Here is a 72,089-nt window from a genome sequence, read left to right as displayed (position 1 = left end):
ATTTTAAGAATCTTTCAATTTGGGTTGGGTAATTATTCTAATAGCTAAATTATGAACTTGTGATTGTATATTGATTAATTTATATAATATTTGGCTAGCTTCAAATTGTTCAGCACCATGTTGAGGATTTAGAGGGAATTTGTGAGCCGGAAAGTAAGCTTTGGGACGAGGTAAGTTTCTTGCCTAACCTTGTAAGAGAGAATTTACTCCATAGGTATTTTAAATTACTATTTGCTTCTAATTGTGGGGGCTACGTGCGCACGAGGTGACGGGAGTCCATACGTAGCTATAAATCATGCTTAAGTCCGGGTAGTTTTAGGACCCAATCATGAAATAATTGTATTCTTTGCACTCTGGTTGTTAATTTAAGTGCTTAAATTATATTGAAATTTGATAAAGGATTTGTAAAGTCCGAATTTCACTTACTTTGAGTTTTGGCGGGTTACTTGACCGTCAATAGAAATTGTGCTTCCTTGTGTATTAGTCTTGTGATAGCTTTTAAATCGAATATTCGTAGAGTATTCTCTCTTCTTGTGGAGCGGGCTGAATGCCTCTGTAGTATAATAGATTCATCTATGGTTCATGCTATTCAACCCTCGACAGTGTATACATTATTCTAGATCGGGTCGTACGACCTAACATTAATCATGTGTGATATTGCTTGGAGCCCGATTACACTTAATATTATATTTATGACTTGAGAGGTTATAATTTATTTATTGGCCCAAAATTGTTGGAGTTAGTATGTGTCAGTTGAAGATTTTTAAATTTACTATCAGTTAAAGAATCATTTATGCACCATTTGCTATTATGTTATTATTATTATTAATAATACTCACGTATTCCATGCCCATTTAGAATTTCTGTATTTTATTTGTTGGCCCATAGTAAGTGTCGATGTCGACCCTTCATCACTACTTATTCGAGGTTAGACTGGATACTTACTAGGTACATGTTATTTTTTCACTCACACTACATTTCTACACTAATCGTGCAGTATCTGAGGTAGGTGCATCTAGCATTTAATTAGGCGCGCAACCCCGTTACCCTGAGGCATAGTGGTGAGCTTCTCTCGGAGTCCGTTCTGCAGCACTCGCAGTCTCTCTTTTGTATTTACTTTTTGTCTATCTTATTTCATACAGTAGCATAGGTGTTTTGTATATTCTACTAGTTGCTCATACACTTGTGACACCGGATCTTGGGAACATGCTACTAGACACTGGCAGATGTACCCGACTGTGGAGGAGTTGCTCCCCCTATTTCTAGAAGCCGAGGCATAGGCTGAGGGAGGGCTCCAGCTCAGCTAGAGGACGAGGGCGTCCTAGATTGCTCCAGTTTACCACAAGTGGGTCCAGTAGAGGATCCGGTTATTGAAGAGCAGGGCGAGGTGCCTGCAGCGGAGCCGGTCCCCGTGGATTTCATGTTCGCACCAAGATTCCAGGAGGTCATGGGCCGTATGCTGCGGTTCATGGATTTTATGACACAAGATGGTTTATTTCCAGCAGACCCAGCCACATCTCAGGAGGGAGGGGGAGCACAAACCCCTACCGCTCAGGCTCCAGGGCATGCAGGTGCCGCATATCAGACCCCGTGCACACTACACGTGGGCGAATCTCAGTCGGTTGCAGTAGCTATACAAGATTCCAGACCAGCTGCGGCCAGCGAGTGACAAGAGGACCCTCAAGACTTTATTGACCGCTGCAGGGATAAACTGCACAACATGAGGATATTGGAGTCCCATGAGGTCGATTGTACCATCTTTCAGCTGGAAGGTAGGGCCTGTAGATGGTGGCAGTCTTATCTTCTCAGCAGACCAACAGGTTCTCCTCCATTGACATGGGACCAATTCACACGTCTCTTTCTGGAGAGATATATTCCACCCTCTCAGATGGAAGAGTTGCGGAGTCAGATGTCGGTGACCGACTATGGGGCGAGATTCTCTGAGTTTTCTCGCCATGTACTTCACTGATGTAGGGAGAGTGCAGGGGTTTTTTGTAGGTTTTCACTCTGGTATCCAGACCATTATGACCCGAGAGGTTGCAATGGGGACTCCTTACGGGCAGGTTGTGGATATAGATCGGAGGATCTAGGGTATTCTTCAGCGGGGCCGAGGGCAGACATCGAGGGACAAGAGGTTTCGATATTCTGGAGGGGCCAGTGGTGCTCTATCTGGGGGAAGAGGTTAGTTTGTGAGGGGTCAGTCTAGCAGTCCCACATATTTAGCGTCGCTGCCTATTCGGGGTGCTCCAGTGCAGCCCTATTTCAGCGCCATCCCAGAAAGCTCCTTCCATCCACCGGCTATTCAGGGTTCCTCTAGTGGGAGTTCAGGTCCACAGAGTTAGACTCTTGGTCAGTCATCTTCCGTAATGAGAGATTGTTTCAAATGCGGAGATCATGGTAATGTGATGAGATTATGCCCCAAGCTTCAGGACAAGGCAGTACAGAAGGGTCATCAGCCTATGATTACAGCACCAGCTGCCGCACCAGCCGTTCGGCCACCCATAGGCGAAGGGAAGGTGGGTAGGGGTCGTCCTAGAGGTGGAGGCCAGTGAGGTGGTGCTCCAACTAGGTTCTATGCCTTTCCAACCAGTCCAGATGCAGTAGCCTCATATGCCATGATCACATGTATTATTTCTGTCTGCGGTAGGGATGTTTCGATACTATTTGATCTAGGGTCTACATATTCATATGTTTTATCTCTCTTTGCTCATTTTCTAGGTGTTCTTCGCGAGTCCTTGGGTACCCCTGTATATGTTTCCATGCCAGCAGGCGATTATGTAGTTGTGGATTGGATCTACTGGTCATGTATCGTGACTTTCTGTGGCTATGCGACTAGAGCGGATCTTCTCTCGATATGACTAACTTTGAGGTCATCCTGGGCATGGACTGGTTGTCTCCATATCATGCTGTACTTGATTTCCATGTCAAGACTGTTACCTTGGTGATACCAAATTTGCCTAGAATGGAGTGGAAAGGTTCATCTATTAGTGCATCAAGTTGGATTATCTCTTTCATGAAGTCTCGACACATGGTCGAGAAAGGTTGTTTGGCTTATCTAGCTTATGTTTGGGATACTACTATAGAGACTCTGCCGATTGATCCAGTGCCCGTGGTCTGGGAGTTCTCCGATGTGTTTCCTTCTGATCTACCAGGTATGCCACTAGATTGTGGTATCAATTTCTGTATTAATTTGGCTCCAGGTACCCAACCTATCGGTATTCAACCATACCATATAGATCTGAAAGAGTTGAAGGAGTTGAAAAAGCAGGTTGAGGAGTTTCTAGCAAAGGGGTCCGTCAGATCGAGTGTGTTGCCTTGGGGTGCACATGTGTTGTTTGTGAAGAAGAAGGATGGGATTATGCAGATGTGCATTGATTACCGCCAGTTGAACAAAGTTACCATTAAGAACAAGTACCCGTTGCCGCGTATTGATTATTTTTTTGGCCACTTGTAGGGTGGCAGGTTGTTCTCTAAGATCGACTCGAGATCGGGGTATCATCAGTTGAAGATTCGTGATTCAGATTTTCTGAAGACGACTTTCTAGACTAGATATGGCCACTATGAGTTCCTAGTGATGTCATTCGGCTTGACCAACGCCCTAACGGTATTTGTGGATTTGATGAATTCAGGCCATATATTTACTCGTTTGTCATTGTCTTCATTGATGACATATTGATCTACTCGCGTAGCATGGTGGACCACGAGCAGTATTTCAGAGCGGTGCTTCAGACCTTGTGGGAATAGAAGCTATATGCTAAGTTCTCCAAGTGTGAGTTTTGATTAGATTCTGTAGTATTTTTGGGGCATGTGGTATCAGGCGAGGGTATTAAGGTAGATCCCAGGAAGATCGAGATAGTTCAGAGTAGGCCTCATCCTACCACAGTGACCGAGATCAGGAGATTCTTGGGGTTAGCAGGTTATTATCATCGGTTTATGGAGGGCTTCTTATCTATCGCAACACCTTTGACTAGATTGACCCAGAAGGGTGCTCTATTCCGACGGTCTGATGATTGCGAGGCAAGCTTTCAGAAGATTAAGACCGCATTGACTACAACACCGGTGTTAGTGTTTCCTTCCGGTTTAGGGATGTATACTGTGTATTGTGACGCTTCACGCGTTGGCCTGGGTTGTGTATTGATTCAGAGGAATGATTTATTGCAAATGCTTCACGTCAGTTGAAGCCCTCACAAATATGAATTACCCTGTACATGATTTGTAGTTGGTCGCGATAGTTCATGCTCTCAAGAGCTGGAGGCATTATCTTTATGGGGTATCTTGTGAGGTTTACACCGATCATCGCAGCTTGCAGCATTTGTTCAAGTAGAGTGATTTCAATTTGAGGCAGCGCATGTGGCTTGAGTTACTAAAGGACTATGATATTAGCATCCTTTATCATCCGCGCAAAGTGAATGTGGTTATGGATGCCTTGAGGAGAACGTCTGAGAGTATGGGTAGTTTGGCATTTATTTCAGCAGAGGAGAGGCCATTAGCTTTTGACATTCAGTCCCTGGCTAACATATTTGTGAGGTTGGATATTTCAGAGCCCTGCCGAGTTCTTGCATGCATCGTCGCTCAGTCTTTATTATTCGAGAAGATCAAGGCTAGTTCTTAGGGAGACGGTACTACAGGGTGATGCCAAGGAGGTTACTATCGGTGAGGATCGTATTCTGCGACTTCCAGGCCATCTATGTGTTCCTAATGTTAATGGATTGAGGGAGAATATTCTAGAGGAGGCACACAGTTCTTGGTGTTCTATTCAACCAGGTGCTACGACGATGTATCGTGACCTGAGGTAGCATTATTGGTGGCGGTGGATGAAGAAGGACATAGTTGAGTATGTAGCAAGGTGCCTAAATTGTCAGCAGGTTAAGTATGAGCACCAGAGGCCAGGTGGCCTACTCCAACAGATGGTTCTACCTGAGTGAAAATGGAAGCGCATCACTATGGACTTCGTACTTAGGTTGCCGTGGACCTTGAGGAAGTTTGCTGCAGTTTGGCTCATTGTCGATAGGTTGATCAAGACAAAACACTTTATTCCGTTTGTAACTACGTATTCTTTAGAGAGATTGGCCCAGATTTACATTCAAGAGATTGTTCGGTTGCATGGTGTGCCTGTTTCCATCATTTGAGATAGTGGCCCTCAATTTACTTCGCATTTCTAGAGGGCAGTACAGAGTGAGTTGGGGACTCGGGTAGAGCTCAGCACAACCTTTCATCTGCAGAGCGACGGATAGTTGGAGCAGATGATTCAAATTTTGGAGGATATGCTCAGAGCATGTGTGATTGACTTCGGAGGGTAGTGGAATTGATTCTTGCCTTTGGCTGAGTTTGTTTATAACAACAGTTATCAATCCAGCATTGAGATGACTCTATTTGAGGCTTTGTATGGTCGGTGATGTCGTTCACCCATCGTATGGTTCAATCCCGGCGAGGCTAGGTTATATGGTATTGATTTAGTGAAGGATGCCTTGGAGAAAGTGAAATTGATTCAGGAGCGACTTCGCACAGCACAGTCTAGCCATAAGAGTTACGCGGGTCATAAGGTGCGTGATTTATCATTTATGGTGGACAAGAAGGTTTTCTTTAAAGTCTCGCCGATGAAGGGAATCATAGGGTTGGGGAAGAAGGGAAAGTTGAGCCCAAGGTTTATAGGTCCATTTGAGGTGTTAAGGTGAGTTGGGGAGGTTGCTTATGAGCTTGCTTTGCCTCCCAGTCTATCGGGAGTTCATCCGGTTTTCCATGTGTCTATGCTTCGGAAGTATCATGCCGATAGGTCGCATGTGTTAGACTACAACACGGTTCAACTAGATGAGACCCTGGGTTATGAGGAGGAGCCAATTGCCATTGTTGACAGGTAGGTTGGGCAGTTGAGGTCCAAGAATACTTCTGCGGTAAAGGTTCAGTGGAGGAGTCAACCAGTCGAGGTTGTGACTTCGTAGACCGGGGAGGACATGCAGAACAGATATCCATACCTAATCGGCACTCCAGGTATAATCCTAGACCCGTTCGAGGACGAACGCTTGTTTAAGAGGTGGAGAATGTAACAACTCAATCGGTCATTTCACTTTCTAGATCCTTGTTCCACTAATTAAGACTCCTCATATGTGCTTTTACTATTTTATGACTTGCGGGTATGGTTAGCTCGGGTTTGCAAGGGTTCGAGTTAAAATCGAAACACTTAGTTCCTTAATAGTGTCTTATAATGGTTAAGTTTGACTTGAGTCAATATTTTAAGTAAACGACCTCAGAACTGGGATTTTATAGTTCCAATAGGTTCGTATGATGATTTTGGACTTGGGCGTATGTTTAGATCGGGTTTCGGATGACCCGGGAGCGTTTCGACGCTTAATATTGAAAGTTGGCGAATTGAAGGTTTTAAAGTTTTTTAAGTTTGGTTTGGACTAGGTTTTGGTATTACCGAGGCCCGTTTGGAATTTCGAGCCTAGGAATAGTTCCGTAAGGTAATTTATGACTTGTACACAAAATTTGGGGTCATTCCGAGTAGTCTAAGTATGTTTCGGCGCGTTCAGATCTAGTTGAGAAGTTTGAAGTTCATAAGTTGATTCAATTTGGTTTTGGGGTACGATTCTTAGTTTAGATATTGTTTTACGTATTTTGAGAGTTCAAGCAGGTTCGTATTATGGTTATGGACTTATTGGTGCATTTGGCCGGGGCCCCGGGCGGTTTAGGTGAGTTTCGGACAGCCCGGAGCTAGGTCCAAAAAATTTGGTGTGATGGTTCTAATTTCCTTCTTTACGATCACGAGGAGTGTGTTACGTTCGCGGAGAAGGAAAATGTGAGGGGATGAGATTTTCTCTACACGTTCGTGAACCCTTGCCCGCATTCACGAAGGTCTGGGACTTGTGGCCTTCGTGTTCGCGTGAAGGGACCCGCGTTCGCGTAGGTAGAAAGGCCTGGGGGTGTGAGCTCGTTCCTCTTCGCGTTCGCGAGCTGGACCCCGCGTTCGCGAAGCTCAGGCTTGTCAGCTTTCGCGTTCGCATGTGGGTCCTCACGATCGCGATAGCCTTTTTCCTAGGCCCTGGGCAGCTTGCCTTTGATCGCGAAGAAGAAATGTCTAGCCAGTGTGTTATAAAAATTGGGACTTAGGCTCATTTTCTTCAATTCTCTCACTTGTTGGTCAGATTTAGAACTCTTTGAAGAGGGGTTTTCACCTAGAACTTTGAGGTAAGTAATTTCTAAACAATATGAGTTAAATATATATGGGTAGATGTTAAAGGGTAAAATGTGGAAATTCTAGGAGTTTATTTAAAAACCTAGGATTTGATAAAAATGAGATTTAACCACAAAAATAATTATGGAATTGGGTAGAAATAATATATTTGAGTTCGTGAGGTTATGGGTAACATTTATCTTCAAAAATTTCCAAAATTCGGATACATGAGCCATGCGTAGCTACAAATCATGCTTAAGTCTGGGTAGTTTTAGGACCCAATTATGAAATAATTGTATTGTTTGGACTCTACTTGTTAATTTAAGTGCTTAAATCATATTGAAACTTGATAAAGGATTCGTAAAGACCGAATTTTACTTACTTTGAGTTTTGGCGAGTTACTTGACCGTCAATAGAAATTGTGCTTCCTTGTGTATTAGTCTTGTGATAGCTTTTAAATCGGATATTCGTAGAGTATTCTCTCTTCTTGTGAAGCGGGCCGAACGTCTCGGCAGTATAATAGATGCATCTATGGTTCGTGTCGTTCGATCCTCGGCAGTGTACACATTATTATGGATCGGGCCGTACGATCTCAGCATAAATCGTGTGTGATAATGCCCGGAGCCCGATTACACTTGATATTATATTTATGACTTGAGAGGTTATAATTTATTTATTGGCCCAAAATTGTTGTACTTAGTACGTGTCAGTTAGAGATTTTGAATTTTACTATCAGTTAAAGAATCATTTATTCACTGTTTGCTATTGTGTTATTATTATTATTCACATATTTCATGCCCATTTAGAATTTCTATATTTTATTTGTTGGCCCATAGTAAGTGTCGATGTCGACCCCTCGTCACTACTTCTTCGAGATTAGACTGGATACTTATTGGGTTCATGTTGTTTATGTACTCACGCTACACTTCTGCACTAATCGTGCAGGATCTGAGGAGGTGCATCTGGCATTCATTCAGGCGCGCATCCCCGTTACCCTGAGGCATAGTGGTGAGCTGCTCTCTAAGTCCGTTATGCAGCACCCACAATCTCTCTTTTGTATTAACTTTCTGTCTATCTTATTTTAGACAGTACCATAAGTATTTTATATATTCTACTAGTTGCTCATACACTTGTGACACCGGATCTTGGGAACATGCTAATAGACACTTTATGGTTTAAAGTATTTATTTCACCGTATTTGCACTTTCATTTGCTTACTCTTTACTTTACTATAATTTTTCACTTTTCATCTAAGTAATAAATAAAAATATTAACTACTTTGAAATTATTAAACCAAAAAAGAATAAATACATGACTAGTTCACCGTTGGCTTGCCTAGCGTCGACGTTGGGCGCCATCATGGCTTATAAAAAAAAATTGGATCGTGACCTTTTGGGTACCAGTTAAACTCTCTTTAAAAAATAAATATAGGTTAAATAGGGGCGACCAATTAAGACGCCCCGTAAAATTATAACACTTATTGATGGGTGAAAATTAATTGTGAGTCAAACAAGCAAGAGGTATTCTATGAATAATTAATTAATTTTTGTCACATAGCAACTATTTTATATATATATATATATAGAGTTGGCATAGCTAATAGTTGGTCATTTAAACAACATTCTCGTTGTAGGCGTATGTAGTTGTATAAATGAAAGAGAATAACTGATTTACGACCAGTTACAACATAAATAGAAGAAAATAATTTTATAAAAAAAATTATATTTTATTTACGGGTGAAATCGCTTACCTCCCTCAAGTTTTCTATAAAAATCAAATTTATTCTCCAACTTTTGAACAATTGTCTTGATTTTCCTTTCTCAAATCAAAGTTAACTTTTTAAAATGTCTGTTTTATCACCTACAACCTTTATCTCTTTTTTATTTCTTTAATAATGATATTTTTTCTATGTTTTGATGATATTATGGACTTACATATAGATAAATAAATATTATTTTCGAAACAGGAAAGAGTAAGAGTAGTAATCAAGAATAAGTTAATGACAAAGAGTAAGAGTAGTAATCAAGAATAAGTTAATGACGTTTAGTAAATAACAAATAATAATAAATAATTTATTTGTATCAATAGTTTTATTAATAGAAATCTTAACTCAATTTATTTATAAAAATTAAGAATAAAAGAGATTGAGAATTTTATAAATTATGCAATGTAGATAATAAAGAAAAGGGTAAAACATAGAGGTAGGTTTTATAACAAATTTTTAAGAGTTATCTATTTATACTTTACATAAAATTTATATTAAATAAAAATAATTATATTTATAACAATCAAAACTAAAATATTTATATGCACGAAGTGAAATAAGAGAAAACGTAAAATTTAAAATCTCATACGCACACATACATACATATATTATATGCATACATACTACACATAGTTTAAAATAATAATTATAAAAATAATGGTAGATTTTATAATAAATTCATAATATGATTATTCTACTATAATATATAATAAGATATAATATTATTTAAAAATCTTTTTTATTTTTAATTTATTATAGGACCAGATTTAGATCAATCGGGTGAGGCCACGTGTTACATGATTTTACATTTTTAATAGGGCATGACCCTTAGTTTTAAGGACAAAAAAGACTCACAAAATAACAATAAGAGTATTAGTTAAATAGGTGAACAGAGGGTATTTATACCCGACCAGTTATTTTGAGAATTTGCATTCGGTTCGATGATTGGAGGTCATCAGTAGCTTTACATGATGTATTATGACTTGCGTGTATCACCGGTCTTGGTTTTCGAGCGGTTAGGGATTGATTTGGAAAAATGATTCTCATTTTAGAAGTTTTAAGTTAGAAGAGTTGACCAAGTTTGACTTTTGTATATTTGACCTCGGATCGAAGTTTTGATAGGTCTGTTAGGTCCGGATGGTGATTTTTGACTTAGGTACATGCCCAGATTTACATTTGGGTATTTCTAGAAGGTTTTGGCTCTAATTAGCAAAAATTGACAATTTGAAGGTTTAGAAAGTTCATACATTTGATCGGAAATTGACTTCGGTGTTATCGATTTTGTATTTTTGTTCTGGGAGTTGGAATAGGTTTGTTATGTCATTTAAAACTTGTATGCAAAATCTGAGGTCATTCCGAGTTGATTAGATATGGTTCGATGAGTTTTGGAAGTTGAAAGTTCAAATTCATTAAGTTTGATTTGAGGTACGATTCGTGGTTTTGATATTATTATCTATGATTTGGGGCCTTAGATAGGTCCGTGTTATATTTTGAAATTTGTTGGTATGTTCGTACGGGGTCCTGAGGGGCTCGGGTGAGTTTCAGACGTGTTTCACACCATTTTTCCTTCATGTGTAGTTGCTGGTTTCTACTGGTTCTGGTGTTGCACACTTGCGGTGGTTGCAAAAGCGTATCCATGGCTGCATCTGTGAAGAAAGCTGGAGGTGGGTGATATCCGTAGATGCAGAGTAGTGGACGCATCTGCGAGGACGCAAATGCAGTAGTTTTGGTGCAGAAACGAACTTGTTGGGGGCTGAGTGTTGCACATATGTGATGTTGTTTCACAGATGCGGCTCCGCAGGTGCAGAAGGTCGGGTTGTGAGAAGTGCTCGCTGATGCGAGATTTTGATTGCAAAAGCGGTTGTCGGAGATGCGACTAAGTGACCGTAAAAGCGAAAATCCCTATGCAAAAGCTTATATTTCGTGGGTTTTATTTATTTTATCACATTTGGAGTTCGATTTCGGGCGTTTTGGTGAGAATTTTACCATATGGATTGGGGTAAGTATTTTCTACTCGAATTTGATTATTTTGTGTGATTCTACCTTTGATTTTGGCATTTGATTGATGAATCTAAAAGAGAAATTGGGGGGTTTTGTTTAAACTTTTCTAAAGTGAATAATTGAGTTTTGAACATCGATTCCAAGACGGATTTGAATAAAATTGGTATGGTTGGATTCATATTCGAATGGGTTGACTTGTCACGACCCCAGATTCACATCTTAAAATGTCGGGATGGCACCTAGTCTCTAAGACTAGGTAAGACTAACACACAATGAAAAGTAACATAAGTAACGTCTAAGACATTCAATTGATCTGATAACTAGCACTATAAATCCAATATGAAACAATAGTCATATAATCCCAAAACCAGTGAAACTGAGCCATAAGCTCTAGTGAAATATACTAAGAATCTCTAATACTACATTGTTTGATAAGAAGATAAATAGTGGCAAAGGAAATAACAGAAGGTGACTCCGAGGCCTGCACGCGTCAAGCAGGTATACCTTGAATTCTTCGGAATATCTGGTCAAATCACTGGTGTCCGACACGAGCAGAAGTACCTGGATCTGCAAAACAAATATGCAGAAGCATAGCATGAGTACACCATAACGGTACCAGTAAGTATTAAGACTAACCTCGGTAGAGTAGTGATGAGGCCAAGTCAAGACACCTGCTATACTTAGAAACCTGATCAGAATATTAACATAATCTGATAACAGAAAGTAAAGAGATAAATGGCGACAAGCAAAATGATGATATAAGGCTAGCAACAGAAATTTAGGCAATAAAGGACAACAAAGAATGAATAGATAGTAAGAACAACAAGTAATAGGTGTTCCAATTACCAATACGGGAATCTTACATCAACAAAATTAACGGGAAATAACTCAAAAAGGAGAGGTGTTCCAATTACCAATAATTTCAAATACCAACATGTTGATAGCTTCCAACAACTACAACTTCAATAAATCATCAATGAAGATATTTTCCATGGGATGGAAACTTCAAATTCTAATACATAACATAGGCTTAACAATGAAAGAGATAGCATGAAATAACAACTACGACTAAATGAATGAGAATAACTCAACAATGGAAAGAATAGCATGTAACAAAACCTTCTAATAAATGCATATAAAGAAAAAACTCGACAATGGAAATTAGGACATGTAATAACAACTTCAACTAATACATGTAAGAATAAACTTGTCAACGAGAAATAGAACAATTAATAACAACTTCAATTAATTGCTTATATATAACCTAAAGGTCTAAAACCGATCAATTTTTACATATAAGTCCGTGTACACACTCGTCACCTCATGTACGCGTCTTTCACATCATCAATTGTACAATCCAACCCAATCCTAAGGGGTAGTTTCTCCTACAAATTTAGGCAAAATACTTACCTCAAACAAGCTAAATCAATACATTAATAAGCCATTCCCATGCAAATCCAACTTCGGACGGCTCGAATCCAGCCAAAATAGCTTAATAACATAAATAAAAGCCATAGGAAGTAATTCTGGATAATAAGTTTCGATCTTTAATGAAAATAAAAAAGTTATCTAAACAATTCAACCCTGGACTATACCTCGAAACCCGACCAAACTTATAAATTCCGAACACCTATTCTGATATGGGTCCAACCATATCAAAATCATCCAATTTCGACCTCAAATCAACCATCAAATCTTCATTTTAAACTTTAGGAAAGTTTTTACAAATATCCCCAATTTCTCCAATTCAAATCACTAATTAAATAATAAAAACAAAAATAGAATCATTAATAATAGATAAATCCGAGTAAAAAATATTTACCCTAATCTAAATTCTGAAAATCTCCTCCAAAATCACCCAAAATCAAGTTCTCTAACTCAAAGTGTGATAAATAAAATTAAACCCTCATCCAAGCTTTAATCTGCCCAGGCATTCCGCATATGTGGACCAACAGTCGCACCTGCGACTCCGCATCTGCAAAAGAAACATCGCAGATGCAGCTTCAACTTAAAGCCCAGAACTTCCGCTTCTACGGTGAAGAAGGTGCACTTACGCTCCCGCACCTACGTGCAAATCACCGAACCTACGGTCCATCGCCAACAAGCCCAGAATCCGCTTCTACGGAGTATTTTTGCTTTTGCGGTTACGCACCTGTGCGTCCTCGTCCTCACATGTGGACCCAACTCCCCAAGCCAATACTCACATCTGCGGCCAATCAGCCACTTTTTGCGGCGATGCACCTGCGATCCAAATATCGTAGGTGCGAAAGCACCAGACTTCCGCAGTCTTCAGCAATTCTTCTAAGTCTCCAATTTGTCCGAACTCAACTTGAAACACATCCGGGGTCCCCGGGACCCCGTCTGAAAATACCATCAAGTCCCAAAATGTAACACAAACCTACTCGAGGCCTTAAATCATACCAAACAATATCAAAACCAGGAATCATACCCTAATTCAATCCTAAGGAACTAATGAATATTTCCAAATTCAACATTTGCGCAGAATAGGCCTAAACAACTACGAATGACCTCACATTTTGCATAGAAGTCCCAAATGACTAAACAGGACTATACCAACTCCCGGAATCATAATCCTAGCCCGATATCAATAAAATCAACCCTTCGTCAAACCTCTCAACCTTCAACTTTCCAACTTTCGCCAAAAAATACCTTAAGTCCAAAATTACCATAAAAAGCTATTAGAACCCTCGAAACTCTATTCCAGAGTCGTCTACACACAAGTCAAACTCCAGTCAACTCTTTCAACTTAAGCTTCTAACCTTGGGATTAAGTGTCCCAATTCACTTCAAAAATTTCTCGAAACTAATCCAACCACCCGGGAAACTCACATAACCACAAATGAACATAGAAGAGGCAATAAATAGGGGAACGGGGTTATAATATATAAAACGACCGATCTGATCATTATATTCTCCCCCTCTTAAAATAAACGTTCCTCCTTGAATGAGTATAGATATATACCTAAAGTGCCAAAAAGTTGAGGATAACGGCTACGCATATCATGATCGGTCTCCCAAGTTGCCGCCTTGACCTCTCCATTGAACCTTCACTGACGCAATGTTCTTTGACCATAACTTCCAAACCTGCATGTCCTATATAGCCACCGACTCCTCAACATATGTCAAATCCTTGTCCACTTGGATTGAGCTAAAATCAAATACATGAGAAGGATCACTAAAATACTTTCGGAGCATGGAAACATGGAATACCGGGTGAACTGTCGATATGCTGGGTGGAAATGCAAATCTGAAAGCCACTTCACCAACTCTATCAAGGATCTCAAAGAGACTAATATACCTAGGGATCAACTTTCCTTTCTTCTGAAATCTCATCACACCCTTCATGGGTGAAACTCTGAGCAAAACCCTCTCTCCCACCATAAATGCTACATCACAAGCCCTTCGTTCAACATAACTCTTCTGCCTAGACTGTGTTGTACGAAACCGATCCTGAATCAACTTGACTTTCTCTAAGGCATCCCGAACCAAATCAGTGCCCAACAACCTATCCTCCCCTAGCTCAAAGCAACCAACTAGAGAATGACACTTCCTCCCATATAAGGCATTATAAGGAGCCATCTGAATACTCGATTGGGAGCTGTTGTTATAGGAGAACTCTGCAAGTGGTAAGAACTGGTCCCATGAACCCCTGAAATCTATAACACAACCACGTAGCATATCCTCCAAGATCTAAATGGTGCGTTCGGACTGCCCGTCCATCTGGGGGTAAAATGCGTTGCTCAGCTTGACTTGTGTGCCTAACTCACGCTGCACATCTCACCATAAATGCGATGTGAAATGTGTGCCTTGATCTGTGATAATAGACACTAGACATCGGTACACCATGCAGACAAAAAATCTAACGGATATAGATCTAAGGCAACTACTCTGAAGAGTAGGTTGTCATAATCGAAATGAAGTGTGTAGACTTGGTCAGTCTATCCACATAACCCATACTGAGTCAAATTTCTTCAAGGTCCATGGGAGTCCCACAATGAAATCCATAGTGAGACTATAACGACCCAACCGATTGTTTTGAGCATTTATGATCCTTTCAACTATTTGAAGTCTTGAATAATTTCTTACGAGGTATTATGACTTGTGTGAATTGTTGGTTTTGATTTTAAGGTATTTCGGAGCTAGCTTGGAAGCTTAAGTTGAAATAGTTGACCGGATATTGACTTATATGTAAATGACCTTTGAATTTAATTCTGATGATTCCAATAGCTCAGTATGGTAATTTTGGCATTAGTAGTGTATCCGAAAAATTATTTGGAGGTCCGTAGTGGAATTAGGCTTGAAATGCCGAAAGTTGAATTTTGGGAAGTTTGACCGGGGGGTTGACTTTTTGATATCGGGGTCGGAATCTGATTCTGAAAATTAGAATAACTCTGTTATGGTATTTATGACTTGTGTGCATAATTTGAGATCAATCGGACGTGATTTGATAGGTTCCGGAGTCGTTTGTAGAAATTAGAAATTTCAAAGTTCATTAGACTTGAATTGGGGTGTAATTCATGGTTTTAGCATTGTTTAAGGTGATTTGAGGAGTCTACTAAGTCCGTATGATCTTTTAGGACTTGTTGGTATATTTTGTTGAGGTCCCGAAGGGCTCAGGTGAGTTTCGGATGGTTAACGGGTTGGATTTTGGACTTGGAACTCTGCTGGAATATTTTTGATGCACCATCGGGTTTCCTTCATCGCGTTCGCGAATGGAGTCTCGCATTCGCGAAGAGGAACTGAGAGGCTGGCAATATTTGCTCTTCGCATTCGCGAAGAGAAGAACGCATTCGTGAAGGGTGGACTGGGTGTGCATCGCGAACGCGAGAGGTGTTACGTGTTCGCGAAGAGGAGAGGAAGCAGCTGAGGACCCCAGGCAATTGGTCTACACGTTCGCGTAGGGGGGTGTCGCGTTCGCGTACTGAGGGGGAATGAAGCATCGCGTTCGGGATGGGTTGAACACGTTCGCATAGAAGGCATTGAGGCAGAGACATTTTGTGCTTCGCGAACGCGAGGGTGATGTCGCATTCGCGAAGGAGGAATTTGGACGGGAGCTATTTTGTGCTTCGCGAACGCGAGGCACTGACCACGTTCGCAAAGAAGAAAAGCCTGGGTAGTGAGTTTAAGTTCTGCATTTTTTGACGATTTGGAGCTCGAATTGATGCGATATTTGGGTGATTTTAAGAGGAAACAATGGGGTAAGAGTTATTAACTTAATATTGGTTAAATTACCTGAATCCATGGTTGTTTTTATCATTTAATTGGTGAATTGAGTTGGGAAAATTTGAAAACCCTCTTGGTTTAAATTGAAGCATTGAGGGTTGAGTTGGGGTCGGATTTTGGTAAAATTGGTATGGTTGAATGGGCTTCCGAATTTTGCAACTTTTGTCGAGTTTCGAGACGTGGGCCCCACGGGCGATTTTTGAGCTAATTTTTGGATTTTTATGGAAAATTATTATTTTTTATGGAATTAATTCCATTGAATTTTATTGATTGAAACGAATTATTTATGGCTAGATTCGAGGCGTTTGGAGACCGATCCAAGAGGCAAGGGAATATCAGAGTAAAGCATTTCACGTCTTGAGGTAAGTAACAATTATAAATCTGGTCCTGAGGGTATTAAACCCCGGATTTTGGTATCATATGATTATTTTAGAGGTGACGTACATGCTAGGTGATGGGCGTGTGGGCGTGCACCGAGGGGATCGTGACTTGGTCCGTCCCGGGAAACTATAAAGTTGAATAATTTATTGTTAGCTATATGCTCTCTATGTGTTGATAAAATTTGACTGTAAATCATGTTAAAATTCATGCTTAGGCTATGTGATAGTAGTGTTGGGACCCACAGAGGTCGCGTACTTGTTGAATTGCATGCTAAATGCTATATGTACTCAGTCTCAGTTTTTACTTGCACATTTTATATTAGTCTCTGTTATTATTATTGATACATCATATTATTATTGTTTGAGCTGATTTCATGATTATTGAGAGCCCGTGAGACTGGAGAGATTTATGACTAAGTGAGACCGAGGGCCTGATTGTGAGGTATTGATACTATAGCACGTGAGTTGTCCGTGCATCACGTGAGTTGGACGTGCAGATCCTTATATTATACTATAGCACGCGAGTTGGCCATGCAGATCCTTATATTATACTATAGCATGTGAATTAGCCGTGCAGCATGTGAGTTGGCTGTGCGGATCTATATTATATTATGCCACGTGAGTTGGCCGTGCGGATCCAGATATTTATATTATGCCCCGTGAGTTGTCCGTGCAGCACGCGAGTTATCCGTGCAGATTATAGCGCTTGGGTTGTAGGAGCCCTTCCGGAGTCTGTACACCCATAGTGAGTGCAGGTACCCATTGAGAGAGTGATGAGGGCTGGGAGCCCAGGGAGTGATGAGGGCTAGGAGCCCAGTGAGTAATTGTTGTCCTAAGAGGTTGTACTTGATTTTCATTTGTTGTTGCACTTAGTTGCTATCTGTCATTGTTGTGAAATCTTTGAAAGATTGTTGATATACGGATTACATGAACAGGAACTGTATAAAAATTGATTTGACATTAATCTACCAGATTTGATAGCATGTCTATTCTTTGCTGGAATTACTCGAAATGAACCATAATTGTGTAGCTCGTTACTATCTTCAGTTCCTTATTTATTATTGTTACTTGTTGAGTTGGTTGTACTCATACTACACCCTGCACTTCGTGTGCAAATCCAGGTGTTTCCGTTTATAGCAAGTGTTGATCCTTTCGCGCAGTTGATTTTCAGCAGATTTTGAGGTAGATGTAGTGTTCCGTAGAACTTGTCTCTCCTTCTCTATCTCTTTGTTCACTGTATTTGTTCTCAGACTATATTTTTCAGAATTGTATTCATATTAGATGCTCAAGTACTCAGTGACACCAGGTTTTAGGGAGTGTTTGTATTGTATTTAAATATTATATTTTTAATCTTAAAGAGAAGTTTTGGTTTATTGAGATTATCGGCTTGCCTAGTATCGAGATAGGCGCCATCATAACAGGTTGGGATTTTGGGTCGTGACAAGTTTGTATCAGAGCTTTAGGTGACATAGGTCTCACGAGTCATGAGCAGGTTTAGTAGAGTCTTGTGGATCGGTACAGAGACGTCTGTATTTATCTTCGAGAGGCTTCCGAACCCTTAGGAACAATTTTCCCTTCTTGTATTCTATCGTGCGGAATTGATTCAGCTTGAAATATAACTCCTTGAATTCCTTCCACACATTCGTATGCGCACATGAGCGCTCGGTATCAGTTGTTCATTGCCGACTTGTGATTCTATGAACGAGGTTCAAGATGTGTATTCTGTGTTTTGGTGATAGGCCAGTCCGAAGGACTTGAGGCCAGGTTTAGACCACAGCTTAGGCTGGGTAGCTTCAGTTGTAACCTGTACATTTGGACTCATATGTCTGGTAATGTCCATATGAGTGGAATTTGTGACTCGATGAGAGGTATAACGGCTTTGTGATGAGTATGATGTAACTGCGGGGTGTGTTAAGATGATTTGAATGTGACGATAAGTGATTCCTTGAAATGTAAAAGAAGGGCATTGGGTGCTTTATTTTCGTTTTGATGTGACGTACAATCTCGAGTGTGAATGTTTTGAAACATTTTTCACGTTGTTAAATTTTTGGGCAAATTAATTCTTATGTTTTGTCAATGAATTTGGACTCAAGAAGAGTAAGTGATTATGTATTAATTGTGGTTGCGAATGGGTATTTCTGATGATGATGGCTCGAGAAACATAATCTTCGAAGAGACTTAGAGTCGGTAACATTCTGTTGGTTCTAGTACGACAGAGATGCATTTTGAGTTGATGCAGCAATTGGGCAGCAAAGTATGAGGGAAGACTTGACGGGAAGCATTTTACGGTGGTTGAAATTTGGAGTTTGAGAAGTTGCTTAAAGGAAATGGTTAACCGAAGGAAGAGTGGCGGATTAGCTTATGGATTATGTGGTAGGGTAGTCGCGCGCCTTGAGAAAGAGTAAAACGGTTTGGAATTGCGATAGAATGTGATTTGGCCTACAGACTGTATTTGGAGTGATGGTTACTGTACAGAGAAAGATTGAATATGGCAGAAATGAGTTTGTTTGAAATGAAGAGGGATGTGAAGATTTGATTATCATTTCAGGTGCAATATGACTTGAGTTTAGAAGGTATTGTTAAACTTTCAGTAGATGTCAAAAGGGAAATTGCCGACTTATACAAATGGTGGGCGAGCATGAGCTCAGGAGAATTTACTGATTGCATGGTCGTTGCACCCAGTGCAGTGTCATTGAGAGATGTGGGTAAAGAATTCCACATATGGGTTATCTCTTGTGAGCAGTTACAAGTGGCGTGATGTTGATGAAGCTTCTGCGAGGAATATTACTTGCTACCTGGTAAGAGGTCGAGTGTGTGACTGTGGCTGGCGATTCAGAATATTCATGAAAAGCTTAACAAAAGACTTCGTGAAATTTGGCCGGTTAACGGTGCAAGATCTTGGTAATTGAGAAGGAGAAATCCTTACGGGTTCTAATTGTATATAATAGCAGCTTAAGGCTAAGTGGGGGAGCCTGTTATTGACAATTCAATTCATGGTTATATGTTAAAATGTTAGTTGGTCTGAGGTATACTTGGGGATCAGTGATGACTTGTAGAGGTGGAGTTCGAGAATGACTCGAGTAAGAAAATTTCCTGAATACGGGATATAATGCACTTACGAAAATATGAAAATTTTGGAATGATTAAGTTGTTATTTTGAAGGATGTAGTGCATACGAAGTATGAATTTGATTGATCGTGTTAAGACAGGGTTACTTATTTGAGTGTTGATTGTTCTAAAGGAGCACATGTCTTTTGGCCCGTTTGGGGCGGAGTAAATTAGATTTGAGTAGAATGGATGATTCTCAAGAAGGTTCTAATGGATTCAAAATGTATTGGGAAATTGAAAATTTTTTGAATTTGTATATCACTAAAAACAGTTACTTACATTGGATGGTATGGGGACGTGCGGTAATTCTATTTGACTATGGTTTCTATATTTTCAGTATAAGAAAGGAAAGAGGAACAATTTTAAATTCGCATAAGGTATTTTCAGAGTGAATGTTACGGTTGGGGTATTTATGAAGGTGCTTAAGAAGAATACAGTAGCTTATGGGCCTTAGGGCGATGTGGTTTTATGTTAGGATGTCTTGTAGTGGGCTTGGGTAAGGATAGTAGTGTTTTGACAAGGAGAAATGTCAACCTGAGGGTGATTTAGAAGAAACTCCGAGAAAATAGGACAAATAGGTAACATGATGGTTCAGTATGGTAATGGTATGCTCGGTTCTTTTGGTTCATATGATGATGTGGTGCTTTACGGGTGTTTGGTGGCAATACTCTTGGATTTGGCAACTTGTGTGGCTTGGTGGATTTAGAGGGATTCAGTTCTGATAGCTTGGTTATGTGCAAATAGATTTCAAAGTGTTCTTAATGGTTTCTACCATGGATTGAACTAAATATATTCTACCGGTGTAGGGAACGTGTTGTGTATTAAGAATTCCTCCTGGAAAGAAGCCATATAAAGGTTACTGAATGACCGGGTATGTAATTTGCTGGTTACCCAAAGTTGATAATGAGATTCTCGTGCTTGTCACATGATGACATGATAGATGTGGTGTGTGGCGCGGGATTAAGATTTATATGTTCAAGGTGGCAGCTCATTCTTGAAAGGAAGATCACGAATTTTGGACAGAATGGTCAATTTCAGATAATTAGATGAATGTTATAACTGCTCGGTAATCCTTGAGAAGGGTGCGCATTACAAAAGGCGCATTGTGTTTTGACTTACGGATGTTCATTGGTATTGCAGTACTCACCTAGTTGATAGACTGCTGATATTCAAATTATTGCTATGTGGCATGGAAGAATTATGAAAGTATTCCTTATGGGAAGATCCTGAATGGAAGATGTGTTAGTCATTCTAGTGCTGGAGTTGGGATCAGTTATGGTGATTCATGTGTTTGATGAATTTGAAGACTGGGAGTTCTCATAAGTATATTGTTTCGGGTTGCGGCCTGTTTGAGATGAGTATTTTATTTTAACTTAGTGGAGTCACTAGTTGCGTTAATTATTTGTTATAGCTACGCACTATAAGTGTGCATATATGTGAGGTTGGAACCCATGTGCGGGCATTAGAGCAAGTATTCATATTCGAAAGAATGCTTAAGCTATTATATGCCTAGAGTCGAATGTTAAGCGTAAAGTTATAACGTTTTCCGTATTCGTACCTTTGTTGAGAACTATCTGGACTATACTTGAGGTTACAAAAAAAAAGATGATTTCCTAAATAAACGGGGTAGTTACTAATTCTGCGTAAAATTGCCGATTTGAAGTGTGATAGCAAACTATGCACATGCTTGCACTATGGCGTGCTATTTATTCCAGTCCAGGAGCATGAGAATATTATTTTATTATCATATACAAGTGTACTTATTTAAATTCTCATTTATAATATGCTGGTACTGGAGGCATGTGACTATGCTGGACGATTCATATTATTGGTACGTGAGTTGTCCGTGCCGTGTGTGGGAATTTTATTTCTATGATAATTTATCTGATTCATTAATTTCCATCCTCTATAATTGTGCCCATGCGCCTACAGTTATTCTCTTCACAAAATTTGAGGAGTTGGTTGTAACATTATGGTTGTGGTGGTGCTTGTTGAAGTTGCAATATGATTCTCTTCTTTGAGACATCTCCCATATTTGGGTACACGGATTGTCCAGTTGTGGCTTGAGTTATATTGATATGGCCTGTCCGTGGGATGGTTTTGTTTAATAAAATAAGGACATTGGACCTAGAATGGGTACTATCAGACTTGATTATGGTATATTCGGGAAGATAATATTGAAAGTCAGCTTAGGAGAGGATTGTGGTTTTGGTGGGAGCGAGAGAGCTCCATGGCTAATTGATCTGATGAGTGGTTATGAGTTTTTGATTGTTTCTTTCATCATTGGCAGTGTACGAATGTTTCAAAATGAAGTTCTATTAAATGCGGGGTTTTATACTAGTACTTGGTTGGTTTGAAGTAATTACTATGGAGCTACGAGGGGGCAAGCTGTGTAATATGCTAGGTGATTATATCCGTGATTATAGTTATATCTCGATGTAACTTGTTCAGACTCATGCAATTTGTAAATGTGAGATTCGTGTCTTGAAAAGAAATTCTGAAGGTTGGGAATTGAATTCGAAGGTTTTTGTGCTAAGGTTAAATTAAAGATTTTCAGTTGTATTGTGTTGCCAGGCCTATGTGTAATAGGGTGGCGTGGGATCACCCCCCGGGTATGTGCGTGGTAAGGTGAAATAGAGATTCGAAGGTTAAGAACAACTCTTGGCACGTTCGAGGACGAACGTATGTTTAAGTGGGGGAGATTGTAACGACCCGACCGGTCGTTTTGAGCATTTACGCTCCTTTCAACTATTTGAAGTCTTGAATAATTTCCTACGAGGTATTATGACTTATGTGAATTGTTGGTTTTGGTTTTAAGGTATTTCGGAGCTAGCTTGGAAGCTTAAGTTGAAATAGTTGACCGGATATTGACTTATGTGTAAACGACCTCGGAATTTAATTCTGAAGATTCCAATAGCTCCGTATGGTAATTTTGGACTTAAGAGTGTGTCCGAAAAATTATTTGGATATCCGTAGTAGAATTATGCTTGAAGTGCCGAAAGTTAAATTTTGGGAAGTTTGACCCGGGGTTGACTTTCTGATATCGGGGCCGGAATCCGATTCTAAAAATTGGAATACTTCTGTTATGTCATTCATGACTTGTGTTCAAAATTTGAGGTCAATCGAACGTAATTTGATAGGTTCCGGAGTCGTTTGTAGAAATAAGAAATTTCAAAGTTCATTAGGCTTGAATATGGGTGTAATTCATGGTTTTAGAATTGTTTGAGGTGATTTGAGGATTCAACTAAGACCGTATGATATTTTAGGACTTGTTGGTATATTTAGTCAAGGTCCCGAGGGGCTCGGGTGAGTTTCGGATGGTTAACAGTTTGATTTTGGACATGGAACTCTGCTGGAATTTTTCTGATGCACCATCTGGTTTCCTTTATCGCATTCGCGAATGTAGACTCGCATTCGCAAAGAGGAACTGAGAGGCTGGCATTATTTGCAACGCGTTCGCGAAGGGTGGACTGGGTGTGCATCGCAAACGCGAGAGGTGTTACGCATTCGCGAAGAGGAGAGGAAGCAGCTGAGGACCCCAGGGAATTAGTCTACGCGTTCGCGTAGGGGGTGTCGCGTTCGCGTAGTGAAGGGGAATGAAGCATCGCGCTCGCGATGGGTTGAATGAAGCATCGCGTTCGCGAAGGCATTAAGGCAGAGGCATTTTGTGCTTCGCGAACGCGAGGGTGATGTCGAGTTTGCGAAGGAGGAATTTGGACGGGAGCTATTTTGTGCTTCGCGAACGCGAGGCACTGACCGCGTTCGCGAAGAAGAAAAGCCTGGGCAGTGAGTTTAAGTTCTGAAAATGGGACTTCAGTTTTTGACGATTTGGAGCTCTAATTGATGCAATATTTGGGTGATTTTCAGAGGAAACAACAGGGTAAGTGTTCTTAACTCAATATTGATTCCCATTTTCAGTTTTTGACGATTTGGAGCTCTAATTGAGGCAATATTTGGGTGATTTTCAGAGAAAACAACGGGGTAAGTGTTCTTAACTCAATATTGATTAAATTACCCGAATCCATGGTTGTTTTTATCATTTAATTGGTAATTGAGTTGGGAAAATTTGAAAACCCTCTTGGTTTAAATTGAAGATTTAAGGGTCGAGTTGGAGTCGGATTTTGGTAAAACTTATGTGGTTAGACTCGTGGTTGAATGGGGTTCCGGATTTTGTAACTTTTGTCAAGTTCCGAGATGTGGGCCCCACAGGCAATTTTTGAGATAATTTTCGGATTTTTATGGAAAATTATTATTTTCTTATGGAATTAATTCCAATGAATTTTATTGACTGAAACAAATTATTTATGGCTAGATTCGAGGCGTTTGGAGACCAATTCACGAGGCAAGGGCATATTAGAGTAAAGAATTTCACGGTTTGAGGTAAGTAACAGTTATAAATCTGATCCTGAGGGTATTACACCCCGAATTTTGATATCATGTGATTATTTTAGAGCTAACTCACATGCTAGGTGACGGGCGTGTGGGCGTTCACCGAGGGGATCGTGACTTGGTCCATCCCGAAAAACTGTAAAGTTGAATAATTTGGTGTTAGCTATATGCTCTCTATGTGTTGATAATATTTGACAGTAAATCATGTTAGAAATCATGCTTATGCTATGTGATAGTATCGTTGGGACCCAAAGAGGTCGCGTACTTGTTGAATTTCCTACTAAATGCTATATGTACTCAGTCTCGGTTTTTACTTGCACATTTTATCTCAGTCTCTGTTATTATTATTGACACATCATATCATTGTTGTTTGGGTTGATTTCATGATTATTGAGAGTCTGAGAGACTGGAGAGATTTATGACTGAGTGAGGCCGAGGGCATGATTGTGAGATATTTATACTATAGCACGTGAGTTATCCATGCAGCACGTGAGTTGGCCGTGCAGATCCTTATATTATACTACAGCACGTGAGTTGGCCGTGCGGATCCTTATATTATACTATCGCACATGAGTTGGTCGTACATCATGTTAGTTCGCCGTGCGGATCCTTATATTATACTATGGAACGTATGTTGGCCGTGGATCACGTGAGTTGGCCGTGCGGATCCAGATATTTATATTATGCCACGTGAGTTGTCCGTGCAGCACGTGAGTTGTCCGTGCAGATTATAGCACTTGGGCTGTAGGAGCCCCTCTGGAGTCTGTACACCCCCAGTGAGCGCGGGTACCCATTGAGAGAGTGATGAGGGATGGGATCCCAGGGAGTGATGTGGGCTTAGAGCCCAGGGAGTGATGAGGGCTGGGAGCCTAGTGAGTGATTGTTGTCCTAAGTGGTTGTACTTAATTTCAAATTATTGTTGCACTTAGTTGCTATCTGTTATTGTGGTGAAATCTCTAAAAGATTGTTGATATACGGATTACATGAACAGGAACTATATAAAAATTGATTTGACATTAATCTGCCAGATTTGATAGCATGTCTATTCTTTGCTGGAATTACTCGAAATGAACCATAATTGTGTAGCTTGTTACTATCTTCAGTTTCTTATTTATTATTGTTACTTGCTGAGTTGGTTGTACTCATACTTCACCCTGCACTTCGTGTGCAGATCCAGGTATTCCCGGGTATAGCGGGTGTTGATCCTTTCGCGCGATTGATTTTCAGGAGATTTTGAAGTAGCTGCCGTGTTCCGCAGACCTTGTCTCTCCTTCTCTATCTCTTTGTTCATTGTATTTGGTCTCAGACTATTATATACTATATTTTCCAGACTTGTATTCATATTAGATGCTCATGTACTCACTGACACTAGGTTTTGGGGAGTGTTTGTATTGTATTTGAATATTATATTTTCAACCTTAAAGAGAAGTTTTGGTTTATTGAGATTATCGGCTTTTCTATTATCGAGATAGGCGCCATCATAACAGGTTGGGATTTTAGGTCGTGACAGATACGCTCCCACTTCTACTCTGGAATCTCAAGTCTCTAAAGCAGAACGCCCGTGCTTTGATGCTCGTACTTCACCTGCTAACAGTTCAAACACCTAACCACATACTCCATTATATCTTTCTTCATTCTTCTCCACCAGTAGTGCTTCCTCAAATCCTGATATATCTTAGCGGCACCCGAATGAATGGAATACCACAAACAGTGGGCCTTCTACAAAATCAACTCACGCAACCCATCCACATTGGGCACACAAATACAGCCTTGCATCCGCAACACCCCTAATTTCCAATAAAAACATCCTTGGCATCATCGTGCTGCATAGTGTCCTTAAGGACAATCAAATGAGGATCGTCATACCGAAGTGCTCTGATGCGCTGATATAAAGAATACTGAGAAACCACAAAAGCAAGAACCCATCTAGGCTCCGAAACATCCAACCTTACAAACTGATGGCCAAAGCCTGAACATCCAATGCTAACGGTCTCTCCCTAACTGGAATATATGCAAGGCTACCCATGCTCTCCGCCTTCCTACTCAAAGCATAGGCCACCACATTATCCTTCCTAGGATGATATAAAATGGTGATATCATAGTTTTTCAACAACTCTAACCACCTCCGCTGCCTCAAGTTCAGATCTTTTTGTTTAAACAAGTGCTATAGACTCCGATGATCTGTGAATACCTCACAAGATACGCCTTAGAGATAGTGCCTCCAAATTTTCATTGTGTGAACAATGGTTGCCAACTCTAAATCATGTATTGGGTAGTTCTTCTCATGGGGCTTCAACTGACGTGAAGCATAAGCAATCACTCAACCCTCCTGCATCAATACACATCCAATGCCAATCCGCGAAGCATCACAATAAATTATATATGAACCCGATGCTGGAGGCAAGACTAGAACTGGAGTTGTGGTCAAGGCAGTCTTGAGCTTCTGAAAGCTCTCCTCACACTCATCAAACTACCTTAATGGGGTACCCTTCTGAGTCAATCTGGTCAAATGAGCTGCGATGGATGAGAAACCCTCTACTAAATGGCGATAATAACCAGCCAAGCCTAGAAACGACTGGATCTCTATAGCAAAAGAAGGTCTGGGCCAACTCTAAACTGCCTCCACCTTCTTTCGATCTACCTTAATCCTCTCACTGGACACCATATGACCTAAAAACGCCACTGAATGAAGCCAAAACTCAAACTTGGAGAATTTTGTATAAAACTTCTTCTCCCTTAAGGTTTGGAGCACGATCCTCAAGTGCTACTCATGATCCTCCCGGTTGTGAGAATACACCAAAATGTTGCCAATGAACATGATGATAAAAGAATCAAGAAATGGCTGGAACACACTGTTCATCAAGTGCATAAATGTTGCTATGGTATTGGTCAGCACAAATGACATCCCTAGAAACTCATAGTGACCATAACGAGTTTTGAAAGCAGTCTTCGGAATGTTTGAATCTCGAATCTTCAACTGATGGTACCCTGGCCTTAAATAAATCTTCGAGAATACCCAAGCACCCTGAAGCTGGTCGAACAGATCATTAATATGCGGTAGTAGGTACTTGTTCTTGATAGTAACTTTGTTCAACTGCATGTAATCAATACACATCCTCATAGAGCCGTCTTTCTTCTTCACTAATAGAAATGGAGCACCCCAAGGCGAAACACTAGGCCTAATGAAACCCTTATCAAGAAAGTCCGGAAGTTGTTCCTTTAATTCATTCAACTCCACTGGTGCCATACGATATGGTGGAATAGAAATGGGTTGAGTGACCTGCACCAGGTCAATACCAAAATCTATGTCTCTATCGGGCAGCATGCCCAGTAGGTCTGCTGGGAACACATCTGGGAATTCTCTCACTACCGGAACTGACTCAACCGTAGGAGTATTAGCACTAACATCACTCACAAAGGCTAGATATGCTTCACACCCCTTCTCAAACATTCGGCATGCCTTCAGAAAGGACACCACCATGCTAGTAATATAATCCAATGTACCCATCCACTCCTATAATGGCAACCCTAGCATAGCCAATGTCACGGCCTTAGCATGATAGTCTAGAATAGCGTGATAAGGAGACAATCAATTCATGCCCAATATCATGTCAGAGTCAACCATACTAAGTAGTATAAGGTCAACTCTGGTCTCATAACCCGATGGTGACCAAACACGACCAATAAATATGGTCTACAATAATAGAATCTCACACAGGCGTGGACATATATACAAGAGCACACAAAGAATCGCGAAATATATCCAAATACGGAGCAAAGTAAGATGACACATATGAATAAGTGAAAATCAGATCGAATAAAACTGATGCATCCCTATGACAGCTCGAAAAGGCATTGAAAAGAGCATGGCCCCCCTCTAGGGCGACCTCTACCAGCCTGAACCCCACCCCTAGCTCGCGATGCAGGTAGAGAGGCAACTGGAGCAGCAACTGATCACGTCCAAAGCACACCTCAAAAGAGGTATGAAATAATCATATGCAATAATAGAAACCCAACTAAGAGTTGGGGTCGAATCCACATGGAGCTAAGATGGGAGTTAGGGGTATATATTTCAATTTGAGCAATTGGATTATCTAGATTGCACTTCCGCAACAAGGATTTGTTTTGTATTTCTAATGTTATACTTATGATTGCAAAATAAAGAAATAAGCCTAGAGATAATTGTTTTTAAGGTTTTTTCTCATTTTCAAATAGATAAAAAGCCTAGGGCTGTGACCATGACCTAGGTGTTTGCCTAATGGGATAAAGACTTTAATGTTTGTTTTGTCGATTGAGGTGTATTATAGCTCTCAACTCTCAATTACCCACTCATTACCTCTCGATCAGAGAGTGGTTTTTCTCAATTTGGCTTTCTCAAGACCAAATGGGTATCACCCAAAATAGTTGATAAGAGCTCAAGTCGGGTTATTACAATCTCTAAGTTGAACTCTTTAATTGGGTTAATCAATTGACACAATTCCTTGTTAGCCTAGTTATTACTAGACTAGGTCCATCTTTCTCAAGTAGAGACTAAGTCATATAGGCATGAATTAATATTTGCAACCATTAATTCTGCAATTAAAGCATGCACTAAGCTGAATAATCAACACTCACTCATAAACAAGCACTAAATCAGATACTCATAAAGTTTACACACTAGGTTTGTGTCACAACCCTAGTAAAAGTCTAGCTACTCATAATGGGAGCTTAAAATGATTAAATCTATTATAAATACACCAAAGCAAAGTAAAACCTCCTAATATAGTAAAGCAAAACGGCTACGGCAACTTTAGAGGTTCAAACTTTACCTAATTTTGTAAAACTCGTCTATTTATACAAGGCTAAAAATATCGGACAAAAATACCCATCGGGAGGTTTTGCGGCCGCACAATTCCATGTGCGGTCCGCATATTTCTTTATCTGGCAGGAACTGGAGTTCTGCGGCAGCACATTTCTGAACTGCGACCGTGAGGCATTCTTCTGCAGCTGCAAGGCAACACTTGTGCGGTCCGCATAATTAGGAATGCGGCCGCAAGGCACTCTTCTACGGCCGCACAAATCTTGTGCGGTCCGCAATTCACAGAAGCTCCTAGACTTGGTCTTTTTGCATACTCTCTGATCTTTGACTCTTAGCCCATCTTTGCGGCCACACAATTCATATGTGGTTCATACTTTGCACAAATGTCTGCTAGATTTTTCCTCCTTGTTTGCGGCCGCAGATGGAATTTTGTGGTCTGCAATTTCTTCTAAGGCCGCAGAATTCCTTCTGTGTACCTCACATTTGTGCTTTTGCGCCCTTTATTGCCTTGTGCTTCGGACTACACCTTTTTGAGTATGATTTCATCTCGGGAGACCAACTTCCAGCACTCCTGCAATTTTTGCACAATTTTATTAGTTTCGGGAACACAATTCAATGCTTTTAGACTAAAACTAAAGCTAAAAGGCACTAATAAGTAGTCAAAATCCCCATTTATCAGCAACTGTAGTCTGTGAACCCTGTGGACTTTGTGGAATTAGTGGAGCATGTGTAGTGTGTGGAGGTGCACCCCTCCTAAGTTTGAGGCAGTCCCTTACCATATGCCTGGTATCTCCACACTTGACACAACCTATCAGCGGGCGTGGCTGCTGAAACTGAACTCGACCTGGTCGGCTAGACTGACCGTTGAAGGCACACTATGTAGGAGGTGCTCTAGAAAGTGGCTGTGCACAATGACTGACCTAAGACCACAGAATAGTCAGTGCACTGTGAGTAGCTGGAAATGCTAAATGAACTGGTCTACTCACATTATATCTACCATGACGAGCTAAAACTGGAGCACGGGCACCAATATATCCTCCAGAATCTCGAGGCCTTTTGGCCTCCCTGTCCTCCCTTTCCCGGCCCCACATACCCTCCATCCTACGAGCGATCTCTACAACCTCCTAAAATGGAGCATTTGTCTCCAACATTCAAGCCATGATGAATCTAAGACCATAACTGAGCCCCTCAATAAATTTGCGGACTCGCTCTCTGACTGTAGAAACCAACGCAGTTGCATGTCGTGACAAGTCACTGAATCTGATGACATACTCTAACACTGACATAGTCCCCTTACGCAGCTGCTCAAACTCTGTGTGCCATTCATCCCGAAGGGTTTGGGGAACAAACTCTCTCAAAAACATCTCTGAAAACTAAGCCCAAATGAGTGGGGCTGCATCAGCTGCCCTACCCTCCTCATAGGTCTGTCACCGCCTATATGCTACTCCTAATAGCTGAAATGTAGTAAAGGATACCTCCCTCACCTCCACAATACCATGGTACAGAGAATACGATGGCACTTATCTAGAAAGCCATGCGCATCCTCAGTAACTGCGCCACTAAAAGTAGGAGGGTCATACTTCTTGAACCTCTCAAATCCCCTCTACTCCTCCTCAGATATCTCTGGTGTGACCTCAGGCTGAATCAAAATAACAAGTTGTGCTGGTAAAACTCCCGAAACCTTATCAACATGGACACGCTGCTCTAGAGTACGGGCCGCAGGAGTCTGAGCTCCTCCTCTAGCCTAAGATGTAGCTGGTGTGACTGGGATCGATCCCGCATCAGCGAAAGTGCTGAACATACTACGAAACCGGGCTAGAGTCTCCTGGAGTTCAGGGGTAACAACAAGTGCCTCGGGTTCCTGTTCCACAACCGGAGCTGCTTGTGGCTCCTTAGTCGTTGCTCGAACATGTGCTTTGGCTGCGGCACGTGCCCCTCCTCGGCCTCCACCCCGGCCTAGGCCCCGGCGTCTCGTGGCTCTAGCATGGGGTGCGGGTGTCTGATTATATGATCTAGCAGTGCGTGTCCTCACCAGGAAGTCATCACAAATATAATTAAAGAATAAGAAAGCATCAATCAAATGTTACAATCCAAACTCCCGTATTGAATTGATGGAAAGATGATGAAATCCTGAGTCTTGTAGCCTCCAATGCTTGAATTAATTTATGAAGTTTTGAATTGTTGCAACTTTATTCACCGGTCTATTTAATCGAGAGAGGAATATTTTGGTGATTATCTTTGCATTTTTTTTTGTTTGATTTAATTCATTGATTCTCTTATTTACTCGAAAGAGCTTGTTGAATCGTTGATTAAATCAAGCTAGGAGAATATTTGAGAGACATTTTCCTATAGACTAATCCATTAATGCATGCTTCGATACTTTTACATTGCTTATATTAGTTCACCTCGTAGAGTTAAGGTTTAATCGAGAGAGGAGTCTTGACTACATGTTTGAACTAATCATCGAGTGAATTCGTGAGAATCATTAGAACATTAGATTGAATTAAACTTAAATTCCAAATAGCTATCTTGCACCTATCATGTCGAAACCATTATTCCTCACATTTATAAGAAATCAACTCTGCTAATCTATAGTTATTTGCAGACAATTATCAATTTCCTAATTTTAGTAGTTAAACATAGTTCATAATCATTTTACTCAAGTGTTGATCCTTATGAATAGCAATTAAACCAAAAATTATTCGAACATTGTTTAAATCCAATCCTTATGGAGACGATATTTTACTATACTATCTTTGATTAGCGAGCATCAATTTTGTGTTGTGTTTTGCGCTCATCAGGTATCTCGATTGTGATTCTTGTTATACATTCTATGTGAAAAGACTAGTTGATTTGAACGGTTATTATCTTTCCTTCATTCATTTTACTTATATTTTTAATGTACTTGATCACTTGTTGTTCTTACTATCTATTCATTCTTTGTTGTCCTTTATTGCCTAAATTTCCATTGTTAACCTTATATCATCATTTTGTTTGTTGCCATTTATCTCTTTACTTTTCGTTATTAGATTATGTTAATGTTCTATTCATGTTTCTATATCTAGTAGGTATATTGACCCGGCCTCGTCACTACTCTATCGAGGTTAGGCTTGATACTTACTAGGTACCATTGTGGTATACTCATGCTACGCTTCTGCATATTTTTGTGTAGAACCAGGTATTTGTGCTCGTGTCGGACGCTAGTGATTTGACCAAATATTTCGGAGACTTCAAGGTATACCTGCTTGACGCCCGCAGGCCTTGGAGTCACCTTCTGTTATTGCCTTTGCTACTGTTAATCTTCTTATCAAACATTGTTGTATTAAAGATTCTAGTATATTTCAGTAGAGCTTATGACTTAGTCCCACCGTTTTTGGGATTTTTATGACTGTTGTTTCGTATTGGCTTTATGGTGTTAGTTATCAGTTTAATTTAATGTCTTAAACATTACTTCTGTTCATTTCTAATTGTGTGTTCGTCTTACCTAATCTTAGAGACTAGGTACCATCACAACATCCCTCATAGTAGACGAGATTGGCATTCAGCAAAGGATCGGTAAGACTCCACCTCATTCAGAGTGCAATCGAGTCTATGAGTTATCGTGTCAGAGTTTTTCTACAGACTTATGGGTAGGCCGGTAACCTGTCCTATTTGATGTCAAATAATCTTAGAGGCTTTGTAGACAGAGGTTCATTTTGTACAGTATGTCAGAGGCCTTGACGGCCCATATGTATTAATGTTTTAAGAAAAATAGTTCAGTGATATAGTTTTGCCCACTTATAGTGATACATTACGAGTTGTGGCCATGTTGGCCCATGATAGTTACAAAGAAAGTAAAGGAGTTACATAATGGTTTGCTCGGGCCAGTACGGCACCGGGTGCCAACCACGCCTCCCTAGGTTTAGGGCGTGACAAAAAGTCCTCTAAAATCGTATTTTTGGTGTATTTATATTATGTAGGAATGGGCCCGGATGAAACTATACTTTTCAAGATGAAGTAGGAGAAATACTCTGTAATATTTGCATATGCGCGGCGCATGGCGCGGCGCCCCACGCGGTGCGCCTTTGGAGAAGTTCAAAGAGTTAATTTTTACACTCTGCATGAACTTTGCACTAGCGCCCCGTGCCCTGCTACGCATGGCGCGGCGCGGTAGTGCAATTTTCTTAGAGTAATTTTTGTTTTCTCACTTTTTGACATCCAGACTTGATCCTCGACTTCCGAACATGATCCCGACTTAATTTCTTGGGGTTTTACTCACACTTCAAATCTCCAACTTGTTCAAATTAGCTCCAAAGTATCTTAATAGCTCGAATTCATTTCCTGCAAGGCTTAATATATATAATAAATGCAATATACTAACATTTAAGCTCAAACACAAGTAAAATGCAGTAATTGGAGTGCAAACTATGACTAAAACATGAGTTTCTAGCCTATCATCAACACCGTATACTTAAACCATTGTTCGTCCAAAAGCAATCAAACTGCACTTCACATAGAGATGGCCTTCTTATCAGACAAATTCCCGAACGCATCATGCCAAAAATATTTAAAGCAGACTAAGCACCCTATCATAACATCCTAGCCTCAAGACTCGACTCAAAAGCACCACGTATTTTTCAAAAATTTGCTCACTTACTCTAATACAAAGGCCAAAGACATTACCTTTCCTTCGCAAATCATGTGTCCTCACACCAAAGATAGAGAGTATTTCCACACATAATAAAATTCAAGAACAAATAGAAACTCAAGATAGAAAGAATTAACTCACTCTCAGAAATAAAATTCATGCGCCATAGAAAACGTACCATAGGCTTGCCCGTAGTGTTATGCTCTACTAATTTAAGCTCATTCGGTCAAGGATCAAGTATGACTTTTTTTTTAATTGTAATGTAGGTTGTCAGATAGGTATGATACATTTGGATGTAGTGATTACACCTCCCTGAGCACTTTAATACATACAATTTTATCCATTATACCACACACTTGTGTTGAACCAAATTCTAACCTTCACACATAATACATCAAGCTCCCAATTTCTTCAAGCACAGACAAAATGAGTCGGGCGTGACAACTGCTCAACAATTCAACTGTACTGCGTAGGAATTCTTGTATAGAAGATACCAAGTTACAAGGTATGTTAATTTTTAATTCTTACATACAGTAGTATTCAATGAAATTGGAGTGAAGTAATTATATTGATAATGTTGATGATGACTGGGACAATCAATAGAGCAGCGATTGCTTAAGAATTGAGTTTTAAAAAAATCAATCATGATGTCATGATTGCAAGTAATAAGGATTGAGATTGTAACCTTGTTATGGAAACGTTGCAGACTTGGCATTAGTTCTTTAATTAGGAGATAATCTTTATATAGTAATTAGAGGATAATGATAATGTTATGATAATTAGACAATAATTGTGTAATAATGGGATAAAGTAATGATATCCAAAGATTGGAAAATTTGGAATAGTAATCAATGAGATTGGGTGGATAAGCCAGCGTAATGCATTCACTGCTTCGGTAAATTTTTTCACGCTATGCGTTTGAGAATTCTGTATAGTTTTTTAGTAATTGGACTAGGGTATTTTAACTTGTCCTAAGATTATGAGAATTATTTACTTAGACTAATTAGGACGTGTTATTCAATATTTTGAATAGATTGAAATCATTGGAGGCCGTTTGGTTGTGTACCATGCATGGCAAGGTTTGAAAACTTCTTGATAGCGAGGTAAGTGAAACTTTCTTTGATGTTTGCTTTTTCAAAACCCGTTTTGAAAGTATGTTTTGTTTGCCTGGTCCATGTGTTGGGACGAGCGTGCGCTTGGCAGAATCGATGGTCTTTGATCAGCCGCAAATATATATTATTTTATATAAAAAAAGCTACAATTATTTAATAATTAATTTGTGATATGGTGTAATGTGGCGTAGCCTCGTGCTATGGCATTGTGGCATTAGAAATTATTTCTTCATTGCCGTAGTATATTTGGGGCATTGTGTATGTCGTCATTGTAGATTTGGGGCATTGTATATGCCGCCGTGGTAGATTTGGGGCATTGTGTATGCTGTCGTGGACTCGTTGGGGTATTTGGTTAATTTTCTATACTGCCGTTAATGATAAGTCCTTAGTGTAGATTGTGTTGAGATATATATAGTATTGTTGTTGAATAATTATTTGGACCTTATAGAGTAATTATATGGTGAAAGATTTTGCATATTATTTTTGTGCTCGTTGTGTGTTTGTATTTTCTAACACTTGTTTCAGAGATATTCAGAGTGGCGGGTCGATGATCTTACTGGGTTATATTTATGTATAACTCACTCCTTACTTGCATATCCATACAGATACCGTTGCTGAGGACGAGGCTAGTGGTTATCGAGTTCACTGAGTGGATTCTATTGCTGAGGTGAGTTGTCGCATTCTTCGTGGAGGCCGATGTTTCAGATCTACATATCTCATGGCTATTATTTCTTTTGGGGTTTGCATGCCCGTCAGTTAAAATCATATTACTTCATTAGATGCTCCATGGTCTTATTATGGAATTTGGGTTAGAGAGTTATTATTTGAGTACTAATTAGATTTAATTAATAAATTATAATTTTATTTGGATAATTATTTCGCGTTTAATAATTTTTAATGCATTTGGACTTGTGCGTATTTCTATCAAGGCTTATTTAAAAGGTAAGTTGTACAAGAATAGGTTCGTCTGGAGAGCGATCTTAGTTGGGTACCAGTCACGTCTAGGGAGTAGTTTGGGACGTGACACAAACTCTCTCTTATTTTTCTTTTTCAAAGTTCTGATTAATTTCTATTTTTTTTCAATTCCTTACATGTGGCTCTCACAAATTTTCAACTAGTGCATCCCCATTCTTTTTTGTTTCACTCAAAATCCAACTATACCTCCACTCAGCTCGTAACAAACTCATAACAGTTTTAAGTGTTCAAGAGAGGTAAAATGTTCAAACAGATGGTCAAATCAAACAAAGAGGTCAGGCTTGTAGTGTGATTTCCAAAAAAAATAGGATTACAGGCTCAAAGAGGCCAACCGAGATACACATCAATCAGGCGGGTCAAAAGCATATAATTGGCTCACAAAGAAACGCCTATATCACTTCCTAGACTGAACAAGACTGCTATTCGCTTTTCAAACACACGAGGCATGTTCTAGACATCAACTGACATGGACAGTTATCACGACCCGAAACCAACCGTTGTGATGGTGCCTATCGTGCAACTAGGCAAGCCAACTCCTCAACCAGTTCAACCAAATAAAACTTTGAAAATATATACGAAAACAATTTATATTAAAGAAAATCCTTTATGAAACAGAAATAAATCCGCAACATAATACAATCTATCCCAGAATCGGGGTATCACCGAGTACATGAGCATCTATACCAGGATACACCCTACTACAACGTCTGAGGAATAAGAACTGAAATATAAATAAATATAATAAAGGAGAGCCAAGGCCTGCGAACTCCATGCAGCTACATCAATAGTCTCTGAGATATCGACTACTCACTCAGCAGTCGCCGTAACTGGAAACACCTGTATCTGCACATGAGGTGTAGGGTATAGCGTGAGTACAACCAACTCAATAAGTAACAAATCCAAACTTTGGACTGAAAGGTAGTGACGAACTCAACCGGTAAAGTTCAATATAAAAATAAAAGTTCTGAAACGTAGGCATGCTTTCAAATTCAATAGATAACTCAACAGTAAAAATAGAGTAAATCTGAATGATATGAAGAATATAACTCCTCTACTTCTACATGCCAATGCACATGATGTATGTGATGCACCATGCTGATAGCCTCGTGTGATCACACTCTCAACTGCTTAATCACTCGGTACTGTATATGGCCCATACGGTCCGGGGAAGATCCATCCCAAAATATATACATCACTGACCATCAGTCACCTAGTACCGAGTAGGGCCAATCCAGCCTGTGGAGAGGATCCATCTCCAGGTATATAATACTTTGGACAAGATCCATGTCCAAGGAAGATTCATCCCTCATTATAATTAATCACGCTCACTGGAGGTGTGTGCAGACTCTGGAGGGGCTCCTTTAATCCAAACGCTATCAGAAATCAGTATAACCGCTGCAGCGTGCAACCCAATCCCATAATTGTCACTCATAATCAGACTCTCGGCCTCACTCAGTCATCAATCTCTCCAGTCTCACTCAAGGGCTCACCATGTCATGAAATAGCCCGAAAATAGTGATATGATGTAGCAATGAATAACAACAGAGACTGAGATATGATATGAAATGAATGAATATGACTGATTACGAAATATCAATGAAGTCAGTAAGACAACAGTAAGGAATGACGACTATGGGTCCCAACAGTACCGGCATAAAGCCTAAACATGATATCTAACATGATCGACAGCTCAATTACTTTATCACATGATGAAAATACGGATATCAACAAGATAGAACCGCTATACAGTGCCATGGAATCTACCATGTCACAATTCTCATAGTGCACGCTCGCACGCCTATCACTTGGCATGTGTGTCACCTCAATACCAATCACATAACACATAATTCGGGGTTTGGAACCCTCAGGGCCAAGCTTAGAAGTGTTACTTACCTCAATCCGAATAAAATCCTACTCTTATATGACTTTCCTCGTAAATCGGCCTCCAAACGACCCGAATCTAGCCACAAATAGTACAACACAATCAATACGGGCTAAAGTAATCAATTTTACAAGAAATTACTAAGTTATAGCTCAAAATTCGAAATTGGTTCAAAATCGTCCCCCGGGCCCACGTCTCGGAATCCAACAAAACTCATAAAATCCGAAAGCCCATTCACTCACGAGTCTAGTCATACCGAATTCATCGAAATCCGACACCACTTGATCATTCAAATCCCCAAAATCAATTCTCCAAATCCCTAGTCTCAAACTCCCAAATTATACCTCAAAAATATACCAACTAGGTAGAAAATCAGTGGGGAAACATAATAATTGAAGAAAGATGAACACAAGGAACTTACCTTAAGAATACCCTTGAAAATCCTCTCAAAAACCTCAAAAATACGAGCTCAAAATGTTAGAAAATGAAGAAAATCGCGAACCCTTATGTTTATATGTTCTGCCCAGTCAAACCGCACATGCACTCCAAATTCTGCTTCTGCGGTCTCGCTCTTGCGGTGAAATCTCCGCATTTTCGGAATTCACTTACCCAGTGTGCCTTCGCTTCTGTGACGCCCAGTCCGATTCTGCGGACATGCTCCTGCGAAGGGCCATCCGCTTCTACGAAGCAGCCTCACCAAGCGCACATACGCTTCTGCGATCGAACACCTGCATCTGCGGACACGCATGTGCGGAAAGAACCTCTCACCTGCGACTTCTGCCAACTTCCTTCTTGACCGCTTCCGCGGCCCCTTCCTCGCATCTGCGGTTCCCAATCCGCAGGTGCGATTCCACCAGCAGTTCCAAATCTTCAGCAATTCTTCAAATTCAAACCTTGGCCCGTTAACCACCTGAAATCAACCCGAGGCCCCCCGGGACCTCAACCAAACATACCAACACGTATTAAAATATCATGTGAACTTAGTCGAATCATCAAATCCCCTCAAACAACATCAAAAACACAAGTCGCACATAGATTCAAGCCTAATGAACTTTGAAATTTCCAAATTCTACAAATGACGTCGAAACCTATCAAATCACGTCCGATTGACCTCAAATTTTGCACACAAGTCACAAATGACACCACAGACCTACTCCAACTTCCGGAATAGGAATCTTGCCCCGATATCAAAAAGTCCACTCCCGGTCAAACTTTTCAAAAATTTAATTTTCGTCATTTCAAGCCTAATTCAACTACAGACTTCCAAATCACAATCCGGACACGCTCCTAAGTCCAAAATCACTAAACAGAGCTAACAAAACCCTCAAAACTTGGATCTGGGGTCATTTACACATAAGTCAATACCTCGATCAACTTTTCCAACTTAAACTTTCAATTAAGAGAGTAGGTGTCTCAATTCACATTGAAATCTCTCCGGGCCCGAACCGACCAACCCGGTAAGTCATATAACAACTGTAGAGTACAAAAGGAGCAGTAAATGGGGGAATGCTGCTACAGCTCTCAAAACGATCGATCGGGTCGTTACATCCTCCCCCTCTTAAATAAACGTTCATCCTCGAACGGGTCTAGAAACATATCTGGAGTCTCAAACAGGCATGGGTATTTGCTCTGCATCTCCCGCTCGATCTCCCAAGTAGCATCCTCAACGGGCTAACCTCTCCACTGCACCTTCACTGAAGTTATATCCTTTGATCTCAACTTTCTAAGTCAAATCACATCATAAGTCAAATCCCCATCCAACTGAACCGTACTGAAATCCAAAACATGAGACAGATCGCCGATGTACTTTCGGAGCATAGGAACATGAAATAATGGATGCACACTTGACAAACTAGGCAGCAAGGCAAGATCGTAAGCCACCTCCCCAATCCTTTGAAGTACCTCAAAAGGCCCAATGAATCGAGGGATCAACTTGTCCTTCTTCCCGAATCTCATAACACCCTTCATGGGTGAAACTTTCAGCAGAACCTTCTCCCAACCATGTAAGACGCATCATGGACCTTCCTGTCGGCGTAACTCTTCTGTCCAGACTGCGCCATGCGAAGACGCTCCTGAATCAATTTAACCTTGTCCAAAGCATCCTAAACCAAGTCAGTACCCAATAGCCTAGCCTCATCCGGCTAAAACTAACCCACTGGAGATCTACACCGCCTCCCATACAAAGCCTTATATGGAGCCATGTGAATGCTCAATTGGTAACTGTTGTTGTAGGCAAACTCCACGAACGGTAGAAACTGGTTCCATGAACCTCCAAAATCAATAATACAAGCGCGTAGCATGTCCTCCAATATCTAAATAGTGTGCTCAAACTGTCTGTCTATCTGAGGGTGAAATGTTGTGCTCAACGCAACCTGAGTGCCCAACTCCCACTGCACGACTCTCCAAAACTGCGATATAAACTGTGTGCCTCTAACTAAAATTATGGAAACCGGCACACTGTGAAGGCGGACAATCTCTCGGATGTAAATCTCAGCCAACTGATCTGAAAAATAAGTAGTACCCACTAGAATGAAGTGCGCGGACTCGGTCAGCCAATCCATAATTACACAAATAGCATCGAACTTCCTCGAAGTCCGTGGGAGCCCAACTACGAAATCCATGGTGATCCTCTCCCACTTCCACTCTGGAATCTCTAACCTCTAAAGCAACCCAATCTCTGATTCTCATACTTCACCTGCTGACAGTTAAGGCACCGAGCTACAAATCCTACTACATCCTTCTTCATTCTTCTCCACCAATAGTGCTGCCTCAAGTCCTGATACATCTTCGCGGCACACGGATGGACGAAATACCGCAAACTGTGGGCCTCCTTAAGAATCAACATATATAGCACATCCATATTTGGAACACAAATTCGATCCTGCATCCTCAATACCCCATAATCCCCAATAGTCACATCTCTGGTATCACCGTGCTGAACCTTGCACTTGAGGACAACCAAATGAGGATCATCATACTGGCGCTCTCTGATGCCATCAAATAAGGAAGACCGAGAAACCACACAAGCTAGGACCCGACTGGGCTCCGAAATATCCAATCTCACGAACCGGTTGGCCAAGGCATGAACATCAACTGCAAGAGGTCTCTCACTAACGGGAATAAATGCAAGGCTACCCATACTCACCGCCTTTCTTCTCAAAGCATTGGCCACCACATTAGCCTTCCCTGAATGACATGGAATGGTGATATCATAGTCCTTTAGCAGCTCCAACCATCTCCGCTGTCTCTAATTTAGATCTTTGTGTTTGAACAAGTGTTGGAGGCTCCGATGATCAGTAAACACCTCACAAGACACACCGTAGAGATAATGCCTACAAATCTTTAATGTGTGAACGATGTCAGCTAACTCCAAATCATGAACATGGTAGTTCTTCTCATGAGGCTTCAACTGACATGAAGCATAAGCAATCACTCTACGCATAAGTCAACTTTCCAAAAATTCAACTTTTCAAAAATCCAACTTTCGTCATTTCAAATCTAATTCAACTACAGACCTCCAAATCACAATCCGGACACGCTCCTAAGTCCAAAATTACTAAACGGAGCTAACAAAACCCTCAAAACTCAGATTTGGGGTCGGTTACACATAAGTCAACACCCGATCAATTTTTCCAACTTAAGCTTTCAATTGAGAGACTAGGTGTCTCAATTCACTTTGAAATCTCTCCGGACCCGAACCGACCAATCTGGTAAGTCATATAACAACTGTAGAGCACAAAAGGAGCAGTAAATGGGAAAACAGAGTTACAACTCTCAAAATGACCGATCGATTCATTACAACATTATATCAACAAATTTCACACACGCATTGGCACATAACTCACTTAGGATCGGACCCATCTCGACTCTCTAGTCAAAGAAGTTAAGCAAAGTCACAAATAAACAATTTAAATTACTTATTTAAGCATCAAGAACTGAGTCTAGGCGTCACAACTAAGGCACTCACTACTTTCGAGAAAAAGCAAAGTCAAGGAAAGTCATCTCTATTTAATACATAGCACAAGACTTCACTACTCATACTAAAAGAAAAACTAATTATATTCGGTTCAATCAAAACCCTTGAAAAAGAACCGCGACACAAGAAAAACTAAGGGGAAATTATTACACTACCTAAGAAAAAAAAATATTTTTTTCTTCGACTCTGATCCCTCAAGAAGACAGTCGAGGAAATCCATCATCGGGAAAAGTCAATTTTCTTTTTCAAACGAAACCAAAAATACACATGTACATATTTACATCATCCCCCACCCCACACTTTAAATTGTGGCATGTCCCCATGACACAAAAATGAAAAGCAAGAGGTAAATGAAACTTCCATGATTCATCTACTGGGGTCTCCTTTGCATGCCTAACCGAGTGCACACATCCATGCTGAGAGCTTCTTTTCTGCCTTCTTTGGGTATACCCCACACTTATCAGCTTCACTCTTTCCAATAGGTTCTTTTAGGGCACCCCTTTCTCCTTCCATTTTGAAGATCGGCCTTTCATCCCCACTTTGAGCATGAGCTGCCTTTCCTGAATATCAAGAATTGCTCTGCCCGTAGCCAAGAAGGGTCTTCCTAAAATCAGTGGGGCCTCCCTATTCTCCTCCATGTTCACCATAATTAAATCCACCGGGAACACAAATTTGTCCACCTGAACTAGCACATCTTCCAATATTCCTTCCTATATGATTGTGGTCTGATCTACCGGCTTCAAGGACACGGTACTGACCGGATCTCTACAATCTCTCCCTCCAATTTCCTGAAACTAGATAAAGTCATAATATTAATGGAAGTACCTGAATCATACAAAGATTTTTTCAATTTAGTACTTCTTAAAGAGCAAGGTATAGAAAAAACCCCTGGATCTCCACATTTTTTAGGGAGCTTATTCTACAAGATGGAAGTACAATGCTCTGTGAGCTTGACCACCAATGTCTCTTCCACTTTCCGTTTCTTGGACAATATCTCCTTCATGAATTTAGCATAAGTTGGCATATGTGAAACCATCTCTTGAAAGGTATATTCATATGCACCTACTTGAACACTTCTAGAAAGTGCTCGAATTGTTTGTCTAACTTCTCTCTTCTTTGCTTCTGGGGGAAAGGTAGAGCGGGCATGTATTTGCTCTCTTCCGTCTCATTATTTTTTGCACTATTATCCTTCTTCTTTTTCTGAGATCTAGTCTTTCCCTTCTTCTTCAGACCATCGTCTACCATACCTGCACCTTTTTTAATATTATCATTTTTCTTCTCTTCCACCATCTCCACCTGTCTTTCACTAGGCTCATCATTTTTCTTTGCTATGGGATCCTCCAACTCGTGCCCATTCCTTAAATACATTGCATTTATTATCTCTTTTGGATTTCTTACAGTATCAGCAGGGAGCGTTCCTGGAACCCTCTCAGACAATAGAATATCTAGTTGCCCAACCTGTCATTCCAGGTTTCGAAAAGTCGTGCCTAGTTCTTTGATAGCTACACCATGTTCTTGTATAGCTGAGTTGTGGGTTTCAAGCCTCTCATATGTCTTAATAATAAAGGCCTTCATCATATCTTCCATGCTAGACCGATTAGATTGTGGAGGCTAATATTGCTGCCTCTTCTGATTTTGAAAACCCGGAGCTCCTTGACCCTGAGGTCTAGAGCTATACTACTGCCATGAGTTCAAGCTACCACTTGGTGAGTTCCAAGAAAAGCCCGGGTGCCTCTGTCCCTTACCACTCTGGTAGTTGCCTATATCAAAGCTTCCCACATCATTTACCACTTTATATACATCTAAGGCCTAACACTCATGTGTTGGATGACCCATTCCACAGAAATCACAAAATGATGATGGTTGGCTCTAGACCTCTGCTAAGGTCAACTTTCTTATCTTTTTGGCTATGGCGTCTAGTTGGGCTTGCACTGCGGTGTTAGAATCTACTTAATGAACCCCAACTGATCTTCTTCTATCATTACTCTCAGCAGGCCACTAGTTAATATCTTCAGAGATCTCATCAAAAATTGCCACAATCTCCGCAAGAGTCTTCTTCATTAAAAGACCTCCAACTGCAGTGTTCAGAGTTCTTCGTGAGGGAGGAGTCAGTCCATCTCAAAAATCCTGGAGTTGCATCCATAATTCAATCCCATTATGCTGACACTTGCTCACTATCTCCTTGAATCTTTCCTAAGCCTCGAAAACTATTTCAGTGTTCGTATGGCGGAAGTTGTGAATTTTCCTTCTGAATTTCACTTTTTTTGCAGCTGAGAAGTATTTGTCAAGAAACTTTCTAGTCATATCTTCCCAAGTCTTGATCGACTCCATTGGTAAGCTACGAAGCCAGTGCTTCGCGTCATCCTTCAGTGAAAAGGAGAATGACCTTAAGTAGACCGCATCTTTCGATACTCCATTGTACTGGAAGGTGTTCATGATTTCCTCAAAATCTATCAAGTGAGTGTTAGGATCTTCATTCACCTTCCCTATGAAGACACAGTTTTTCTGGATAGTTTGAAGCAAGCCTTGCTTCAACTCGAAATTGTTCATTGCTACTGGTGGAGGTTTGACACTGGATAGTCCCTAATTGTAGACTGGTTTGGCATAATCACCCAATGCTCTACCAGGCCTGGGTACCGCGTTCTCGAACTGATATTCAATTAAAGGGATCTTCGACCCCTCTCATCTTCGACGGTATCCTCAGCAGCTCTACGGGCTGCCTCGGTTGCTATCCTTGCAGCTTCTTCTGTATGTTGTACTGCTTCTCTTACAGCTAAATCTACCTCGTCTTCATCGTTATTATCCACGTGTTCTTGGGTTGAAGTTTTCCCCAAGAACTTTCCGGTGAACTCTTTCTCATTGCTCAGTTTCCGTAGGTATTTTTCCAACTCCGATTTGTAGGGTATTACTTCTTTTGAAGAAGATCGAGTCATACACCACGAACTTAACTTGTTGCCTGCACACGGAAGAGAAACCCGTGAAGAATAAAATAAAAATAAATTCCTGAATTAGAACCAAAAACTATTTTGAACACTATTGATTGCCAATCTCCGGGAATGCGGCGACAAAATTTGATGAGTGTAAAACACAACACAAAATTGATGTTCGCTAATCAAAGATAGTGTAATAAAATATCATCTCCACAAAGATTGAATTTAAACAATGTTCGAATAATTTCTGGTTTAATTGATATTCAAGAGGATCAACACTAGAGTTAAATGATTATGAACTATGTTTAACTACTAAAATAAAAAAAAATTGACAATTGAATGCAAAGAACTAGAGATTAGCATAGTTGGTTTCTTATAAATATGAGAAACAAGGGTTTGGACATGATAGGTGCAAGATAGCTATTTGGGATTTAACTCTAGTTTAATTCACTCTAATGTTCTAATGATTATCATGAATTCACTCGATGATTAGTTCAAATGTGTAGTCAAGACTCCTCTCTCAATTAAACCTTAAATCTAGGAGGTGAACTAATATAAGCATTGTGAATGTATGAAAGCATGTGTTAATGGATTAGTCTTTAGGAAAGCGTCTCTCCAATATTCCCCTAACTTGATTTAATCAACAATTCAACAAGCTATTTAGATTACTTAAGAGAACCAATGAATCAAATACAACAAAATAATGCAAAGATAATCACCAAAAAATTCCTCTCTCGATTAAATAGACTGGTGAATAAAGTTGCAACAATTCAAAACTCCATAAACAAATTCAAGCAAGAACTAGAGTTAAAATCCACAAATATTTATAAAAATACTATATCCATCAAACCCTAAGGTAAACTACTTCATAATCATGGAGGAAGTCATCACAAATATAATTAAAGAATAAGGAAGCATCAATCTAATGTTACAATCCAAACTTCCGTATTGAATTGATGGAAAGATGATGAAATCCTGAGTCTTGTAGCCTCCAAAGCTCTCCCAAAGCTTTCAAGGTCAAAAGTCCTCTAAAAATCGTATTTTTGGTGTATTTATATCATGTAGAAACGGGCCCGGATGAAACTATTCTTTCCAAGCCGAAATAGGAGAAATACTCTGTAAATTTTGCATATGCGTGGTGCATGGCGCGGCCCCCCACGCGGTGCGCCTGTGGAGAAGTTCAGAGAGATGATTTTTACACTCTGCAGGAATTTTGCACTAGCGCCCCACTACGCATGGCGCGGCGCGATAGTGCAATTTTCTCAGAGTAATTTTTATTTTCTCACTTTTTGACATCCAAACTTGGTCTTCGACCCTCGAACGTGATTCGGGCTTAATTTTTTGGGCTTTTACTCAGACTTTAAAGCTCCAACTTGTTCAAATTAGCTCCAAAGTATCTTAATAGCTCGGAATCATTTCCTACAAGGCATAAAATATGCAGTAAGTGCAATACACTAACATTTAAGCTCAAACACAAGTAAAATGTAGTACTTGGAGTGCAAACTATGACTAAAATACAGGTTTCTAGCCTACCATCAATACCACACTTCATATTCAATTTTTAGCAAGTCATAATCACAATCTTTTCTTATATCGCCGCGTGATCCTTCCATTAATTTTCTAAAAATATTTTTCCTGAAATAACTTTATGTGCTTTAGCCCCTTATCTCACCGCGTGACTTCAAGTAATTCCCTTACTAGCAACACGCATATCAATCCCACTTTATCTCACCGCATGCGTTTCGATACCCACCTGTATACCATGCGTATCAATAACACAACACAATAATTAAATCGCACCACATGTGCCAATATGCCACAACATTGTCAAAAGCAAGAATACCAATGTCACCACAACACATAGCCCATGACTCAGTTACAATATGTACGAGAATCTCAACATCAAAAAAATTAACGGGAAATAACTCAACAAGGAGAGGTGCTCCAATAACTAACAATTTCAACCACAAATGTGTTGATAGCTTCCAACAACTACAACTTCAATAACTCATCAATGAAGATAATTTCCACGGGATGGCAACTTCAAATTCTAATGCATAATATAGGCTTAATAATGAAAAACATAGCATGAAATAGCAATTACGACTAAATGCATGAGAATAATTCAATAATGAAAAGAATAGCATGTAATAACAACTACTAATAAATGCATAAAAGGGAAATACTCGACGCTAAAAACTAGAACATGTAATAACAACTTCAATTAAAATATGTAAGAATAAACTTGACAATGAGAAATAGAACAATTAATAAAAACTTCAATTAAATTCTTATAAATAACCTAAGGGTCTAAAACCGATCAATCTTTACATATAACACCGTGTACACACTTGTCACCTCATGTACATTTCTTTCACATCATCAAATAGTACAATCTAACCCAATCCTAAGGGGTATCCTCTCCCCCTCCCCCCCCCCCTCCCACACGAAAAGTTAGGAAAGATACTTACTTCAAATAAGCTAAATCAATCCACTAATAAACTCTTCCCACGCAAATCCAACTCTGTACGGCTCGAGTCTAGCCAAACTAACTTAATAACATAAAAAAAAAGTCATAGGAAGCAATTCCGGATAAGAAAGATTGGATCTTTAATGAAAATTAAAAAGTCAACCCCGGGCCCATACCTCGGAACCCATACCTCGGAACCCAACCAAACTCACAAATTCCGAACATCCATTCTGATACGAGTCCAATCATACCGAAATCATCCAATTCTGACCTCAAATTGACCTTCAAATTCTCATTTTAACATTAGGAAAGTTTTTAGAAATATTCCCAATTTTTCCAATTTAAATCACTAATTAAATAATAAAAACAAAAATGGAATCACGAATAATGGACAAATATTAGTCAAAAACACTTACCCCGATCTAAATTATAAAAATCTCCTCCAAAATCACCCAAAACCGAGATCTCTAACTCAAAATGTGATAAATGAAATAGAACCCTCATCCAAGCTTTAATCTGCCCAGGCATTCCGCATCTGCAAACCAACAGTCGCACCTGTAACTCCGCATCTACGGAAAAATCATCACAGATATGGCTTCCACTTAAAGCTCAGAACTTCCGCTTCTGCTGGCAATAAGGCCAATCAACCGCTTCTGCGGCGCCACACCTGCGACCCAAATATTGCAGACCAGACTTCAGCAATCTTCAATAATTCTTCTAAGTTTCCAATTGGTCCGAAACACACCTAGGGCCCCTGGGACCTCGTCCGAACATATCATCAAGTTCCAAAACATAACACAAACCTACTCATGGCCTTAAATCACATCAAACAACATCAAAACCATGAATCACTCCCCAATTCAAGCCTAATGAACTAATGAACATGTCCAAATTCAAAACTTGCGCCGAATAGGCCTAAACAACTTCGAATGACCCCAAATTTTACATGCAAGTCCGAAATGACACAATGGACCTATACCAACTCCCAAAATTATAATCTGAGCCCGATATTAATAAAGTCAACCCTTGGTTAAACCTCTCAACCTTCCAAACCTTCAACTTTCCAACTTTCGCCATATGTAGGTTCCATGTGGAAATATCACAAGTACCGCCTCGCCCTTGGCCATCGCACGGAAAAGCATCAATCAACCTACATACATCTAAATCAATATCCAGACATACGCCTAAGTCAAAAATCATTATACAAATTATTGGAACCATCAAAACTCTATTCCATAGTAGTATACACACAAGTCAAACTCCGGTCAACTTTTTTAGCTTAAGCTTCCAACCTTGGGACTAAGTGTCTGAATTCACTCCGAAACTTTTTCGAAATCAATCCAACTACCCAGGTAAGCCACATAACCACATATAAATATAGAAGAGGCAATAAAAAGGATAACAGGGCTACAATATACAAAACGACCGGCCGGGTCATTACATGACAAAATTTATGAGTTTTGTCAGGTTTCGGGGTGCGGGGTGCGGTGCTCGGGGTTGACCTTTTGGTTGACTTTGAGCATTTGATTAAATATTCGACCTTTATCGTTTGGGTTTATTTCCTTTGGCTCTATTTGATGTTTTTGAGTTGCTTTTGGCTAGTTTTGAGCCATTCGGATGTTGATTCGCGCTGGATGGTATTTCTGGAGTATTGTTTGGCTTTCTCGATATTTGATTTGGCTTGATCGAGGTAAGTAAATTATCTAAACTTGGAGTTGAGGGTAATTATTCTTGAGAATTATGATATTTGAGATGGGTTGGGGGTGATGCACGTGCTAGGTGACGGGCATATATGTGTGCACCGAAGTATTCAAGATCCGGGTAGTTCTTACTCTGTTATATGCCTTATTAAGATATCATGCTTTCTTGATATCATGTTTTCTCCATTTATATGACTACGTGAGTTATTCATGCTAGAAATCATGTCTAGGCTATTTGCTTATTTGTTGAGACATGATAGGACTATGTCTGCCATGTTGAGCTAATTGCTTTAGCCGTGGTCATATTGTTCAGTCATGATAGTTATATCCGCATGTTATATTTCTGTCTCTTGTCACTTTGATATGTTGTCTCACATGTTATGGGTGTCCTTGTACGTGACACAAGTTTGAGTTGTATTTGTGGCACATTTTGATACTCAATGTTGTATAATTGGATTCTGTTTCTGTGAGATGTGGGTCATTGAGACTTGAGAGGATTGATAACTGATGTGGGCCACAAAGCCGTGTTGTGAGTAATATTTAGATCGGGTTACACGCTGTAACAGGATTGATATTTTTATCGGGTTGCTTGCCACAACATATTGTAATTTGGATCGGGTAGCATGTCGCAACAGATTGTATTTGGATCAGGTTGCACGCTTCAACATGCCATATTGGATTTTGATTAGCGCTTGGGCAGGATCCGCCTCTCCGGAATCTAACATACCAGCAGTGAGCACATACACAGTGACATATACACGTGCTTTGGTAATGGGCCTTTGAGCCAAGCACCTGTGCAGTGCTGAGTAATTGTGTGTGTAATGAAGTTGGGCATTTGAGCCAGGCACCATGAGTGTGCTGAGAGTGAGTATACTTGATGATAGCGCTGTAAAATTATTTACTTGACATGTATATCTTACATGTAGGCATAGAGATGTATTTTTCTCATGCTAAACAGCAATGTGACATTTGATAATTTGACATGTATATTGACATGTAGGCATAGAGATGTGTCTCCTCATGCTAACTGATAAGCAGAAAGTCTTATCTCATGTTGTGAATTGGAAAACACCGTTCCTTTTGATAAACTTATATTTAATTAATTTCAGTGGTAAGATTTGGACTTTGATTGTTATACTTGAGAAGCATGTCTACTTTCATGTAACTATGAACGAGAGCTGAGCATAATACCTTTTAAGCTATTCACTTTTATTGTCTTCATTATATCATTACGAGTTGTTATTGGCTATTGGTGTTGAACCCTAACCTTCTTCCGAGCTCGTCACTGCTTTCAACCTGAGGTTATGTTTGTTACTTATTGAGTACATGGGGTCGGTTGTACTCATACTATACTTCTGCATCTTGCGTGCAGATCTTTGAGCCGATGCTGCTGTGTATGGCGGGAGCTGGCATTGAAGATGTACCTGCTTTCCGGATATAGCTACCACTTGTCCATGATAGTTTTAGATTTTACATTCTGTTTATGTATATCCCAAATATATGTTATATTATTTCATACCACCTTTATAAATCTAAGTTATAGTGGCTCGTAACTTATACTATCAATCCTTGGGTTAATGTATAGAAGTTCAGTTATTTCACTTAAATGAGTTCTTATTTATCTTCATTGAAATTGTGTAATTGTTGTTTGGCTTACCTAGCGGGTTGGGTTAGGTGCCATCACGACTAGTAGATTTTTGGTCGTGATAAGTTTTGGTTCTTTTCCGTATAAAAAGGTATTATATTTATGAAAAATTAAAAATACAAAGGGAAAAAAGGATTTGATGGAAGGAGGAGAATAACAATGATTCATAATTAAAGAATGAGTTTCATTTTTAAAGCAAATTTGGGGATATAAATAACTTTTTCTTTATTTATCAATCTCCTATATTATATTTTATCGACCTCATGTGGAAAGAATCTTATAACGAAAAGAACATTTATAATGCGCCATCAACTCGATCTTTCCATAGGAAGCAATGCAAGAAAGTTTCATTGACATCCCTAATTACACTCCTAAAGTGAGCTAGTTTTTCTTTTTATTAACATAATACATGGCTTAGTACTTTACCTATCATCAAAGAACCCATTTTTGAGTTTTGTGACATCAACTGTTCTAAATAGCATAGCATGTGAAACATTATGAGAAGATTGATTAGCTTTCTTCTTTTTTCTACCTTCTTTAGGATAAGGTTGGGTTCCGACAAAAGTAGTGGCCTCCATTTCTTGAAAGATCTTTCGCAACAAAAATGTTTAGCAGTACATTCTTGAGACCATCATTAGTTTCTATTTGACCTCTTCTTTTAACAGTTGCATTATGCCTTTTCTAAACATCAGTTCTTTTGGATAAGCATCATGGATGATATGACACAAACTGCACACCTGTCCGGGACAGAGCTAGAGTGTCGGAAATGGATTCGGTTGAACCCAATATCTTTGATTCAAACTCTATATTTATTTTTAAAAATTTATTAAATATCTATGAATTATTAATTTTAAATTTAATGACTTAAAATGATTAAAATTCTGAATTCATAAACTTGAAATTTTGACTTCGTCTATGTATACGCCCCACTTGAAGCAAGATATAGCACCACTACTCATCAAGGGAACACAAAAGAGTTTGAAACTTCCTAGTGGGGTATTCAACAAAATCACTATTTTTCATTGAACTACAGCATGTATACAAGAGAAAAAATTGACAGTTGCTAGAAAAATCTTTGTAGAAATTTCATGTGCATTTTCCTTTCTTTTGTCTAATGCAACTAAAAGCCTCTCAAAACGACTCAATTGTTAATGCAAATCACGAAAACAAAAGCGAGGTTTCCTACTGAGATTGTAAGCTCATGAATTATTCCTCAATGGCTTAAATGAACTTATGCATTATATCCTCTTCTTATAGTTGTTCTTCTCTTGTGCATAATACGATAAGAAGAAAACGTGTTTGCCATTAATGTGTTCTACTAAGAGTTTGTCCGGAAAGTCACCTAGGAATTGGATTTGGATGTAATTGAGTGTAATTATACAGTTTGATATGTTTGTCTGGTCATGTAATTACTTGGCCATCATGGAATTGGGTGTAATTGGAGAAGTGTAATTACACTCTCAAATTCTCAAGGGGAGGTGAGAATTGGTGGTAATTACAGTGTGTAATTACAATGTTACTTTTTAATTTCTTTCCTTTTTGTTTTTATTTTAATTTATTTCTTTATAATTTTTTGTTTCCATTATTTTAATTTTTTAATTTTATTTTTACTTTTTAATTTCTTTTTAAATTTTAAAATATATTTTCTTTGTACATTATTTATCTTTTATTTCACTACTTTTACTTCTTATGAATCCATGTAATTGCTGGTATATTTTATTTTTTATTTGTTTTATTTTCTTCATTTGGCATAATTGCGTTATTATTCTAGTTTTTTGAACTACACCTCCTAATATTATAAATAATGAGTCACTAACAAACTTGGCATATAATGAGTGATGTCATTAAAGTAGCATTTCGTTGTTGAATGAGGTTATAAACTTATCATGTTTGCTAATCTTAAGTTGTATTGGAACTTATTTTTATTATGTTGGATTTTGACATATGTTAAAATATATATATATATATATATATATATATATATATATATATATATATATATATATATATATATATTATTGGATCGTAAAATTATGGTATATTTATTGTTCCAATTTACTTATTTTAGTAGTATTGACTTGTTATTTCACATTGTATGTTGTTCATTTTTTAGTTACAATTGATAAAATAGTATATATATATATATATATATATATTGGAATTTTAAAATTATGGTATATTTATTGTTCCAATTTACTTATTTTAGTAGTATTGACTTGTTATTTCACATTGTATGTTATTCATTTTTTAGTTACAATTGATAAAATAGTTTTATCAAACATTTGCATAATGTTATGACACTATGTTTATAAATATTATTTTATATATATATTGGAATTTTAAAATTATGGTATATTTATTGTTCCAATTTACTTATTTTAGTAGTATTGACTTGTTATTTCACATTGTATGTTATTCATTTTTTAGTTACAATTGATAAAATAGTTTTATCAAACATTTGCATAATGTTATGACACTATGTTTATAAATATTATTTTATTTTATCAAACATGCATTCTATGTTGTTCTTACAAAATGTATGTTTTAATTTTTGTAATTAATTAAAACTAAATATAATTAATTTGGAAAATATATATTAATTAGTTCTATAATATTAGTTATAAATATATGATTACTAATTAGAGTATATTCAAAAAAGAAATATGCATCTTAAATACTAAATCTAATATCATTTATACTTATAAAAAATTATTTATATGCATATATTTATTATATTAACTTTTAAGTTTTGATAATTACTTCATTTAAAATTTAATTTAACTGTGTAATTACATTTGTGCAACCAAACAGTACGCTTGTAATTATACTGTAATTACGTTATGGCAAACAAACAGGCCGTCGTAATTACTAGATTGTGTAATTACTACCCTAGTAATTATACCAATTCCAATTACCGAGTGACTCTCCAAACAGACCCTAAATGTATAAAATAAATCGATTAACTATTGAAATCACCATGCCCTACCTCCCTCCACCCACATTTGTTTTAGCTATAGAAGTTTGAATTATGAAATTTCGCTTAGTTCCATTGATATTTTTACTGTTGACTGCCCAATCGAAATAGAAAATATGGGAAATCAAAAAGAAGGGACGACAGAAGGATCTAATGTAAAATCTTATATCCTAAGATGAATTCGCTATTCAAACAACATGAAAGAATGGGCTTACTACACTGGGACCAAATATCAACCTGCAATTTACTTAATTATGCTAGATTCATATCTAAAATACAGGATATGTTACCAAGAAAATAACAATTTATCAATTGAAGTTACACATTAAGTTATCCCCTTTAGTGTCTGAAAAACATATGTTGGATATGCATCAAGCATTCTATTAAATGGTCTATTAATTATGTTAATCAATAGTTGCCTATCCTGAGGTTATATTAATACTTATTTAGGTCCACTTTAATTGATTTTTTTTTGTTGTTTTCACGCATATTAAGGAATTCACCTTTTATCGTTAATTAAAAATAAAATTGACTATATTAACCTTAATTTGTTCATTGAAAATGTAACAAATACTCCTAACCTCTTTACTTCAAGTGCAACTTTGGAAAAAATAAATCAACTCCTTCTTGATATTTGAAAAAATTAAATATTTTGGATCACAAAGAGAAGGTCAAAAAATTAATTAAAGTGGACAGGAGGGAGTATTATTTTTTTCATATTTTATAAAGAAAAAGATGGATAATGGAGAAGATATATATAATCCAAATAGATTGGTTATTTAACTTGACAATTAAAAGGAAAAAAGAAAAGGAAAAAAACAAACAGAAAAGGAAAGTGGGTTTGATATTCAGCTACTTGGCAAGCAGACTTCTTCAACTAGGACATCTCCTCTCTTCCTTTTAAATTAATGGGTGGGACCCTTCCTTTGACATTTTTCAATTTCTTTTCAGCACATGTTTCATGCATATTTTCCTTTTCAAGACCAAGCAAATTCCTTCTATTAATTTCAGCTGATCAGTGATCATAATGATATTTTCTGAAATTATTCAGAAAATAAACATGCATGTGGCCAGCTATAACAACAACAAACACAGTAGTTTCTCACAAGTGAGGTCTGGTAAGGCTAAAATGTATACAGCGTTATCCCAACCCCTAAAAGGGCAGATAGACTGTTTCTGATAGACCCTCGGCTAGAGAACGACTGAAAAGAACAGGTAATTGCAACAAGTAAGAATAACAGCAATATGAAATAAGATTGAATCTAAGAATGCAGTAAACTCTAGATAATAATAGCTACCTATGGATGATATCATACTAACACTAATGCTAGCGAAGTGAGTAAGACAAAGAGAAATGATCGACTACCTACGAATCTTCTACTCTAAACATGTGGCAAGCTATAGCAATACAGAAATCTACCAAAGTTTTACAACATACCAGATATTACCAAACTTATTTTATGTGTGTTCCTGTGCAATACAATGAAGTTCTACACGTTAGATATTTTTAATTCCACTACCCAAACGATAGACAACTCTATTTGAAGATTGTGGAATAGATAAGAATATCACATTTTAGCGATCCCGCCTTCAGTGTGGTACAACTAATATCGTCATTTTAGTATAAAATTTATATCGATATTAACTAATATCTATAACCAAACATAGAATAAATACAATCTCAAATTCTATCCCGAGATTAGTATCCTGATCCCGATAACCAAACGATCCATGTATGTATAGTTGTTAAAAATCAGTTTCCAGGCACTTTTTAATTGATATGGAGTAAAAGCCTTAACAGAGAGAGCGTGCCATGACGCATGGTTCCAGGGGCAGATGTAGCCTTTGGGGTACTAGTTCAATTAAACTCATAATTTTCGATACGGAGTGTGAATTTATATATATAATTTCAATAAGTATTAGATTTGAACCTATAATTTTAACAGTATAATAAGTACAGTGCTAAAAATCTTAAAAGTTAAACCCATTAAATTTAAATCCTGAATCAGCCTCTACATGGTTTGCTTATGAAATTTATTGTTTCAACCTTTTTTCCTATATTGAATTTGTCAACCGACTAATAATATTTCAATCCTTTAATAGAGAACATCGTTGTCGTTTAACCTCAGTACCCAGCTATCTTTGGTTGGTAATTGGCCTAAAAGTAGTATTAATTTCAAACGTTGGTGCGCGGCTAATTCAAGTGTTATTCGAGTCACACGAAATGATCGCCTGTTGGCTGTTTTGTGGTTCACAAAAAGAAGTCCATAATTGTAGGCTATATTTAGGTTTTTAGATCAAAGTACTCAATTCTCATTTCTCATGTCTCAAGAACATAAAGGACTCTAAATTTGTAAAACTCCAAATATTATGGACCAACATGTATCTTAACAAAAATCTTGGAACCAATTCCGCAATACCTTTTTTTTTTCCTTTTTTTTTTTTTTCTTTTTTTCTTCTTTGGCATGAGAATTGAGGACCTTGAGATAGACTTGGGTGGGGTATGGACGAGTGGTGGGGGTGTAACTCTATCCTTGAAGCACAAGCAAATATATATTCTTCTACTGCACTTTATAAATTAAATTACTAAATCGTCAACGAAAACTTTATTGATTCAAGCTTTGACTATTTGATAATAAATATAAGTTGGACTTCGTGATGGCAATGCTGGAAAATGAAAAATGTGTGCTAAACAATGAAAGAGAAACTTTCTTTTTCTTAGGCACGCCAAAAACTTTAGGGAGTCTATATTATCTAATTGTTTTTGGTTAGCAATAAATTAATTGAAAACTAATAATGGCCTACTATTGTCATACTATTTAGCTCCCACCACTCCTTTAGACGATATCTTTTTACTCGTAATATACCTATATTAAATTAAAAAATAATGGCGTATTTAATGATTTTCAATCATGCCGTTTTATGGACTGGCCTACGACATTCTAAAGCCAGGCCAGGAGTATTGAATCTGTTATCTTTGCAGATTACAGTAGACTGCACGGAGGAAATAGCTTTTACTAAACATTATGTATACGGAATATTATTAATGATTGCAGGTTTTTTTTCGTGAAGAAAAAAAATATTACTCCATCCGTTTCAATTTAGATGAGGTAGTTTGACTCGGCAGGGAATTTAACAAAAAAAAAGACTTTTGAAACTTGTGGTCTTAAAAGCTTAAGGAGTAGAAACATGATATTTGTGTAGTTATAAAAATTTCTCGTTAAGGGTAAAATGGGTGAAATGAAGAGTTTAAAGTTAAATTATTTCCAATTGTACAAATATGTAATTCTTTTTGGAACGGATTAATAAGGAAAGTGTGTCATTTAAATTGAAACAGATAAAGTATTAATCCCGAACAAAATACAATATAAGACTCCTCCGTACTCATGACTTGCACATCTCAACCAGTAGTGGATCCAAAATTTTATATAAGCGGGTTCATAATGATACGACGATAGCCGACAATAAGATAAACATCAAGCATAGCAAGCAAGATTTGCTAGCTACTCTATTTTTCTTCTTTTTATTCTCTGCCTCAAAATGAGTCATCATTTTAAAGTCGGCACTCTTTATTTTTCTAACAAGTACTGCATTTTTTAATAAAGAAATTACAAAATCTATTTAAATTTATCTTTAATAGAATTTATCTACTTAATTTGACAAATTTTGCTTTGAATTTTTAAGATTGGTTAACAAATTAAAAATATATTAAACTCTACAACGTATAACAAAATCTGAATTTCGTTTCCTTGTCATATAACCAAAAAAATAGTTTCGTTTACCAAAAAAAAAACACTTGGACGAAAGAGTTGTGGAACAAACTAAACTAATACAATAATTGGATAAGGAGAGGTTATAAGTCAAAAATAATTAAAAATAAAGAAGAAGACAACATAGAACAAATAAACAGTTTCAATATAGACAAAATTAAATTAAATTACAAAATTATACTCTTGCATGTTTTACTGGAAGTCATGTGAGAGAAAAACAAATTAACTTTGAATTAAGTTTTAAGTATTAGGAGCAAAATAACGTTGAGCGCCATTCAAAAATAAAGTCAAAAACTATCCAAAAGCAAGGGAAAGTGTTGTGCTTAAATATCGAACATCCTTTCGATAATTTTGAACCCACTTGACCATCACTTCACAATAATTTTAATGTCAAGTGAGTTCAATTTATTTATTTATAACAATTTGTTCTGTTTTTTTATGACATTTATATTTATACATGGTATAAATTTTCGATTGTTGGTGGTATTGAAAGAAAATATGCTCCATAACTGAGAGATCCGTTCATTCGGCATAGTTTTGGAGAACTATATATATATATATATATATATATATATATATATATATATATATATATGTTGAGGAAGGAAAGACCCAAAAAACAGCTATATAATCATTTTGTTTATCTAGCAGTTTTTTCTGTGTGCGCGTTAAAACAGACAAATCAGAAGTTACATTTTTTAAACTGACTACGAATAGTTGTGTTTTGACCAATCTCATTGCTACTCGTAGCACTAACTACATCTTCTAATGATGCATATCATATAGCATATTAATATATAGTAATAAGTATTATTCTCGTTCCAACCAAAAAAAAGGAAGTATTGAATCATTACATAGCATGTTTATGATGGTTGAATTTCAGTTATGTAATTCGCATGTTTTAAAATTTATTATTCTTGTCCAACCAAAAAAGAAAAGAAGAAGCGTGATGGCTGTAAGATTACTTATTATCTTAGAAATTACAATAATTATTTATCATTAATGAAATAACAAATTATTATAAATATTACGTAAACTTTACATGTATAGGAAGAAAAGGACCACTTACAAGTATATAGTTTCTTATATATCTTTATGCCCCAAAGTGACTTTCGGAAATAATGTGCATTTCTGTATTTATTTATTTTTTTAGGTTAGTTTTGGGAAAGTTGAATAGCTGACAAAAGAAGAAAAAAATATAGATTCAAATAATCAAAAAATAGCCACAAAAGGTGAAAGTCTCCTACAGTATGTGTAGGTTCAACTCCCGCCGTCCCAATTTGATCCCTTTCCTCTTTCTTGATTCATAGTGTAATAAAAACTCTTTTTTTTGGGGGTGGGGGGGTGGGGGGTGGGGTGCGGACGAAAATTTTGAGAAAGATAAAAGCTTGTAACGACCCGATCGGTCGTTTTGAGTTTTAGCGATCCGTTCAGTGGTTCGGGGCATTGAATGACTTCATATTGTGTATTATGACATGTGTGCATGGTCGGATTTGATTTTCGAATGTTTCAAGATGAATTTGGATGAGTGATTCTCACTTTAGAAGCTTAAGTTGAAAATATTGACCGAGGTTTGACTTTTGTGAAAACGACCCCGGAACGGTGTTTTGATGGCTCCGATAGGTTCGTATCGTGATTTTGGACTTGGGAGTATACCCGAAATCGAATTCGGAGGTCCGTAGGTTGATTTGTGTTATTTTGCCGAAAGCTGGCAATTTAAAGGCCTAGAAGTTTGATAAGTTTGACCGTAGGCTGACTTCATAGCTATCATATTCAGATTTCTGTTTCGGGACTTGGAATAGGCCCGTTTTGTCATTTAGAACTTGTCTGCAAAGTTTGGCATCATTCTGAGTTGATTTGATAGGAATCAGACGCGCGGTTGTGTTTTTAGAAGTTCTTGAGTTTCATGTTGATTTCATGTGTTTTGGAGATCCGATTCATGATTTTGGATGTTATTTTGATGATTTGATTCCGCGAGCGAGTTCGTGTTATGTTTTTGACCTGTGTTGATATTTGGTTTGGAGCCCCGAGGGCTCGGGTGAGTTTCGGACGCATTCCAAAGTGTTTGAAAGAGTTTTAGTTGCTGGTTTTGATCAGGCATTGCAGGCCTCGCATTTGCGAGATATAGGGTGCATTTGCGATATTAGACTGAAGTCTGCTAGGTTCGCATTTGCGAACCAAGAGTTCGCATTTGCGATGGGGGGCTGGGTAAGCTTGTTCGCATTTACGATCAGACATGTCGCAGTTGCGAGGTGTCTATGGTTCGCATTTGCGAACATAATATCGCATTTGCCACTATACCAGGGATGTGAGGTGTTTCGTTTTTGAGATATTTTTTCACATTTGCGATCTCCGGGTCGCATTTACGACTGGACATATAAGTTGAGGGACGGGATTTTCATCTCATTTTTTATATTTGGGAACCCTAGACTCGGTAGGAGACGATTTTGAAGAGGAATTTTTATCTACAATCATTGGGTAAGTGATTTTGATCAATTTTCAACTATTTTACATGTTTATATATGAGATTTAACATCAAAATTCTGAAAATCAAAGTGAAATTTTGGGAAATTTTGTCTCCGTCTTGAAAAAATGAGAATTTGAGTTTTGAAAGTGATTTTGGACTCGAATTTTAAAATAAAACACATATATATGGACTCGTCGAGTTATGGTCAGAATCTACCCTTGGACCCAGGTTTTGACCGGGCAAGTCCAGGGTTAACTTTTGAGGAATTATGTAAAGATAATAAATTTATTTATTGGAATTGATTTCTCTTGCATTATTTGATGTTATTAAGTCCATTTTGGTTATATGTGAGCCGGGCGGAGGTGAATTGTAAATGGAAAGCTATTATATGTCGCATTTGCGAGGTGTCTATGGTTCGCATTTGCGAACATAATATCGCAATTTCCATTGTACAAGGGATGTGAGGTGTTTCGGTTTTGAGATGTTTTTTCACATTTGCGATCCCTAGCTTGCATTTGCGACTGGACATAAAAGCTGAGGGACGGGATTCTCATCTCATTTTTCATATTTTGGAACCCTAGACTCGGTAGGAAATGATTTTGAAGAGGGATTTTCATCTACAGCCATTGGGTAAGTGATTTTGATCAATTTCAACTATTTTACATGTTTATATATGAGATTTAACATCAAAATTATGAGAATCAAAGTGAAAATTTTGAAAATTTTGTCTCTATCTTGAAAAATGAGAATCTGAGTTTTGAGAGTGAGTTTGGACTCGAATTTTGAAATAAAACACATATATATGGACTCGTGGGGTTATAGGTAATCGGAATCTACCCTTGGACCCGGATTGTGACCGGACAAGCCCGGGGTTGACTTTTGAGGAATTGTGTAAAGATCATAGCTTTATTTATTGGAATTAATTTCTCTTCCATTATTTGATATTATTAAGTTGATTTTGGTTAGATTTGAGTCGAGCGGAGGTGAATTGTAAATGGAAAGCTATTATATGTCGCATTTGCGAGGTGTCTATGGTTTGCATTTGCGAACATAATATTGCATTTGCCACTGTACCAAGGATGTGAGGTGTTTCGTTTTTGAGATATTTTTTCATATTTGTGATCCCCAAGGTCGCATTTGCGACTGGACATAAAAGCTGAGGGACTGGATTTTTATCTCGTTTTTCATATTTTGGAACCCTAGACTCGGTAAGAGACGATTTTGAAGAGGAATTTTTATCTACAATCATTGGGTAAGTGATTTTGATCAATTTCTAACTATTTTACATTTTTATATATGAGATTTAACATCAAAATTACGAGAATCAAAGTGAAATTTGGGAAAATTTTGTTTATGTCTTGAAAAATGAAAATTTGAGTTTTGAGAGTCAGTTTGGACTCGAATTTTGAAACAAAACACATATATAGACTCATGAGATTATGGGTAGTCAGAATCTGCCCTTGGACCCAGGTTTTGACCGTGCAAGCTCGGGGTTGACTTTTGTTGACTTTTGAGAAATTTTGTAAAGATCATAGCTTTATTTATTGGAATTGATTTCTCTTGCATTATTTGATGCTATTAAGTCGATTTTGGTTAGATTTGAGCCGAGCGTAGGTGAATTATAAAGGTAAAGCTATTTTAGAGTATTGATTGAGGGCTTTTGAGGTAAGTATCTTGTCTAACGTTGTGTGGGGGAACTACCCCGTAGTGGTTAGTTTGTTTGCACTATTTGAACTACGTGAAAGACGTGTACACAAGATGACGAGTGTGTACACAGCTTATATGTGGAAATTTGACCTATTTAGACTCTTAGGTTCTTATGTACATTAAAATGAAGTTGTCTTATCATGTTATATCCTCCATTGCTAAATTTACCTTTACATCTCTTATTTGAAGTTGATTGGTTCATGTTCTACCCTTTATTGCCAGATATATTCTTATATGCCTTAATTGAAGTTGTTGCCTCTTCTATTGTCATGTTATCTCTTCCGTAGTTGATTATCCTTATTGAAATTATTGTTATCTCTTCCATTGTTGATTTATCCTTATTTGAAGTCATTGTTATATGTTCCTCTTCCATTATTGACTTATCCTTATTTGAGTTCGTTGTCACATGTAATCTCTCTTATTGTTGAGTTATTCTTATTTTAAATCATTGTTACATGTTATCTCTCCTATTGTTGAGTTACTCTTATGTGGTATCGATGTTACACACTATCTCCCTCATTGTTGAGTTATTCTTGTTTGAAACCATTATTACTTGCTATGTCTTTCATTGTGAGCTTGTTCTTACATTCTTTGTGTTTTGTAATTCTTGTGTTGATTTACTTGCCGTACTCCCGTGTTATTTTTTTTGTTGTACTCAGTATTGTTAAGTCGAGGGCTATGTGTTGTTGTGGTATTGGAATTGTTTTGAGGAAATATTGTGGCATATGGGCACATGTTATGCGAGTTGATATATTGTATTGTTATATTTTTGGCACACGTGATATTGTTGAGAGGATTGTTGGGGTGTTCGCACGTGAGTTGCCCGTGCTATTGTTATTATTGATATTTTCACATGCGGCGTGACAATGCAACCTATATATATAGGATTGCGCATGTGGCAAGACAAGGTGGGATGATTATATGCGTATGTGGCAAGACAAGGTGGACATTTAATTTATTGTTGCGCACGCGGCAAGACAAAGGGGGCTATGTCGGGGATGATTTGTGTTGATTTGTGATGGCCTGGGAATATTGTTATTTATGATATTTGTGTAGTGGTGTGCCTACCTTATGTGAGTCATGCATATTACAGTTTTTTATGCTGTTTACTATGTGCCATTCATTGTCTTTGATTTTACTTGATTGATTCGAGCTGTGATAGTACACTTGCACAAGCTTATACCGTAATCGATCACTTATGTTAGTCCAGGAATTTGAACCTTGATGTTTGATGATCATTTACATGTATTCTTGTATACCTGCCTTCTGTGTGAGAGTTGTATTATTGGCACATGAGTTGTCCGTGTAGATATGAGATATTGTCACTCTCTTGGCACGTGAGTTGTCCGTGCAATTATGAGGTATTGACATTGCTAGCACGTGAGTTGTTCGCGCAAGTATGAGATATTATCACTCTCTTAGCATATGAGTTGTCCGTGCATATATAAGGTATTAATGGTATTGGCACGTGAGTTGTCCGTGCAGCACGTGAGTTGTCCGTACGATTGTGATTTGTAATATGGGCACAAGATGCCAAGTGATTATGGTTCGTGACTTGGGACCCGTGACTTGTGGTTATGAGGTGTGGTACCTCGGGGAAATTCTTTTATAAACCTTATGTGAAAGCGGTTGTTTTATTGGGATGTTACTTGGGTTCCCTTACTTGGTTTCACCGGACTTTATCTATATTCTGCTTACTTTACGGCGTATTTACCTGTTGGCTCGTTGTTGTTAATTGTTTTTCTAGTTCTTAATGCAAGTATTGTAACATTATTCTTACCATGTTTATCTTATATTGTTCCTTGTTAGTTTGATATTCATACTTGCACATGTATTTATGTCTAGTAGGTGTCATGACTGTTCCTCGTCACTACTCCACCGAGGTTAGTCTTGATACATACTGGGTACCGCTATGGTGTACTCATGCTACGCTTTTTGAATATTTTGTGTAGATCCAGGTACTTCGGAGCGTGTTGGTCGTTAGATAGCTGATCGAGTTTTGCCGTGGAGACTTCAAGGTATACATGCCGCCACGTTATCAGGCCTCAAAGTCACCTTCTAAAATTTTACTTTGTACTGTTTATTCCTATTATGGAACAGTTGTACTAAGAGATTTTCTAGTAAACTCAGTAGAGATTATGACTTGTACTACTGGTTTTGAGATATTGTATATGTACTTAGGAAAGTTGGCTTTATATATATAATTCTGGTTCATGTTTGATAGTTGATTGGTTAAAAATCTGTTATTAATTCAGTAAGTGTTCGGCTTACCTAGTCTTAGAGACTAGGTGCCATCACGACTCCTAAGAAGGGATTTTTGTTCGTGAAAAGTTGTATCATAGATCTAGGTTCATAGGTGCTACGAGTCATAAGCAAGTTTAGTAGAGTCTTGTGGATCGGTACAGAGACGTCTGCACTTATCTTCAAGTGGCTACGAAACTGTTAGGAAACTTCACTTCTTTCATTCCTATCGTGCGAGTTTATTGATTTCGGAGTTTGAGCCTTTGTCATTCTATTCTCTCACAGATGGTGAGAACACGAGCTGCAGTTACTGATGACGCTGCCCCCAGAGCGGTGATGCTAGGGGCCGGGGCAGAGGTTGAGGAAGAGCACGTACTACAGCTGGAGCACCTGAATCACCATTATTTAAGCTCAACCACAAGTAAAATGCAGTGATTAGAGTGCAAACTAGGACTAAAATACGGGTTTGTAGCCTACCATCAACACCCCACACTTAAACCATTGCTCATCCTCGAGCAATTTAATTGCACTTCACATAGCGATGACCTTCTTATCAGACAACTTCCCTAATGCATCATGCCAATAATTTTTAAAGCAGACTAAGCACCTTATCATAAAATCTTAGCCTCAAGACTCGACTCAAAAGCACCACGTATTTTTCAAAAACCTGCTCACTTACTCTAACACAGAGGCCAAAGACATTACCTTTCCTTCGCAAATCATGTGTCCTCACACCAAAGATAGATAGTAGTTTCACACACAATAAAATTCAAGAACAAATAGGAACTCAAGATAGAAATAATTAACTCACTCTCAGAAATAAAATTCATGCGCCACAGAAAACGTACCATAAGCTTGCCCGTAGTGTAGTACTCTACTAATTTGAGCCCATTCAGTCAAGGATCAATTAGGACTTTTTGTGGTAGTAATGTAGGCTGTAGGACGGGTAGGATACATTTGGATATAGTGACTACACCTCTCTAAGCACTTTAATACATACAATTTTATTATTTAAACCCCACACTTGTGTTGAACCAAACCCCAACCTTCATACATAATAATATCAAGCTTTCAATATCTTTAAGCAGAAACAAGATGAGAACTACCACTAGCATGGAATCCATTTTTTTTCCTTTCTAAGTACTTATTTTTTTCTTTTCTAGCGCACTCACTCTTTTTTTCCTTTCAATTTCCTACAAGTGGCTCTCATATTTTTTTTTCAAATAATGCACCTTTCTCCTTTTTTCAATAGTTCCACTCAAAAACCCGACTATACCTCAACTTTAGCTTTCACAAGCTCATAACAATTTCAAGTGCTCAAAAGAGGTAAAATATTCGAACAGATAGTCAATTCAAACAAAACGGATCAGGCTTGCAGTGTGGTTGCCAAAGAAGTAGGATTAAAGGCTCAAAGGGGCTAACTAAGATACACAACAATTAGGCGGGTCACAGACATATAATTGGCTCAACAAAGAAATACCTATATCACTTCCTAGACTGAACAAGACTGTTATTTGACTTTACAAATACACGGGGCAAGTTCTAGACATCAACTGACACGCACATAATATCACAACAACCTCACACACACATTGGCACATAACTCACTCAGGATCGGATCTATCCCGACTCTCTAGTCAAAGAAGTTAAGAAAAGTCAAAATCAAACAATTTAAGGCACTTATCTATGAGTCAAGAACTGAGTCTAGGTGTCACAACGAAGGCACTCACTACTCTCAGGGCACAACAACGTCAAGAATAGTCATCTCCATTTAATAAACAGCACAAGACTTTACTATTCCTAACCAAAAAAAATTAACTACACCTGGTTAACAAAACCCTTGGAAAAGAGCTACGACATAAAGAAAAACCAAGGGGGAATTGTTACACTACCTAAAAAAACTAAACAATAATAAACGGCTAAAATGTTTTTTTCGTTCTTCGACTTTAATCCCTTAAGAAGACAGTCGAGGACATCCATCATCGGGAAAAGTCAATAAACATGAAAACAAACACACATGTACATATTTACATCCCCACCCCATACTTTAAATTGTGTCATATCCACATGACACACAAATAAAAAGTAAGAGGTAAAGAAAACTTCCCTGATTCATCTAGTCGGGATCTGAATCGAAGTCAGGATCACCTTTGCATGCCCGACCTAGTGCACACCTCCAAGACGAGAGCTTCTTTTCTTCCTTCTTTGGGTACACCCCACACTTATCAGTTTTACTCTCTCCAGTTTGCGCTCTAGGGCCCTTATTGCTCCTTCCATCTTGAAGATCACCCTTTCTTCCCCCACTCTGAGCATGAGTTGCCTTTCCTAAATGTCCAGAATTGCTCTGCCAGTATCCCAGAAGGGTCTTCCTAAAATCAGAGGCACCTCCCTATTCTCCTCTATTTTCACCATAATGAAGTCCACAGGGAACACAAATTTGTCCATCTGAACTAGCACATCTTCTACTATTCCTTCAGGTATGAATGTGGTCTGATCCGCCAGCTACAAGGACACAGGTATCGACCTGATTTCTCCAATCTCTCCCTCTAATTTCCTGAAAATAGATAAATGCATAAGATTAATAGATACACCTGAATCACACAAAGATTTTTTCAATTTAGTACTTCCTAAAGAGAAAGGTATAGTAAAACTCCCTGGATCTCCACACTTTTGAGGGAGCTTATTTTGCAGAATAGCACTACGATGCTCCATGAGCTTGACTACCAATGTCTCCTCTACATTTCGCTTGTTGGACAATATTTCCTTTAAGAACTTGGTATATGCTGACATCTGTGAAAGCACCTCTATGAAATGTTCATTAACATGCACCTACTTGAGTACTTCTAAAAAATGCCAAAATTGTTTGTCCAGCTTCTCTCTTCTTTGCTTCTGAGGGAAAGGTAGAGCTGACATATAGTTACTCTCTTCGATCTCATCATTACTTCTTTTCTTGTCTTTCTTCTTCCTTGTTGGAACTTTTGATTTGTTCTTCTTCTTTAGGTCATCCTCTTGCTCTGTTGTCACTTTATTCCTATGATGCTCATCACTTTTCTACTCTCCTTCATTCTTAACTTGATTTCCCATCAACTCATTCTTTTCTGCTACCAACGGATCTTGCAATACTTTTCCATTCCTCAAGGACACTACATTTATTATTTCATTTGGATTCCTTTCGGTGTCCATAGGGAGGGTTCCTGGAACACTCTCAGACAATAGATTAGCTAGTTGTCCCACTTGTCTTTCCAAGTTTCAAAAAGCCGTGCCCAATTCTCTGATAGTTGTGCCATGGGTTTCAAGTCCTCTCATCTTCTTAATAATAAAGGCCTTCATCAGATCTTCCATGCTAGACTGATTAGACTGTGTAGGATAATATTACTGATTCTGCTGATTTTGAAAATTTATAGCTCCCTGCCCCTGGGATCTGGAGTTATTTTGCTGCCATGCGTTTGCATTACCACCTGGTGAACTCCAAGAAAACCCTGAGTGCCTCTTCCCCAAATTGTTGTCACTTTGGTAGTTGTCTCTGTTAAAGCTCCCCACAACATTTACTACTTCATTTGAAGCTTGACACTCGTGTGTAGGGTGTCCCATTCCACAAAATTCACATGCTGCTTATGGCTCACTCTATACCTTGGCCAATGTTAACTTTCCTATCTCTCTAGCCATGTTGTCTAGCTGGGCTTGAACTGAAGTATTAGAGCTACTTGGTAAACTCCAGCTGATTTTCTTATATGGTTATCATCTGCATGACATTGATTTGCATCATCAGATAATTCATTTAGAATTGCAACAATCTCATCAGGAGTTTTCTTCATAAGAGGACCTCCAACTACGTTGTTTAGCGTCCTCCTGCCAGAGGGTGTCAGACCGTCCTAGAAATCTTGAAGTTGCATCTACAAGTCTACTCCATGATGCTGACATCTTCTAACAATATCCTTAAATCTTTCTCATGCTTCAAACACCGTTTCGGTCTGTTTCTGCTCTAAGTTGTGGATCTCTCTTAGAATTTTACCTATTTTTGCAGCTGAAAAATATTTTTCAAGGAACTTCCTTTTCATGTCTTCCCAAGTTTGAATTGACCCAGTCGGCAAACTCCGCCAACCAGTTCTTAGCATCTTCCCTAAGATAAAAAGGAAATGTCCTTAAGTAGATAGCATTTTTCGATACTCCGTTGTGCTGGAAGGTATTCATAATCTCATCAAAACCCATCAAATAAGTATTTGGATCTTTATTAGGTTTGCTACGGAAGACACAATTGTTCTGAATGGTCTGAAGTAGCCATTGCTTGATCTCAAAATTATTGGTTGTGATCGGAGGGGGTCGCACACTAGATACTCCTTGGTTGTAGACTGCCCTACCGTAGTCTCCCAGTGATCGTCCAGGCCTGGGCATATTATTTTCAAATTTGCCTTCAACCAAAGGTCGATTTAGGTTGAATCGTCGTCCTCCATTACCATCAACCGTTTCATCAGCTCTGAGAGCTACTTCAGTAGTTGCTTCCTGTTGGGTTTCTTCCTCTTGGGATGCTTCCTATGTAAGCAAATCAATTATCTCCTCACCGTTCTTATCCATTTTCTCTTGGGTTGAAGATTGCCCCAAGAATATTTCGGTGAGTTCTTTCTCTTTCCTCAACTTTCGCATATGCTTCCACCTCTGGATCATATGGAATCAATTCCTTAGAAGAAGATCGAGTCATGCACCAAAGAGCTTAACCTGTTGCCTGCATACGGAAGAGAAAACCCGTGAAGCATAAAATAAAATTGGTTCCTGAATTAGCACCAAAAACTAATTTGAACACTATTGATTGCCAATCCCCTACAATGGCACCAAAATTTGACGAGCACAAAACACAATATGAAATTAATGCTCGCTAGACAAAGATAGTATAGTTTACTTATCGTCTCAACAAAGATTGGATTTAAACAATGCTCAAGTAATTCCTGGTTTAATTGCTATTCAGTATGATCAAAACTTGATTGGAATGATTACGAACTAAGATTAACTACTAAAGTAAAGCAATTGATAATTGACTGCAAAGAATTAGAGATTAGCAAAGTCGGTTTCTTATCAACGCGATAAATAAGGGTCATGACAAGATAGGTGCAAGATAGCTATTTGGGACCCAACTCTAGATTAATTCACTCAAATATTCTAATGATTCTCACAAATTCACTGGATGATTAGTTCAAATGTGTAGTCAAGACTCCTCTCTCAATTAAATCTTAACTCTACGAGGTGAACAAATATAAGTACTGTGAAAATATGCAAGCATACGTTAATGGATTAGTCTTCAGGAAAACATCTCTCGAATATTGTCCTACCTTGATTTAATCAACAACTCAACAAGCTCTTTCGATTACTTAAGAGAATCACTGAATTAAACCAAATAAAATAATGCAAAGATAATCACCAACATATTCCTCTTTCCATTATATAATCTGGTGAATAAAGTTACAACAATTCAAAGCTCCATAAACGAATTCAAGCAAAGAACTAGAGTAGAATCTACAAATATCAATCAAAACACCATATCCATCAAACTCTAAGGGAAACTACTCCATAATCATGGAGGAAGTCATCACAAATATAATTAAAAAATAAGATAACATCAATCTAATGTTACAATCCAAACTTCCGTATTGAATTGATGGAAAGATGATAAAATCCTGTGTCTTGTAGCCTCCAATGCTCTCCCAAAGATTCCAAGGTCCAAAATCCTCTAAAATTCATGTTTTTTTTTTATGTATTTATACCATATAGTAATGGGTACGGATGAAACTATCCCTTCCAAGACTAAGTGAAAACGTTTGGCGAGAAAATACACTATCGCGGCGTACCGGGCGGTGCACCATGCGTGTATTAGTGGGAAAGTTCAGAGGCCTATTTTGTTCACTTTGCAGGAATTTTGCACTAGCCCCCACTACGCATGGCGTGGCGCGGTAATGCAATTTTCTCAAAGTATTTTTTTGTTTTCTTACTTTTGGCATTCATACTTGGTCCTCGACCCCCGAACGTGATCTCAGCTTACTTTCTTGGGCTTTTACTCAGACTTCAAAGCTCCAACTTGTTAGAATTAGCTTCAAATTATCTTAATAGCTCGAAATCATTTCCTGCAAGGCATAAAACATGTAATAAGCACAAATGACCATTATTTAAGCTCAACCACAAGTAAAATGCAGTGATTGAAGTGCAAACTATGACTAAAATATGGGTTTCTAGCCTACCATCTGTGGCTTGTTGGTTGGGTGAGTAGTTATGAGTTTCGCATATTTCTTGCATTTTTTCAGCATTGCAAAGGTTTTAAACAAGGTTCTAGTTGATATGAGTCTGTTTGCCGGTACCGGCTTGGCAATGGGAAGCTATTGTGGTTAGAGTGTTGCTATAGGCATATGGGTGATGTGTTATGTCGCGTGGTTGTATCTTGTGGATGTATACATGAGCTGTTGCAGCTATTTGAGGATTTTGCAGTGTGTTTGTGTGATAGTAGGGAACTTGGTAGATGTGGGATTTTGATTCTAAGGCTTATCGGCATGAGTAGCAGGAATAATCTTCGGTTGAGATGATGTTGTCGGGCCTACATGAATTGGGGTGATGTAGGATAACCCTTGGTTACGTGTATAGTGAGTTTGTACCGTGATCTGATGGGTTGGGAAAGACTCTTGGCATGTTCGAGGACGAACGTTTTCGTAAGAGGGGGAGAATGTAATGACCCGACCGGCCGTTTTGAGCTTTAGCGATCGTTCAGTGGTCCGGGGCCTTGAATGACTTCATATTGTGTATTATAACATGTGTGCATGGTCGGTTTTGATTTTCGGATGTTTCGGGATGAATCTGGATGAGTGATTCTCACTTTAAAAGCTTAAGTTGAAAATATTGACCGAGGTTTGACTTTTATGAAAACGACCTAGTAATGGTATTTTGATGACTCCGATAGGTTTGTATCATGATTTTGGACTTGGGTGTATGCCCAAAATCGAGTTCGGAGGTCCGTAGGTTAATTTGTGCTGTTTTGCCAAAAGTTGGCAATTTAAAGGCCTAGAATTTTGATAAGTTTGACTGTAGATTGACTTCATAGCTATCGTATTTGGATTTATATTTTGGGACTTAGAATATGCCCATGTTTTCGTTTGGAACTTATCCGCAAAGTTTGGCGTCATTTCAAGTTCATTTGATAGGAATTGGACGTGTAGTTATGTTTTTAGAAGTTCTTGAGTTTCATGTTGATTTCATATGTTTTGGAGATCCGATTCATGGTTTCGTATGTTATTAGATGATTTGATTGCACGAGCGAGTTCGTGTTATGTTTTTAGATGTGTGTTGATGTTTGGTTTGGAGCCCCGAGGGCTCAGGTGAGTTTTAGACGCATTCTGGAGTGTTTGAAAGAGTTTTAGTTGCTGGTTTTGATCAGGTGTTGCATGCCTCGCATTTGCGAGATATAACTCACATTTGCGATATTAGAATGAAGTCTGCTAGGTTCGCATTTGCGATACAGGGCTGGGTAAGCTTGTTTGCATTTGCAATCAAACAGGTCCCATTTGCGAAGTGTCTATGGTTCGCCTTTGTGAACATAATGTCGCATTTGCAACTGTAGCAGGGATGTGAGGTGTTTTTCTTTTGTGATAATTTCCTCCCATTTGCAGGGGTCTGCATTTGTGAACTCCATGTCGCATTTGCTACTGGACATAAAAGCTGAGGGATGGGATTTTGGTCTCATTTTTCATATTTTAGAACCCTAGACTCGGTAGGAGGTGATTTTGAAGAGGGATTTTCCTCTACAATCATTGGGTAAGTGATTTTGATCAATTTCCAACTACTTTGCATGTTTATATATGAGATTTCACATCAAAATTATGAGAATCAAAGTAAAATTTTGGGAGACTTTTTCTATGTTTTGAAAAATGAGAATTTGAGTTTGGAGAGTAAATTTGGACTTGGATTTTGAAACAAAATATATATATAGACTCATGGGGTTATGGGTAATCGGAATTTACCCTTGGACCCGGGTTTTGACCGGGCGGGCCCGGGATTGACTTTTGTTGACTTTTGAGGAATTGCATAAAGATCATAGATTTATTTATTGAAATTAATTTTTCTTGCATTATTTGATGTTATTAAGTCGATTTTGGTTAGATTTGAGCCGAGCGGAGGTGAATTGTAAAAGGAAAGATATTTTAGAGTATTGATTGAGGGCTTTTGATGTAAGTATCATGTCTAACGTTGTGTGGGAGAACTACCCAAGGGATTGGTTTGTTTGCACTAATTGAACTACGTGAAAGATGTGTACACTAGGTGACGAGTATGTACACAACTTATATGTGGAAATTTGATCGATTTAGACTCTTAGGTTCTTATGTACATTAAAATTAAGTAGTCTTATCATGTTATATCCTCCATTGCTAAATTTACCCTTTCATGTCTTATTTGAAGTTGATTGGTTCATGTTCTACTCTTTATTGCCAGATATACTCTTATATGCCTTAATTGTAGTTGTTGCCTTTTTTATTACCTTGTTATCTCTTTCGTAGTCGATTATCCTTAATTGAAGTTATTTTTATATCTTTCATTGTTGACTTATCCTTATTTGAAGTCATTGTTTTATATTACCTCTTTCATTGTTGACTTATCCTTATTTGAGGTCGTTGTTACATGTTATCTCTCTTATTGTTGAGTTACTCTTATTTGAAATCATTGTTACATGTTATCTCTCCTATTGTTGAGTTACTCTTACTTGATATCCTTGTTATACACTTTCTCTCTC

General features: G+C 38.4%; 2 protein-coding genes and 1 non-coding gene across 3 annotated transcripts; 1 reads left to right on the top strand and 2 right to left on the bottom strand.

Annotated features, from left to right (window-relative positions):
* Positions 1–14,050: 14,050 nt before the first annotated feature.
* LOC138902416 (uncharacterized) lies at positions 14,051–14,536 on the bottom strand. Its single transcript, XM_070190281.1, has one exon. It carries the CDS (start codon positions 14,534–14,536, stop codon positions 14,051–14,053), a length of 486 nt encoding a protein of 161 aa, XP_070046382.1.
* Positions 14,537–40,104: 25,568 nt separating this feature from the next.
* LOC138902414 (uncharacterized) lies at positions 40,105–42,463 on the bottom strand. Its single transcript, XM_070190280.1, has 3 exons — positions 42,364–42,463; positions 42,186–42,252; positions 40,105–40,438 (listed from the first exon to the last, which is right to left on the bottom strand). The coding sequence occupies exons 1-3, from the start codon at positions 42,461–42,463 to the stop codon at positions 40,105–40,107; spliced, it is 501 nt and encodes a 166-aa protein (XP_070046381.1).
* A 24,771-nt stretch (positions 42,464–67,234) lies between these two features.
* On the top strand, positions 67,235–67,338 carry LOC117273333 (small nucleolar RNA R71). The gene has a single exon (XR_004503345.1). It is a non-coding gene; the product is annotated as a small nucleolar RNA R71 (small nucleolar RNA).
* The last annotated feature ends 4,751 nt before the right edge of the window (positions 67,339–72,089 follow it).

The sequence above is a fragment of the Nicotiana tomentosiformis genome, chromosome 12 (genome assembly GCF_000390325.3).
Source record: "Nicotiana tomentosiformis chromosome 12, ASM39032v3, whole genome shotgun sequence".
Taxonomy (NCBI): Eukaryota; Viridiplantae; Streptophyta; class Magnoliopsida; order Solanales; family Solanaceae; genus Nicotiana; species Nicotiana tomentosiformis.
The sequence above is the reverse complement of the archived record's forward strand: the minus strand, read 5'-3'. Positions and strand labels throughout refer to the sequence as shown.

Coding starts and splice junctions, on each gene's coding strand:
- LOC138902416 (XM_070190281.1), bottom strand. CDS start 14,536: ATGGCTCCTTATAATGCCTTATATGGGAGGAAGTGTCATTCTCTAGTT.
- LOC138902414 (XM_070190280.1), bottom strand. CDS start 42,463: ATGGTTTCACATATGCCAACTTATGCTAAATTCATGAAGGAGATATTG. Junction 42,253..42,363: donor GGTCAAGCTCACAGAGCATT/GTACTTCCATCT, acceptor TGTATGATTCAG/GTACTTCCATTAATATTATG. Junction 40,439..42,185: donor GGAGAGATTGTAGAGATCCG/GTCAGTACCGTG, acceptor TGATGGCATCAG/AGAGCGCCAGTATGATGATC.